At 36.7% G+C, this 65,670-nt stretch overlaps 1 protein-coding gene across 1 annotated transcript; it reads left to right on the plus strand.

Annotated features, from left to right (window-relative positions):
- The first annotated feature begins 30,230 nt into the window (after positions 1-30,230).
- Positions 30,231-52,664, plus strand: LOC149799348 (von Willebrand factor D and EGF domain-containing protein-like). Its single transcript, XM_089958670.1, has 19 exons — positions 30,231-30,400; positions 33,628-33,789; positions 34,657-34,677; positions 35,217-35,385; positions 35,933-36,047; positions 37,469-37,555; positions 37,937-38,329; positions 38,705-38,787; positions 40,819-40,882; positions 41,758-41,937; positions 42,504-42,703; positions 43,715-44,036; positions 44,277-44,432; positions 44,832-45,003; positions 45,386-45,576; positions 46,135-46,395; positions 46,746-46,854; positions 49,109-49,256; positions 49,790-52,664. The coding sequence occupies exons 1-19, from the start codon at positions 30,334-30,336 to the stop codon at positions 50,019-50,021; spliced, it is 3,132 nt and encodes a 1,043-aa protein (XP_089814796.1). The 5' UTR covers positions 30,231-30,333; the 3' UTR covers positions 50,022-52,664.
- The last annotated feature ends 13,006 nt before the right edge of the window (positions 52,665-65,670 follow it).

Genomic DNA, 65,670 nt, shown 5'->3' on the forward strand with positions numbered 1-65,670 from the left:
GCCAAGGCACACGCATGTCCAGGAAAGAAAAAATGTCACATTTGTCACCAAATCGTGGACTTGGAACATCAGTGCTTCATTCAAAAATAACAACCCCAACAAGAGGAAGATGACCACAAGAGAAGAAGAAAGGCAATTTCATCTTTTTCGATTTCGAATGCATGCAAGAGACTGCCATTCGCATTCCTAATTTCTGTGTGGCTTATCGAGCATGTGAAAGTGCATTCAAGAAACTATCTTTAGTCATTGCCCTCACTGCAGTAAGATTCCTGGAGGACGTGAAAAAATCTTTCGAGGACCGAACACGCTGCCGGATTTTGCCCGATGTGTCTTACACCCCATCGTCAAGATGTGGAGCCAAGAGGACATCGAACGTTACTGAGATTGTCATCACCATGCCATGTGATAGCCCACAATTTCTCGGGATACGATGGACTGTTTCTTTTGAGGTACTATACGGAACAAGGCACCGAACGTCCTAAAGTCACTTTGAATGGAGCCAAAATCATTTCCATGCAAGTGGGACAAGTACAGTTTAAAGATTCGATGAGCTACTTGGCTATGCCTTTGAGTCTAATGCCTACAACGTATAGAATGACAGAAATGGCCAAAGGCTACTTTCCACGCTTTGTCAATACCGAAGCCAATCAACACGACGTTCTACTCCATGTGCCTGAGGCTGTCGACTACGACCCCGACAACATGCGTACCGAACAACGAGAAGCTTTCTACGTTTGGTACCAGAGTCACGCCTCGGACCCTTTCGACTTTCAGGAAGAAATGTTAAAGTATTGTCGTTCCGACGTGGACATTTTACGGCGTTGCAGTGGAAAATTTCGAGAACTGTTCATGGAACATGGAGGGGTCGATCCTTTGAAAGAAGCCTGCACCATTGCCAAAGCGTGTTCCTTAGTGTACCGAAAACGATTCATGCCTGAAAACACTCTGGCTGTCATCAGTCCTCAAACGACCAACTTTGTCAAACGTCAATACTCGGTCAAAGCCCTACGCTAGTTACATTACTTGTGCGACAAGGAAGACAAATGGATTCAGCAAGCCCGCAAAGGAGGGGGTGAAAAGACCACTAGAACGTATTCGGTAGATGGCTGGAACTTAGAAAACCCCAAGATCGTGTACGAGTTTAACGGTTGCTTATTTCACGGATGTCCCCTCTGCTACCCTGAACGTGGCACTAAAAATCAGTCTTACAACGAACCATGGAAGACTTGTACCAGACCACTTGTCAGCAGCGTTTGAAGTTAGAACAGCAAGGATACCAAGTCGTGGAAATGTGGGAACACGAGTACGATCACCGTTTGAAAACCGATCCCGAGTTTAAACGCATCGTGGAAAGTTACAAGTTGATGGACTCCCTGAACCCGAGGGACAGTTTGTACGGAAGAAGGACAAATGCCACCTGTTTTGTTGTACCAAGCCGACGAAGAGAAAGGAGAAGAAATCAAATACTTGGACGTGTGCTCACTGTATCCTTACGTGTGCAAATATTCTCGCTTTCCTGCAGGGCATCCGCAATTGCTGACGGAACACATCGACCTGGACCACATTGGACAATTCGAAGGCTTGATCAAGTGCAAAGTTTTGCCTCCCACGGACTTGTATCATCCCGTGTTACCTCACCATTCCCAAGGCAAACTGATGTTTCCTTTGTGCCGTACTTGTGCCGAAACGTGCAACCAAGACCAGCCTTGTCAACAAATCCAGGAAGAACGCGCCTTGACGGGAACGTGGGTTAGCGTGGAATTGTTTAAAACTCTGGACATGGGATACCAACTGTTGGAAGTGTACGAAATTTACCACTTTCCCAAGACACAACAATACCACAAGGGTGACCCCACTCAGAAAGGCAGTTTCGCAGACTACGAGGATGCCTTTTTGAAACTGAAATAAGAAGCCAGTGGCTATACGTCCTGGTGTCACACTCCCGAAGACCAAAAGACATTCAAAGAGAAATACCTGGAACAAGAAGACATCACTTTGGACCACATCGAGAAAAACGAAGGCAGGCGATCGTTTACGAAAGTGATGTTAAATTGCTTGTGCAGCAAAATGGCACAACGTCCGTGTTTACCCAAGACGGAATATTTGACAGAACCTTCCCGCTACTTCCAGATGATTCACGACAAAAACCAAAATCATGAAACACGTGGACGTCGTTCGTGAGGATTTGATCTTAGTCAATTACGAAGAAGATCTGGTCGTTGTACAAGCTGACGAATTTGGAAATGTCATCATTACGGCTTACGTGACAGCCCATGCTCGCTTAAAATTGTTCGAAGCTTTAGAACTGTTAGTGGATCGTGTCCTGTACTTTGACACGGACATCTACATCGATCGCCCAGGTCAACGTCACCCTGACATCGAAGGATACCGTTTAGGAGCCTGGACAGACGATCACCCAGACAACAAGATTCTAAGTTTCGCTAGTTGCGGTCCTAAAAATACCGGGACAAACAAGGAGAAGTGTATACCGAATGTAAAGTGAAAGGACTGACTCAATTATCGCACCAGTCGAGTGGTCAACTTTGGGGTATTGAAAGAAGCCTTGCAATCTGGAGAGGATGAAAACTTTAAAGTGACCACTCACCAACCGAACAAGATTGTACGTTTACCCACTCAACAAATCGTCAGTCGACCCTTGGAAAAAGTCTATCAAATCGTGTACCAGAAGCGAGTGCGGCTTCCATACACTTCACTTTGCCGTACGGTCACGTCGATATTGGTCAGCAGATAAAAAAGGACAACGTTCAAGACCAATAGTGCATTGTGAGTACCAAGGCCAAGCAAACAAGATGAATTCTTTCAGAGAAGGACAAAGAAGTTCAGAGGACTGTCATGGACATTCCTGAAAGACCCTTTCGGGAGGACATTTGTGTGACAAGACCCCATTTAGAACCTGTCAGAACATTACACACTGTATCTAGGACATCTTAGTGACCAAACACATGTTGTACAGAGAATTGTTTCTATTCCACTTTTATCGTTTTCATGTGCATTTTATCGTTGTACATAACTATTTGTCTTTTATGTATTTTAGTCTTTCGTGGTTTATTTGTGAAACATCAATAAACGTGTTCTGAAAAAGTATATAAACTCTTGTCTTGTCTGTCTTCGTATCACAAGTGACATTCCTGACACTATGGCTACCTCTGCTTTCTCTGCTCCCTCTTGCTCCACTTTCAAAGTCATCGACGAACACTTAGATCGTGCCAGTTGGGAGGCTTTGTATCTTCGTCATCCCTTTAACATGTTCATTGCTGGACCAAGCGGTTCAGGCAAAACCGAATTTGTCAAACGTTTGATCGAACATAAACATCATTTGATCGATCGTCCACCTCAACGAATCGTGTGGTGTTACAAAGAGTGGCAATCGGCGTACAGCCACTGACGAGAAAGTCGAGGCGATTCCATCGTGTTTGTGGAAGGCATTCCTAACGAAGACGACGGAATCGTGTCTGACCCCCGTCAAACCCATTTGTTCATTTTCGACGACATGTTAGGAGAAGACGAAGAAAAAATTAAACTGTGGTTTACGCGCAAAGGGCATCATCGTAATGCCAGTGCCATTTACATCACTCAAAATTTGCTTCAACAAAGTAAAACCCATCGTACCATCAGTCTCAATGCTCATTACGTGGTCTTGTTTAAAAGCCCTCGAGATAAATCGCAAGTGCAAGTCTTAGCCAAACAGTTAGGAACTCCTTGGCTAACTCAGGCGTACGACGAAGCCACTCAAACTCCACACGCCTATTTACTCGTCGATTTGAAACCCACTACCATCGATTATTTGCGATTTCGTGCCCCTTTGTTTCACCACTGGTGTCAAGACGGAGGGCCTGTCCTGTACACGTCTCCGTCCTCGACTTGACCCCAAAAAATCTATAAAAACCTCAGACACTTTTCGTCTGGCTCATACAGTGTCAATATAACGTCCCTTCAATCTCATCTTCCCGTCAAATTGATTCGTGCCTTGTATGGCATCAGTCTCGAAAAAATCCACAAATACGTGCTCGTGTCTTAGAAGCCAGTCTCAGAGAAGTCTTACGATGGTTCACGGTGACAGCACGTCAATTACTGCAAGGTATCATTCAGATTCCTCATCAAACCAAACGCTTGTTTGATAGAAACAAAGTAGCCTTGACCCAACTGGCCGATCTCCGCATCGACACTCAAACCAAAAAGCAAATCATTTTGAAACCTGGAGTGAGCAATACTCTAGGAGGTGCCATCATTCATTCGCTCCCTCTTAAGATGGGATCCTAATGCCCCCAAAGTTCTCCCCAAGAGAAAAACCACTCCCAAAAAAGCCAAACGAAGTCCCAAGAAGAAAAAGAACAACGGTGTCAAAACCAGGTTACAACCCCAGAAAAAGAAAACCGCACAGAAAACAGCTTCTACCCGCAAGATAGGCACTTCGGCCAGGATGCAACCTTACATTCGCAAACCACGCGTCTCCGGTAGCATCGGGTTCATCCACTTCTCCGTTGATGACACCATGGAAGCCCGTGTCTCCAAGAACTTAATCTCCAGTGGCGACACCCTCCTCTTTAGTGGCAGTGGCAGCTGCTCACAAAGTGCCTGCTCCCAAAATCAAAGTCCAAGATAAGTCGGGCACGTTACAGAGTTTACTGGATTTGTCCAAGCAAGAACTGACTCGATTTAGTCCGTTGCGAACCCCACCACGACGCGTGATGCCTGTCCTCAAATTGATACGACGTAAAGATAATCATTGCGACACATTCCAGTATAAAAAAGGTCTGAGACAAAGCCTGGGTATTAGTGTTTTTTGAGCTCCTGAAGACTCAAAGATGTCACCCCCCAAAAAACATCCCTCATCTAAACCGAAAGGAAAGAAAAGGAAAGGTCTGCCTCGTTTAGTCAAATATGGGGACATGTTGACTGTCCTGTCGAAAGCTTCTTCACCCAAGCAACAAAAACGCATTCAAACGGCCTCGAATGTTGTTTGAACGTCTTGAAAGGTACGATTCCTTTGTCGAAACACCAGAACCAATGCTTAGGCGAACATCGTCACGTTCTTCGCCAAATGATTCAAAAGAAAAAGATGTTGGTCCTACGTGGAGGAATTTTGCCACTATTGTTAGGACCATTGCTGAAAGGAGTCTTGGGAACCATGCTGAGAGGCCTCGTGGGAGCAAGATAAAAAAGACCTCTGGAGTACCAAGATCTCAGACGTGACCCTTGACATCGAATGGAAGGACGAAAACTAGCTTTAGTGCCTTACAAACGATGGATGGAATACCATCGATGACAAGACCAACGAATCCCGCATTTGCCTCCCAATCCCCATTTGACCGAGATGTCCCAGTTACAACACGAATTGCAATCATTGATGGATCGCCACGATTTGTCCGAGACAGAAAAATCGCAAAAGTACGGTCAACTTTTGCAACGACTGCAACTCTTTCACCAGAAAGCTTTAGACGAAACAGCTCTACCCACTCTGAAAGATTCCAAGACCTTGATCAAAAGTCCATCCCCCACACCACCACCAATACCATCCCCAGTGGTCATGAGAGACTCCACCCCACGAAAGCCTGAGGAAGAAGCGGTACGAGAAGTCTTTCAAACACCGTCAGTAACTCCCATTTCTAGTAAGATTGCAGCGTCCTTGTTGACCCCTTCCCCCACACCCCAAGAAGAAGAAATGAAAGCCTGGGTTAAAAAGATGATGTCCCCTCCTCCTTCGACAGAAGTGAAAAAGAAAGAAGCGAAACCAAAAGTGAAAAAAGAAAAGAAGACCAAAGCTATTCTATTACCACCTTCACCACTAGCTTCGACTTCTACGCCCGTGGCCCATCGGACACGTAAATCCGTTTCTAAGCCACCCTTTCGCCCCGTCCAAAGTAGCATCAGCGAAGAGTGGATGACTTATTAACAAACAAAAAATAATGGAGAAGGTGTTAGCCAGCATTTATACGACCCATCCCGTCCTGCAGGTTACGGAGGAGTTCAAAAATTGTATCGTGCTGCCAAAACTCGACTGAAAAGTCTCCGTTTACCTCAAGTGCAACGATGGTTACAAGAACAAACTACCTACACTTTGTACAAACCCATTCGACGCAATTTTTCCAGAAGTCGCACCCAAGTGGAAGACAGCGATCATCAATGGCAAGCCGATTTAGCCGATGTCTCTCATTTGGCCAGCTACAATCGGGGCTACAAATATTTGTTTTTTGTCATCGACGTCTTTTACAAATTTGCCTTGTGTCGTGCCATTGACTTCCAAATCAAGCAGCGAGTTAGTGCGAGCCCTGCAACGGGTGTTGAAACAAAGTGGTCGTCACCCTCTTCGATGGCAAACGGACAAAGGTACTGAATTTCTGAACCAAGCTTTCCAGAAAGAATTAAAGAAACATGACATTCATTTTTTCACCACCGAGAATCCCGAAACCAAAGCCAGTATCGTGGAACGTTTTCAACGCACTTTGAAAGAACGCATGGGGAAATATTTTACGCATCACCACTACATTGACATCTTACGGTACCTGGTGCAAGCGTACAACCAATCTTACCATCGAAGCATTGGACGTGCCCTGCAAGAGGTGACTCCCGACAACGAAGTGCTGGTTTCTGATCGCCTGTTTGGTACGTCCCCGACGGTGGCTGTCCCCAAGAAAGGTGATATGGTGGCCATGGGAGATTGGGTGCGCATTGGCAAAACTAAACGCACTTTCGACAAAGGTTACTTGCCCAACTGGACCACTGAATTGTTTCGTGTCACTGGACGAGTGCATGGCCGTCATCCTACCGTCTATAAATTGGAAGACATGAACGGAGAAGAGCTAAAAGGAAAGTTTTACTTGCCCGAGTTACAACGTGTCACCAAAAAGAAGACGACGTGTACGACATCGAAAGAATTCTCGAACACAGAATTCGTAAAGTGGGCAAACGTCGTGTTAAATAAGTCAAAGTACGTTGGAAAGGACATCCACCCAGTTTTGATTCTTGGATCGACGCTTCGCAAGTCATCGACTATAAAAAGAAGTGACCATCATGCCCTTTCACACAGCAGACGCAGCTACGTCGACCACTCCTCCTTCACCTAGTTCTTCTGTGTAAGATTTACAAAAACAACCCTTGTGGGTGTGGTGTGGAGAACGTGTGCCTAAAACGCAAATAGTCTTTTTCTGCCAAATCTTTGTGGTGTATTGTGTCATCGGTGCAGCCATTGCCAGTTTGAGTTTGCAACAAGGAGACAAACAATTGTGGACCATTTTATTGAGCTGTTTCATCGGTTACCTGCTTCCCAATCCCTCCCTAAAATTCTCCACGAACGGGAACAACGGGAATCTTGCGTCCAGTGTCAGTCACCACTCCAACAACAATAACAACCCCATTTTGGGCGGAGTCACGCCTATGACTTCCAGTAACCCCTCGGACATCCACAGAACTCTGGAATTATGAACAATAACAACCAATTTTACTTAACCTTACCCAGTGACAAATCCACTGAGGTGTTTCCCCACAACACTTTGTGCTGTTACACGGCCAAATTACCTCAGGCCATCCAATTAGATCACGAAGCCCATTGGGAAGTGGCTTTGGTAGAGATCATTCATCCGACACAAATCAAAAACATCATCGAAAAGCAAAACACTTTCCAGGTGGAAACCCTGAATGCCCAATTGGAAGAAGAAATAAATAAAATCGGGGTTTTAGGGGACACAAGACCAGCCAGCAATCCATCCTTCAGTATCTACACATTGAAAATTCTTTCAGGGTTTTATTTTAGTGGTGAACATTTGGTGGACACTATTGCCGACAGGTTCGACTTAGCCTTTGGCGATGCCCTGAACAGAGCCAAAAGAAGTGTGAAGATTGAGTACCATCGAGTGGCTCATCGCCTCATGACCAAATTTCAGGATACGGACACATTGTCCCTCAGGTTTAATGGTAGTTTGTTTGAAATTTTGAGTGGACATGCACAAATGGTCGCAAACAATTAGAGCCCCAAGATTAACAGTAATATGGATTTTTACAGGGCTTTTGGACACCCGGTAGAATTTTGTGTATTCCGATGTGGTGGAGTACAACGTGGTGGGACACACCTCCGTGCCGTTACTGAGTGTCATTCCTTTCAAAGTGGATAGTACCACGACCAATGACCAGGAAGGTGCAAACACCTATCATGTACACCGCGAATTTGTACATCCTCACTATTTGCCCGTCAGTAAGTCGTATTTTGACACTGTCAACATTACTATAAAAGGAGATCTGGGACAAAATATTCCATTCTCCAAAGGGAAAGTCACGGTGAAACTCCATTTTCGAAAACGGTTCTCTAACGAGTTGTAAGTCATGTATCCAGTGTACCGAGGCGTTGCTCGACAGCGAGGACATGGTTTAGGTGATATGTTTAAATCAGCCTTTCGTTCGGTGGCTCGGTGTTGAAACCGCTGGTGACACGGGAATTGCATGCCTTGAAAGATGCGGCATTGACACACGGTAAAGAATTTCTCCAAAATGTCAACATTGACAAACAAAACCCAAAAGAAGTATTCTTGAGGGCAGGCAAAAATGTATTGCTGCAAACGGGTAAGGACATTTTGGGATTACGAGAAACTCCTACCCTGAGTACTACCGAATCAGACATTCCTGCTGCAAGGACAAGGCAGAAAAAGACGACGAAGAAAACACCCTTTCATCAGACTTCACACTTCTGGAAGAACTGATCGAGACTTAGACGTTTTTGATTATTAAATATTAGAAATAGAAATGATGCACCAAGAGTCTTGCGCCTGTTCCAAGTCGGAACTGGATCTGTTTGCCATGCCACCCACCATGAAGACGATGCAAGAATCCCAATGGGTCGAATTTCATCCCGTTTCCTTTTTGTCTAATTCAGCTCCCATCGAGTTTGAAATCAAAGGACAACCCGAAGATTACATTGATCTGAATAGCAGTTACTTGTAACTGAAAATCAAAGTGATCAAAACGGACGACACTGCTAGAGTAGCTCCCGTCAACAATTTCATGCATTCCTTGTTCAGTGAAGTGGATTTGTATTTGAATAACAAACTGGCCAGCAGTAGCATGGATACGTACCCTTATCGAGCGTACCTTGAAATTCTGTTGACGTACGGAAAAGAGAGCAAGAACACTCATCTGGATGCTTGCGTGGTATGGAAAGGTGACACAGCAGGGAAGAACACGTTTAACGACACAGCCCTGACAGCAGATGACGATCCTCACAATGTAGGTTTTAACGACCCGTAGAAAGAAAATCCTGCAAGGACGAAGTTTAGAACTGACAGATCGTTTGCATTTGGACATGTGGTTGCAAGAGAAGTATTTGCTGAACGGTGTGGATATCCGCCTGAGACTGAATCGTAGCAGTACTGCATTCCATTTGATGGCCCATGCTGCCGAGTACAAAACTATCATTCAAGAAGCCAGGCTCTACGTGCGACGTGTGGAAGTGTTACCTAAAGTGGGAAACGACATCAGTCACACTTTGAGCAGAACGATCGCCAAGTATCCGATACGACGTGTGCAAGTGAAAACTTTCACTATTCCTAGTGTACTCCGATCCAAGATCGAAGATCATCTGTTCCAAGAACAGTTACCCAAACGTTTAATCGTTGGCATCGTGAGCAATACAGCACTCAACGGAGTCCACGATCAAAATCCATTCCAGTTTAAGCACTACAGAGTCTCCAAATTGAAGTCAGTCGCGATGGCAAGGCCTTGTGTACCCGACCTTTCGAGCCTAAGTTTGGTGACAGGAATTACTTGAGATCGTACTTGTCGCTGTAAGAAGCCACCGGACAGTTAGGGACCAACACCAGTCACGGCATTTCGTACGACGATTATGCAGCAGGCTATGCTTTGTGGGCTTTTGATTTCACTCCAGACCAAGGCAGTGACAAGAGGCATTTCCACCCTATAAAATCTGGTCAACTGTGTGTGGAACTTCAGTTTGCAGAACCTCTACCCCAGACGGTGAACATCCTCCTGTATGCTGAATTCGATAAAACCCTAGAAATTAACAGTTTTGCTAGGGGTTTCATAAACCATTTTAGACTATTAGAAGCCATGGAAGACTAGTATCCCTCTTTACATAGGTCATTATGGTTATCTTTTGTCTTTTAGCTAGGAAACGTAGTCTGCATCAATGACTCAATGACTTCCAAGAGTGGAAACCGCAATTTCATTCAAAATGTTGTCAACCTTGTTTAAAATAGATAGTTATTGAAAAAATGTTTGTTAGTTGTTTGAATGGTTAATTTTTAAAAAAAATTTGAATTGTTAGTTATGAGTTATTTGAATAAAAAATGTTGTGTTTTGAAAAAATGCGTTTGTCGTTTGTTTTGCTAGGGGTTTCATAAACCATACTCTTTGACTTCTCTCTATCCCTCACATCGAACTAATTTGAGTGTTCCGACTCGAAACCGTGTAGGGATGTTTTCCTTCGCGTCCGCGCTTTTACCATAAAAGCGGGAAAGTCTCCAGTCTGACCATCCATGGTTGACTCATCCTCCTACGAAGATGTGCTCAAGAATAGCCAAGCTGAACGAAGCCTACGTGAATTTGCATCGTATCAGACAAAGTCTGATACCGAAGTCTGAAGAGACAGAGAATGTCAGAATGTTAAAAGTCACTGAAGACCTGATAGAAGAGCTCTTCAGAGAGGAAATTAACAGGGAGAAAGAAGAATGGCCGGAGAAGTACAGACTTCAGAAACAACACAGAGAGCAGCAACAGCAACAGAAGCAACAGGAACCTAACAGAGGTTTTGTCGACTGCCGTGTGGACACCAAAGAGTTCTCCTTCTCTTTCCGAAGAAGTAGACCTTATCCTGTGAGAAAGTCTCTCACCAGACGAGGCTGCAATCTTAGACCTTAAAAGATTGCCATCACAAAAAAACAGCCCTTTTCAGGGCTACCCCATACTCTAGAAAAGAAGTACTCATTTCATTGCCTATGATACGTTAGTCAGTTAGAAAAAATTAGAAGTGCGTCTATAAGCACATGATTTCTTTATCTTGGTTAAAAAATTTGACTCTAAGTCCTTTGTTTCAGGAGGTTGCCAAATTTTTTTTAAAGTAGTAATTGTCAGTATAAAAAGTGAGTGAGTGTTTCTTTTAGGTCCGCGCGATCTTTGGTGATCATATAGGTAACGTAAGATTTGGATTAGGGTTAGGGTTAGGGTTAAACCCCCCACCCCTATGACACCAAACCCGCAAATAATCACGGGGAAATTGGATCTCAGTGCAAACTCCAAGCACCTTGAACTTTGCGAGAAGAAATTCAACTTCTCGTCCACTCCTGAAAGGAATGATTTAACAATACCGCATCTAACCACACCTGAGAGAAATGAACTAATTCAAATATCAGCAGCCGATTATGTATCAACTCAACTGTAAGTTTCAAAAACTTACTAGATCCATCGGCAAACAATGAACTGGACGATACAATACCTATAGAAACAGCAATATCGCCACTCCAAAAACAAGACCAGCCACCCACCCCCAAATACATGGTCATTGCACAATCCCCGGAAAAAAACCCATATAGCCATGATAATAGGAAACCCACCGAAAATAGGGCCCAACTCATGTAACAAAGGAAAAACTACACCCAAAATGGCGCCCATGGTAACGATAACTCCACCCATTCATATCAGTAACAACAAACCGAAATATCATAACAGTACGACCCCTGGACCATCAAAACCCTTAATTGAAGAACAATTACTCAGCAGCCGAAACAAAACACAAGCTAATCCAACCACTAAATCAAAACCTAACGTGTGGGATGGCAAGGGTAAAGGGAAGGGACCCATGTTTACCAAGAACAAACCTGCCCCCCAAAATAATTCAAACTCACACACCCCCAAGGAACCAAAGAACAGGCCAAATTTTCATAGCACCCCATAGAACACACACTTTATATCAGTAGCAACTCCAATAAACTGATAAATTTAACTGTTAACAGTCTCACACAGGCCCTCTTTAGGGTTCATCAAGGACAATTTAAAATATTTAGGCCAAACACAAGATACATAATAGTACACTGCAGCACTCGCAGTCAAATGGCCAAATTCCTAGAAATTGAAATTATTAACAACATTAGGGTTAACGTCGAAAGACACAAACAAATAGGGACAAAGAACACAATAACCAAAACACATAATAGCAACCAGACCCTCATGGCAATAAACAATAACACACGAACAAATGACTTAGCCACACACTCTCGCACGAACAACCCCACATTTAAAGCAGTTCTAAAACTCACAGGACAAAATAAAGGGATAAACAATGAAACCCTCACTGACAAACTCAAAGACAGTGGTACCCCCATAAATAGGGCGTATAAACTCAAAAATCATTTAGGACAGGAAACCAATACAGCGATACTAGAATCAAATTCTCCACTCTCAACCATGATAAGACTAGATCACTCTGGGGCACGCCACCGCCTTGAGACCTACATAAACAAACCCAGGTTCTGCAGCAACTGCCAACACTGGGGACATTTCTCTAACAGATGTAGATATACCCAGCTATGCTACAAATGCGGGGGAAACCACAAAGGTGTATGTCGTAGAACCACACCCAAATGTATCAACTGCAGAGACCCCCACCTACCTAAATCCCACGAATGCCCCAACACTATCAAGGAATAATAAACCATAGATATCATGAACAACAAGCAAATCCCGTATCATGCGGCGAAAAAACTAACCCCCAGTAATAAAAATCACCACATCATGAACCCAAACAAACCAGCAACTGAAGCAACCACAGCCCAAACACTCAACCAACCAAGGTCAAACAAGGTCAAACAAGATCAAACAAGATTAAATAAACAAGATACATTCTTAATCAAATCCCACAAAGACTCACAACTCCACCACGAAGAATCAGAAAACACTAACACCAAAAACAAATCACTGTCAAACCCGACAATAGAAAAGTTACTCATAGAGATCAAAGCCGAACTTATCAACAACCACCACTCCATCGTGGATAAAATAACACAGATAATAAGCGTAATAAGCAAAATCTAATCAAATTTGAAGTTAACATCATAACCCTCAACACAAAACAATCAATAAATGACCACCCCAATAATGGATTATACAACAAACTGGAACATTATAATATGGCAATGGAATGCTAGAGGATTAATAAGTAATATCAGTGAACTCAAAGCCAAATTACAAGGCTTAGAACACAAACCAGATATTATATGCATTCAAGAACAAAATTAACAACTAGAACCAAACAAATACCCAAACTCCCAGGATACGCCCCAGGTCACTTCAAAAATCGAACCACAGGACAAGGAGGTGGGGGGTTAGCCATCTATATAGCAGATAACATCCCGAATGTAACAACAATAACCATAACACCAACCCCAGGTAGCAACGGAGCATTCGAAATTCAGTCCCTCATAATTCATACAGGCAAGGGTCAAATACAAATATTCAATATTTATGACCCAGGGGGAACATCAGGCACAGCTAACTTAATTACTTACAAACAAATAAATGATCACAAACGAGTAAATCAGATCGTCATCTGTGGAGATTTCAATGCCCATAACGATCTATGGGGGGGGGGGGGGCGGTGTGACGGACAAAAGAGGCACATTGATTGAAGAATGGACCGCAGAATCTAACTTAGCCATTTTAAATGACGGTACAAAAACACGCCTTAACCCAGAAAACGGTCTCATGTCCGCCATCGACCTCACCATTTGCTCGCCATCAGTAACCCAGGTGGCGGACTGGAGAGTGGATCAAACTGACCCCTTGGACAGTGACCACTTTCCAGTAATAGTCACCCTGCAGATGACGGTCCAATACAACTCGCTAAAAAGAACCCCTAGATGGATATATTCAAAAGCAGATTGGATCACATTTAATGAAACACTAAGCAAAATAGACACCAAAAACCTAGAAAATGATAATATTAATAAATATTACGAAGATCTGATTGATACCATACTAAAGGCAGCCACCACTAACTTACCCAAAACTAGTGGTAACCCAAATAAAGAAGCAGTCCCATGGTGGAATGATGAAAGCAAACAAGCCATCACTGATAAGAAAAAAGCCCTCAATAAATTCAAACGCACTAAAAGCTCTATTGATTTCACTATATATAAACAAAAGGAGAAAAACCTTAAAAACATAATTAAACAGGCAAAGGAATCAACTTGGCATAATTACTGCACGAATATCAATATCACAACTAGTACCAAACAAGTCTGGGATAAGATTAGATCAATTAGAAGAAAGACAACTAACATCACCCCGAAAATAGCTGGAGCCATTACTAATAAAGAAAAAGCTGACCGACTAGCTCAGCATTTCTCAGATATGAGTAGCGACACCAACCACACCCCAGCATTTCAATTACATAGGGACAAAGTAGAAAGAACCCATAGTAATCTCTTTAAAGACCTCGGTCCCAAAGTCTCGAACCTAAATAAAGACATTACAACTTACGAATGGGACCTAGCATTGAAAACCAAAAACGAAACTAGTCCAGGGGAAGATCAAGTCGGATACACAATATACAAAAATATCCCAAATAATATTAAACAAACAATTATTAAATTACTAAACCAAATATGAACCTCTGGCAAACTACCCGATAAATGGAAACACGCAATAGTAATTCCAATACCCAATCAAGGAAAAGACCCTAACGATATTAGCTCCTACAGACCCATTTCCCTAACAAACAACATTTGTAAGATCATGGAAACCATAGTCACCAACCGACTCAAACACCACCTAGAGAGCAATAATTTAATCTCCGATAATCAATGCGGATTTAGAAACAAATGATCCACCACGGATCAACTAATACGATTGGAAACTGCAATCAAATTAGCGTTCAACTCCAAACGCAAAGCTGATGGGAATTTAATTGCAGTATTTATTGACCTCGAAAAGGCATTCGACCTTGTATGGACCAAAGACTTATTAGTCAAACTCAACCACTACGCCATCACAGGTCGAATGTTTAAATTCATTGAAAACTTCCTCGCTGACCGTAAAATATCAACCAGAGTCGGCGACACATACTCTGAACCACACACACTTGAAAACGGTACACCACAAGGGAGCGTACTCAGCCCAACCCTTTTCATCATGATTAATGACTTGGACACCAACTTAACATCAAAACTAATTGAACTCTCACAATTTGCTGATGATAGTGGATTATGGAGAGCAGGAAACTCCTCCAACCACAAAGTAATCAGCGATATTCAAACAAGTTTAAACAAAATAGGGAAATGGGCTGATAAATGGGGTTTCAAATTATCCCATGAAAAAACCATAGCATTATTATTCACCACCAAACGTAAATTACAACATCAGTTTCCCAAACTCACCATCCAAAATCAAGAAATTAAATTTGTAAAAGTAGCACGATTTTTAGGAATGCATTATGACTCCAAGCTAAACTGGGGACACCACATAAACGAACTAGTCAAAAGGTGCAATAAAGACCTTAACCTCCTTACAACCCTTAAAGGAACCACCTGGGGATCCAATCAAGAAACCTTACTAGCATTATATAAATCGTTAATTAGATCTAAACTAGATTACGGATGCCAAATTTACAACTCGGCACCCCAAAATTACCTCAAGAAACTAGATAGCATACAAAGAAAGGCCCTAGTTATTTGCACTGGAGCACTACCATCCACATCACTAGTGGAACTTCAAATCTTAACTGGAGAACTGCCGCTCCACCTTAGAAGACAAGAACTCACCCTCAGATATGCAGCCAGGCTAAAACCACACCCCGACACACACCCCACCCGGCTAGCTATAAATAAATGCAACCTACCTTTTAGAACTAAATTATCACAAAACATACCAACAGGGAAATTAGTCCATCAATTTGTTGAACAACATCCTATAGACAACCTTCAAGCAGAAATTGCAAATCACTATGACAAAGAACCATGGATAAATATCAACCCCTCAGTTAACACCCTCATTACGAAATATGGCAATAAAAACGAACAGGAACTCAAACTAAACACAATCTGTACAGAAGAAATCAACTCAAAATATTGCAACTACATTAAGATTTACACTGATGGATCCAAAATTACGTCCGTGCTTCAAGTATTTATGAGACACTCGTCAGTCTGGCTACCCATTGTCGACGAGACATCAGTGAAGAACGAATAGCAGAATAAGCAAACTGTTGAAACTCCAGATGCACCTGGAATACGCCAGGCGCCTTCTGAACGAGCTGGCAGCGGAGGCCTTTGTAGAAGAAGGAAGAATGAAAGAGGAGGAGGAGAGAAGACAGAAAGAAGAGGAGGAAAAGAAGATTGGGGTGCTGAGGCTAACCATCAAGCCTCTGTACTCCCAACCACAAGAGTGAACTGGGAGAATGACTGGAGTAGATGTTGTGTAAGTGGTGCCAGACCCGGAAGGTGCCGTCATTAACCAGGTGTCTCTGAAGTTCCAAAAATCAGCCCTTTTCAGGGCTAACCAAAACTCTAGAAAAGAAATACTATTCAATTTGCCAATTGTATAAGTGTAGAGTAGTGTGATTATAAGCACTCACTCCTTTTCCTGGTGTGATTGTGTGTGTGTTTGTGTGTGTGTGTGTGTGTGTGTGTGTGTGTGTGTGTGTGTGTGTATGTATTTGTAAGCGCTCACGTACGTTTGTGTGGATGATAGATTATTGGGGTTTGAAATCTATCACGTACATATGTGCGAATAGTAGAGTGTGGTTATTAAACATTCCCTTCTGTGTGAAAGCTATGTTTGGGTTTTGTTTTTTGCTGCTTCGCGTGTGTGGATATTAGATTATGGTTAATGTTTCTGCTGCTTCGCGTGTGTGGATAGTAGATTGTGGTTATGTTTTTGCTGCTTCCCGTGTGTGGATAGTATATTATGGTTTTGTTTTTTGCTTCTACGCGTGTGTGGATGGTAGATTTTGGGTTTGATTTGGCATCTCCGCGTGTGTGGATAGTAGATTATGGTTATGTTTTTGCTTCTCAGCGTGTGTGGATAGTAAATTTTGAGTTTGATTTAGCTTCTTCTCGTGTGTAAATAGTAAATTTTGGGTTTGATTTGGCTTCTTCGCGTGTGTGGATAGTAGATTGTGATTATGTGTTTGCTGCTTCCCGTGTGTGGATAGTAGATTATGGTTATGTTTTAGCTTCTCCCGTGTGTGGATGGTAGATTTGGGGTTTGATTTGGCATCTCCGCGTGTGTGAATAGTAGATTGTGGTTATGTTTTTAGCTTCTCCCGTGTGTGGTTGGTAGATTTTTGGGGTTTGATTTGGTTTCTTCTCATGTGTGGATAATAGATTGTGGTTATGTTTTTAGCTTCTCCCGTGTGTGGATAGTAAATTAGGGGCATGATTTGGCATCTCCGCGTGTGTGGATAGTAAATGATGGGTTTCTTTCTGATTCTTCGCGTATGTGGATAGTATATAATGGGATTTGTGGATACTAAAGTAAGAGTTTGTTTTGCTTCTTCGCGTGTGTGAGGATAGTAGAATTTGGGTTTGATTTTTGGCTTCTTCCCCGTGTGTGGATAGTATATTTTGGTTAGTTATTTGTCTCCTCACCTCTGTGTGGATAGTAGATAATATGAGAAGAGAAAAATAGGGGATGTTTTCCTTCATGTCCGTGCTTTAGATATAAAAACTCAAGCGTCCGTCGTTCGCGCCATTCTACGGAATAAAGAAAACGAAGATGGTGGCCGTGACAGAGTTATTCAATAATTTGATAAATATCTATTATTGGATATTGGATGCTAGCTATGTAATGGAAAGGATAAAGAAAGAATGGAAGCTACAAGAGTGTCTGGACTATGCTAATAGTCTAAAAGAAGCCAAAGAGATGGTAGAAGGGATGATAGAAGAGGAGGAAAAGAGGTTGGGAGGCTTAATTAATCCGCCCTATGTCAGAGTGGGAAGCTTAAAGCAAGCACTTGACAATGTGAGCCAAGTCAGGTGCTTTATGAAATATATGTTGTATGCGACAGAGTTGTTTTATGTGAAGATGTGTCCGGACAGGCTGAAGAAAGGAAAAGAAATAATGGGACAAGTGATGGAGTTAGAGATGAAGAAGTTTAAGGAAAAATGGTCAAAAGAAAGAAAGGAACAAGACAATATAAAGAAGAAATTGGACTTTGACCAAAGAAATAAGAACTGGATCAAGACAGAAGATAAGTTTAGAGTGATGGGCCACCCTGACTGGATGCCAGAGTCTGAAAGGAAGAAGAAGACAGGAATAGTGGGAAAGGTTGGGAGATAGATGAAGAAGTGGAGAAAATAGAAGAAGAGGCCAAAGGCCTATTTCAGGGACCCTCGTTGGTCTCGAAAAGACATGACTTTCTTGTCTCAAAATTTGTTTTAAAAATGTGGTATCAGTGTTTGTGTCTTGTCTGTGTTATCTCCACGATATATTCCCATGTTCAATTCCCATTGTCCCTAGACAGTCCCATCCATGTTTAATTCCCCTTGAGGCTAGACAGTCCCACCCATGTTCAATTCCCCTTGAGGCTAGACAGTCCCATCCATGTTCAGTTCCCCTTGACGCTCTACAGTCCCATCCATGTTAAAATTTCCCATGTTAAATTCCCCTTGACGCCAGAGTGGATGGACCGTTTTTGCATGGTAAGTCCCCTTACCGCTAGGGTGTCCCACTACACTACTATATTGTTTGAAGGAAACAAATTATCATAAGATAAAATAAAACAAAATCTCAGCTGAAAAGGTAATTTTGCCCCTCTCTCAGCTGAAAAATAAATGTTCAATATCTTATTGTATATAAATTTACTAGAATGATGATAATTGTTTGATAAGTTCTTACCTAAAAACTGTAACTAAAGTGAGATGATTAAGTTTTAACTATCGCTGACACTCTGTGAAAACTACTGAGCTGGACCCAAGCTGACACTTTACTAGCTATCATACAAATATAATAGGCAAGGAAACTTTGAGTATGATGTCAACCCCCTGGCAACATATTTAAAAAGTGGTCCAACATACATAAAACATATTGACTCACGAAATTAAAATATTTAATTTACTTGAGACATTACGTAACATCAAAACAAAACACAACTGCTCTCCTAAAAATATTAAAATGTTTTCCAATTTTACAAAACGATTTCATGTTTATAAGATATTAATATACCCTAGAAAATAATTACAAATGACATTTTTTTTTATTTTTAGTCCGAAATCTTTCCAACAATTTGGATTTGAGTCAAAAATCTTTTACGAGATCCCATTTAGAATTTGGAAACCACGTTTGCCTACGCCGAGTCAAATATGTGATCATGCATGTAATTATATTTGTAGTATTGAAAATTAATTTGTGGTACTTACATTTGTTTTGTGAAAGACAATTAGTAATTATTGAATTTCTTTGTCATCTAAAGCGAAATTATGCTGCGAATACCAATACATTCGTAGCGAGATTACTGGGGAATTTCTGTACATTCCTTACGGACAGAAACTAAAGAAATACAGGTACTGTAAATACGTGCCGTGGAATGTTTCACCGTAAAACAATACCACGGTAAAACGATATGCCGGTAATATCTCGCATATCTAGCTGCAATTGTTATTTTTTCTAATATTTGCTTTATCTTCTCATTATTATATTCTCATTATTATATATAGAAACATTGATTACGACTGAAGTTCTTTTGAAATGAAAAGCTTATTTTACATGCTCACTGCAATATTTTGTTTTCCGCACAGGATTAGTTCAACGGCAGAAAAAATATATGTCTATATTATCAGGAAATAAGCAAATGTAATTTCCAGTTTTGCGTTGCTACTGTGTCATTTACACTTTATAATACAATATGTTTTATAACTACCGTAGCAATGACTGTAAGTAATATTCATATAAGGTAATTCTAACATACATTTGTGAATAAATACTTGCTTCAGTACTATGACATGTTCCTTCGTTCTGATATCTTATATTATCATTATTTGCTTAGTGTTTCCTTTTGTAATTAGACGTAATGTGAACTCTGCTTGAAACAGGGAAAGCCATATCTCATGCCTACCTGAAGTGAATGCTGTTGTTGAAATGAAAAATCTGGGAACATTTTTAAACATGTAATCTCCTCTCATGTTCGGATTAAGCACACATTGCAGAAATATTAAAGATTGTGTTCGCTACAGTGCTTAGCTCTATTAAATATAATAATCAACATTTAGAGATGATATTTTTAGTCCACCGAGTTGAACAAAACATGCTCTTGTTCTCAACGCGCTGTTTATGACTTATTTATATGTGAAGGTCATAACTACACAGCTTAAAGATATTACGCATAAATCATCAATGTTATTCATATAAATTATATTTTCTGTTTTACATATATGATAAATTTTGAATCAGTGTTCTGACACAAATCTCAACTTTAAGCAAGAGTCTTTTTATATAAAATCATGAAAGGCCAAGGTTCAAGGCCGGCCGGCTGCCGGTAAATGATCAGTAGTATATTTTACCGGTATATTAGGATTGTCCTCGTCTGTTTAACGTGGTTATATAACTGTAGCAAAAAATGTGTTATACGCAAACAGTGTGATACAACCGTCTTAGTCAATCACTGAGTTGGAGGCTCCTTATCCTCATTCTTTCCATTCCAATTAACATTGCCAGGTGCTCCATTGGGTGTTAAGCTTCACCTGTTCAGTAATGTACTCGGTAGATTCCAATGCCTACCATTAAATCATATCACGAAAAGATTAATTTGTCTCCACGATCCAGGGTCACAAGTAGAGGTAACTAGATCCCATTTTATGAAGGGGCTTTGTCCTTTCCGCCCTTAAATATGCATGTCGGATCCTGAAGTATAGATATTACTTTGAATATGTCATAGGCCTTTATGTTCAATTTTGATTTTATCTCATTGTTATTCAAATAATGTGCATGTCTGTTCTATTAGGTTTGCGACTTAATTTTAAGTCGTTGTGTTGTGACAATTTACTTAATAAATAGTTAAATATTTATATTATTTTTTATCTTGTTTATTCATTATGTTTTGTTGATTTTTTATTGTTTCATGATCGTCCAACCGTCTCTAATGTATAACGTATTTATTTGTCAGGACATATTGTGCTAATTCTTACATTTAAATATGTATTATAAATTACAGAATTATTACAGATGTTTGTGTGTTGTGTCTTAATAATGTATAGTTGTGTTTGTTATCTTTTTTACTTTTCTTGGCTTTCATTGCAATAAAATCACGCTTAAATAATGTAAAGCGGAAAGTCATGAGATTGAAGAAATATAACAAGCATATATATATATATATGTATATATATATATATATATATATATATATATATATATATATATATATATATATATATATATATATATATATATATATATATATATATATATATTCTGTTTCGGCTTATCATGTCTATTCCACCTCTTATATCTGCATTATCAAAAGGAGCATGATCCAACGACCTGCGAGATACGCGTTTGAATCCTATACAAACTAACCCCGATTAGGCGTCCTATAGTACCCCCGTGTTAGTCTATATAAGCCAGAAACAAATGCGTCAGTGTACTATATCAGTTTGTATATTGTTGGCTACCACAACTGTACTTTTGACGAGAGTAGTTGTGTGTGTGTGTGTGTATCTTTGTGTGTGTGTGTGTGTGAGAGAGAGAGAGAGAGAGAGAGAGATCATCTGATTATTAAGTGGACAATTACCCTTGGCGTATGTACTACCTCTGTCCAACCCTCAAGCGGTCCTAAATATAATCTTGGGTGCTAGTTCCATAGTTTCTTTTGAAGTTAAGACAATATCACACCGAATTATTTGTTTTAAATTTCCTGTTTGTGTAATGCAGATCTGAAATGGAGCGATGGGGTCTTAATAGAGTCCGGTACTGGGAGCACGCCTCGTATTTAGAAAGAAGCACTTAATAAACGACTTGACACAAACCTCAAAATACCTTCGACAAATCTGTGACAATAATCAGATTAAAATATCCTTTATTTATTTGCCCGCTCACTGTTATGTACTATTATTTTAACATTAAACAGTATCTATGAGTGTATGCTGCCTACCACAATGTAAATGACATTTATTGTAATCCTACGATGAATTCAGAATCTGAAATGTTTTTATATGTTTCAAGTTTACAAGGTTCAACAACTTGTACAAATGATTAGTACTCATAACATCGCCAAGTTCGTCGTAAGCTGTCAAAGAAAGTGTAATTATAGACATGGTAACAACGATACCAAGAAATAAAGAAACACGGGTATTGAAACCAAAAGTCGAATAATTGGTACAAACATGCATACATAATATCGCTTTACATCAGAATCTTTTATAAATTCACGCAAAAATGGTTCTCCACAGTGTTTATCGAACACAGATTAATCAATGTTATTTTCAACATATTTTACATTCTAAAATGCATGTGGCCTTAACCGTCACTCTCTAATGTCCATGGTAATGTCCATTTATAAATACTGATTTCAATATTTCAAAAGATCTATATTTTCACTTGAGAGCAAAGTCATCATTTGTTCAGGACGCTTTCGTAATCCATGGTTTAAAAGCCATTGACCACCTCTCTCGCTCTTAACATAATCCAACACACCTTGCTTGTACTACTGGTGTAACTACTTATGTGACCAGAACATTTTCATCGATCAACTCAGGTCTAATTATATTCTTCAATTTATTCTACTTCTAAAACTACTACTACTGCTACTACTATTACTACTACTACTACTACTACTAATAATAATAATTGTATTCATTTTATTCTTGTTCAGCTATTTCTCATGTACGTTTTCTTCAGATGTTCTCTTCTTCCTCTTCTCTGCTAGGGAACCGTAGTGGCTCTGTTGGTAAAGCGTTTGGCTTGGAACCCAACTGTCTCGGGTTTGATGCCCGCCCAGACCATTCAGGTTGTCTGGATCTGTCATTGGAGAAGGTGCTGAAAGTTGGTTAAAAATAAGAAGAATAAAAAACAAGATATCATTTTCTTCAATCTTTTCTTCGTTCATACTAAATGACTGCAATGCAATCGCATAAGTGGCTGTCATCACAGAAGCAATTGAAGAAACGTTAAAGTTGTTTATGTAACATTAGCTGTAGCATGAATTATATTAGCATTATCGAAGGTCTAAAATGCTTGCTTTTTCACATCTCTAGCATCTCACATCTGTTCGCACTGGTTCTAGTCTTGGATCGGCTGAGGTGGATAAGTACGATAGCATGCCAGTAGCTTCCCGTGGATGGGGGATTTTACACCGGGGCCCTCAAATATACTAGCAATATATCATGTACAGATAAATGGATTTAAACTCATTAAATCAAACCAACTAAACCTAGTGAATCAACAATAGGCAGTTCTTCCTAAGTATATTTTCACTGTAGCATGTGCATTTATGTTCCAAGTTTAAGACTTGGAACGCCCATCTTTCTACTGTGTTAAAAATTATTTTCGCTCCGGTTAGTCATTTCCTTACATTCGCAAATTTTATAATCGCGTAGTTCTCACAAGTCATCTCGGAACATATTGGGAATAGATATTAAATGGAGTAGCAGGGAGGGTGGCCAAAAACCTTTCTACCCTGTCGGCACTGTTTGCAATTACGCGTTGTTATGTCGCAGGCGTGCCTGATAAACTCGCCTGTAGGCACTTCAGTGGTTACAAACAGCTGTTTGCAGGAACATTTACCTGCGCAAGTGGCCATTTCTGGCTGAAAATAAAACCACCGTGCTGCAACCCCTTTCCAAAATATATCCCCAGAACAATAATGGGGGTCGGGTGCCCTCCAACCCCACAAGGTAGGGGTTGCAGCCGAGAGTGTTTGTTTGTAGTCGGTGGCGTAGCCGTCTAGCGAGTTGGAAACACGCGTGTGTGGGCACATTTACCCGTTTCTAACTGAAATTATAGGAACAATTACACGGGTAAGCCGAGTGAATTCTGACAACCAAAATATCGTGACCCTTGTGTGAGCTGGGGGTAGGCCGATAAATCAGCCCTTCACCCATGTTGATATTGATTTTCGGGTGAGGGGGTGATATAACCTATTCATTAAAAGCTGTGGTTATTTGCATCCAAATTTTGCTGCAAACATCGGAGTACATGTTATACACTTACCGGTATGTCTCGTGGCTGTCCAGCTACCGTCGGCTGAAGGGTCCTTTGGTAACATGTAAATTATATGTCCTGAGCCAGTCATATGTTTAGTGACTTGAAAATCTACCTGGATTAGTACAACCATCTGTTATGTGGCCATTTTGAATTTCGCGCTTGATATGGCTGTTACCAATTCCCGGTATGTGTCTAAAGTGTACGTGGGTTTGTTCCGGAATTATATGCATATAGCAAAATTGCACATTTTAATGAACAGGTGACGTCACACCCACAACATCGTACATCAGTATCAACACAGATTTGTGGGTTTGATTTATCGGACTAAGCTGGGGGTACCCTTCTTTATGCATTTTGGTAAAAGTGTTTAAACAAACTTTGGACAAAACATAACAATTAGATTAACTGATATCACAAAAATATAAATGCTGAACGTGGAATAATTTAAGAGAAAATATGGAAACGAAAAATCAAACAGCTCATTATCGTGATAAAGGAAATAATCTATGGTGAGTTATAAAATAATAAACAAAATTGACCTAAACGATCGTTATCAAGAATATTTTGGTGAACTTTACCGTGCACAATGGAACTCCTTATACGTCGGAGAGTTTGAAACGAGCTGTTCAGGATGGAGGCGATAAAAAAGATTTTTCATGTATACCAAATGTTTCAAAGTGTTCGGTATATTGTGTGGGTTATATTTCAAATTCTTGCATCGATAATTTCAAAATTGATTTCCTATGCTTTCTTAATGATATACAAATAGGTAAGAAAAATTAACTTTTCTTCGAAATCTCAATTTCATTATTGTATCTATTTTATTAAAATTGATTTGAAATTTTCGATTTACCGACCATTATGGTGTTCAGTCCAATAGGAAAATTACGATTAAGTGCAGCAATAAATATTCTGAAGTTTACTTTCCAAGTCAAATTTTAGAAATAATGTGGAAGAAGTTATAAAGACCTTTACAATAGTTAGTAGTTTTCTTGAAAGTTTGAAACAAGGTCGTCATGACATATAATATTCACTCATGTATGACCCTGTAATTTTCCTCATTAACGTATACTCATTTTGAACTGATAACTGTACACGTAAGACATACCTCATTACTCTTAACTGTATCAATGGCATAAAACTGTAAAAATATTTTCATATCAATTAGAAGTCTATTAAAGTTTTCTTATGGTCATTGAAATGCATGAGAGGCATGTATGTATGTATGTATGTATGTATGTATTTATGTTTGTATGGATGGATGGATGAATGGATGAATGGATGTACGTACGTACGTACGTACGTACGCATGTATGTATGTATGTACATACTCGTCTTGAATTCATTATTAGTGTTATGTTGGACACAGAATACTGAAATCTGATTCCACTAGCTCACTAGTTGTCTCAGTTATTATATCTCATACCCTCTCTCTCTCTCCGTTGTCATTACAAGTACGTGTGATACATATTATTTATTACATGCAAATAACTTGTTTTTGGCTCGATTCATAATGTGTACATTTTTACAAGTGTATCAGGATGCCAAGGTTAAGGCTCAAGTAGCCCTGGCCTATTTTTTTCTTCTTCTGTTTCTTTATAACACATAAATACATTACTTTGTACTTTGTTATACATTCAAATACTAGAAGTCAGACAGTGCCCCGAAATACCCAGTAAAGTATATTAAAGTGATATTAAGGTGCCGAAGATTATGGTGCTTTATGGACTAAAAGTTGAAATGTCATCAGAAAAAATAGCATGGCCGTCGATTTCATAGAATTGAATTTTTTATATTATGCTAAATGCAATTAAACATGTTTGCTACACAGAACATAATGTCCGTTGCATGGTGTATCTTTCAGCAGAGTCAGAAGAGTTTTAATGGACGGATAACGCGTCCTTATTTATCTGATTTTACTTTACAAATGTTATCCTCACATTAGTAGTATTATTCATCTACGTTGCATGAACTCCAGTCCATAAATGAAAACGGGCTGATCTGGACTTATTTACAGTAAATTTCAGAAACATTGTCTATTTACTACTATTCCAAGCGCGAATAAACAAGTACACTAGACATCTCTCTCTCTCTCTCTCTCTCTCTGATAAATAAATAAAATAAAATAAATTTGCTCACACATTGTTTGCAAGGTGTATGTACAGCAGTAATAACGATAGATCCCTTAGTAGCTTTCAATGCAAATATTGATTACGGCATCCATACAAATTTGTATCAACACGTTTTCATGGATTTCCAAGAAGGCTAATTTTAGAACACAATTAAGGTATTCAAAAGACATTTGCAGCTCAGAATAAAGACATATATACTAAGAATTCATTTAATATTAACATGGGGAATTTTTTGTCAAAATCCCATTTTTAAAATCCAGGAATATTTCTAAACTTTGTCATCGATGGTATAAAGGCCACCTCGTTATTCATTCACTCCAAAAACGCTCACAGACGTTACTTGTGCGTCAGGACGAATTAATAGGATAAAAAGACCATTTCAAAGGAATATATGAGGTCAGATTACACTCTTTAATGAATGAATGAATGAATAAATGGACGAATGAATGAATGAAAGAACGAACGAACGAATGAATGAATTACATCAATCATAATTAGAATAATAATGTATTTATTAAGTTCATTGCAATTTTTCATAATCAAATGTTCCTCGGGTTAAAATTCCTAATTTTTTCTTTCTTTCTTTCTTTCTTTCTTTCTTTCTTTCTTTCTTTCTTTCTTTCTTCTTCTTCTTCTTCTTCTTCTTCTTTTCTTCGTTTTGGAAGCCCGACGTCCTCTTTGTTGGTATAGAGACAAACTCATAACATAAGTGTCTCGGGTTCAATACCAGCCCCGGATAACCAGAATTGGGTTCTTCGATGTGCTGTTGCGCCTTTGGGTCTGATATTCACTAATGTGTTGAAAGTGGTATTAGAACCAACGAAAGCAAACAATAACCATTACTAGCCTTCAATATTGTCTTCGTTCATCCTTACCAATTTACCAAACCAACCGCATCATTAACTGACATTTTAGTAAGTATAGAATAAATAAACATACGCATAGTTGTAGCATACACTTATTACTAGTTAGAAGTGATAATATTTGGAGAAAAAGTTAATATTGTTTTAGTGACAGTAGTTGTAGGTTGCATGATGTTGTGTTGGCCTTGTTGAATTAAAAATATGCCAATCGTGTCTAAATATATTATAATTTTAGCATGTTCATTTTATGACATGCACATGTTGCTTATGATAAGGATACCATCATTTTATATTCACAAAAAACTTGAAATATAATTTCATGTAAAAATTACGATAAGTTTTTTACACGATTGAAAGAAAAAGAGATGCAAAAGTTATTAATCTAAAATGGTTTCGTCTTTCCTATTTCATAGTTAGATTCGAAAGAGCATGCCTTAGGGTGATTTTTTTCTCACCAACAACGAAGCGTATTTATAAAGCCAAATCTATAAGTGATATAATTAATTTTGTACCTGTTCTTCATCCTGGATATAAGCAAGTATTATTAAATATTTTCGGAAGCAGACTCCAAATTAAGCTATTTTGAAAGATGCCTACAGTGTGGTAGTTTATATTGATGTCTAGCACTGGGGCATCGTGCTGCATACATGTAGCATCATGTCCCACAAAGTCATATAATCTTGACACCAGGCCAACCAGTCAAAACACTAACCTCTTATTTCTGAGTGCCAAGCGAGGCAGCTGTTAGAATTATTTTAATAAGAATTTGATATGACTCGGCCGAGGATCGAACCCACGACTTCCCGCATCAAATCACTTAGGCCACCGGAGCAGTCTATGCAATATTAATGTCAGTGATTATTGTAGTGTTTAATATAACATGCTTTATGCAATACAAATATCATACGATCACTCTAAATGTAAAGATACACCACGAGGTTTACTGTCATTGTCTGTTTATTGGGGTTCATTTTTATTGATAATATAATATTTGACTTTGCGAAATTACTTCCTCTTTTTTTGCAGTTGACAGAAAGATGAAGATCATTCTGATGTTTTGTTTGCTTAAGGCTGACTTGTTGGCCAGTGGTATGTACTTGTTCAGAGAGAGGGGTGATCTGTATAATGCTTTAGAAATCGCAGAAAGGTTTATATTTGTATTGGGAAAAGAAATTTCGAAACCAGATCATACAAAATTGGACTTGGGTTTATTCTTCAAATAGCTGTCTTCTGGAAACAAATTTAACAGACATCTTTATCGGGTGTATACAAAATAGGTGAATAACAAGTTTGCAATTGTAATTTTCGTATTAACACAAGAGAATATTCCTGGATCACGCATACTGGTGTTAGTACACCTGATCCATGTGACGTATTATATACTGTGTCATTCACATTGATATTCAGAAGCAGTTAGATTAACCTGACTATTAGTTTTACAGTGTTTACCGAATAACGGCACAAGACTGCAATGTTCTCGGTCGCAAGATCTTTATACAATGAAAAATAAAATGGCAAATGTTAGTGATCACGGCTCCTCCTATTTCATTGCCACGCTGCATTATGAAGCATGAGCATATTATCAAATAAAGTAAGGAGGTTTTCTAATGAAGCAGAATTTGAACCAAAATAAACCAATTGTATAACATGTATAGACTGAACAACTAAATTAGAGGTTTGTGGTGATAGTAAATAATTTTAATTACTAGTAGTAATCCGATTCGTCGGGAAAAATAGCAAGAAATATTTAATAAATTCAATAACCAGTAAAATAAGAATAGGAAAACTTATTCATAGCTTGGCGCAAATTGATTCTATTGGAGGAAGCTCGAAATATTATTTTAGATGTGTGCATCCTTTTAGCACGAAAAGAAGTTAACCTCACTAAGCTGCATTGATGCGAATATTTCGTTACATCTAACATTTTCCTGGTGTTGAAAAAACATAATGTCTCAATTCCATTTGCCTGTAACAGTCAAGACGGATGACACTAGTGTCAATGTTCTGGACGCGCACTTGAAAACTAATTACAAGCTAACTAATATCTATCTATCTATACATCTCTCTCTCTCTCTCTCTCTCTCTCTCTCTCTCTCTCTATATATATATATATATATATATATATATATATATATATATATATATATATATATATATATGGAGAGAGACAGAGATAGATAGATAGATGGAACAATACGTTTAAGATGTTATAAGCATTTTACCTACACAGGATCATATTTATTGGATAAATTAAGTAACCTTAAGCCAGACCCATTTTGTTAACATTTATAGCAATACAATATTTTCAAGCCAATATTCACAGTAACATGAACAGTATATAATGGAACAAATTGCATCTTTAATACTTTAGCATATATGCTATCTTAAGTCTACTCTGGCATTAAAGGCTGAAAGTGAATAGGGAGCGAGTCCATGTAGCATTTAAAATTAAAGTGAAATGAAGACAAATGAGCAATTTTGAATTGATTACAAATTTAAAGAAACGTTACGAATACGAATTACATACTTCGCACATAACATGGTAATCTGCTTTGCCATTTGTACAAACGTAAGGACACAACTAAATTTATGTCGTTTCTAAATCACAAACTGCCAGATGTATAGTTTCATTTTTTGAATGGAGCGACTGTGTTAGACTTAAGACTAAATTCAATTACATGTCAAGACCCATATGGTTTGTGATTTATATAAATATTTGTCGAGGGTGTAGGTGGGGTTATGGCCACTTTAATGTTTTACCTACGTAGCCCTCAATTCAATTTCGACTTGGGTAAGGGGTGGACCATTCAATGTCTACTCACTCCTTCTGCTTAAATAGTACGTCAGACAGAAATCTTAATCAAAAGCACATAGGAAAATATAGCTAGAACTAGATGTGCAATGCGTGAGAAGAATGACAATAAAGTAACCTATTATTCTTTGCTGATCTCGATGCTGTGAGTTGACATGATATAGTTCTTGGTGATCATGACCGGCATCATACTTAGTATTCGTTAAATATCCTCTTTTTTATGTTTCCGTTTACAGGACAAGACTGTACCGGAACGTATGGTACACTTCCGGATTTAGAGCGTCGCGCTAGAAATTACGTCCTAGCGGATAATTAAGGTTATGTGTCTGATGCCCTCCTGGAATCTAAATGGTATAAAGTCAACCAGTACAACATGCCAACTAATTACTCAAACTTAGATGTCGGTATGTGTGGGACCTACTTCCCAATATGGATGAATGGTACGTTTAATTATGATTATAAATGAAACTTATATAAAGCAGTTATTGTTTATTTTATATGATTTATATGCGTATCATCAGTAAATAAAATCTGGTGAAACTTTCGTTTTTGCTTTAAATTTTTCCTAGAATTATATTAATACCAACTCCGAGTTAGGTTGGTTGATAAGTTCTGTACTGCTCATCGGCGTATTGCGTTACACCGGCAATACGATTACTCCATGTGTGAGATTTATTTCTGACCTATACGAACCGACACATTATTCGTTGTAAAGGCTTGTCCACGCTGCGTCATATTATTTCAATATATATTATCAAATCCGTAAATCGCAAATTAAATTGTTATCAATAAGGTTGTAACGCAGTATAAATAGGGCGTTAGTCCTTATATCAGGCATTGGCCTGCTTGTAGCTGCATTTAATACAATAATTTACATACTTTTGAAGTATCTGATTTATGTATTAACATGTATTAACAGTTATGAAACTTCCAACAATCTTTTTCGGCGTGTTAATCAACTATTGTGTCAGTTCATCAAACCCAAACTGGTTCATGTATTGTATCGCTAACCCCTTTGACATTCTTAATAAAGGAAGAGGTACTACGTATACTTTATCCAATCAAGAATGAAGTTTGAACATTTTCTCCTCCAACACTGCTAAAGAAAATCCTAAATAAAAAACGTGTATTAATCATGTTTAGGATAAACATGCATATCTTTCTCTTGATAAAGATCTAAACTACAACAACGTCTTAGCCGTGATTAAAATTTCGTTGACCTTGGTGGGAATTTGGTGAGGTGCCTCTTTGTTGTTTGTTTGCGACTTTGTAACATAATATTTACAAAATAGTTTTAGTCTGTAGTTTCATATCCCATAACACTCCTATACAAGAATAGACAATAACGCCATCAGTTTTCTTTAAGTAAAGTGGTATTATCATATACCTAACAATTTTCTACCCGCATAAAGAACCAGAATTTTACTATCATTTCCTTCAAGTAGGAAATTGATATCATCGTTTTCTGATTTAGTATTATCATGCTCTTATACAAGGCTGCAGCTACTTGATCCTTGAATGGAATGCCAACAAGAGCCGCAAATAAATTATATGAAAGGTTGCAACAATGGTTTTTTTAATGCAACAGTGAAAAACAGCCATTCATTTTTTAACATTCATATTGTTAGTTGTTGGGGAGTTACCCCCACCTGTTCTAGTGCTAGTGTTATCGTCATGCAAGAGATGATCGAAATTTTACAGAAAAGGATCACTTCAATTAAATAATTTGAATACATTAAATTTCATCGCAAATGAATTTCTGGACACAAGAATAATGCAAATGATTCTGACAATATCTCAAAGCACGAACAATTAATTTTGTTCAGCGTGTCTACTACAAAAACGAAATCAATAATTTAGGTTAGGTAGAATATGAAACTGATGTTGGACAAGGTCAAGTCCAACATACAATGTCACATTATCAAAACCGTGTAGTGCAAAATAAAATAAAAGCAATGCAAATTAAATATATATAACGGGTGCAATTATAAACCAATCACGCCCCAAACAGATCATACCCTATCCTTCCGAGGCAGAAATTTACAACAAGCCTAGCTCATACGCCAATCATAATGGTTACGTGTCACGCTGACTACGACAACATTTGACATCGTTGGATGTTTAATAGTTGAAAGGTTCGCGTTCCAACACATTACCGTACAGTAAAACCCACTTACGGATGTTCAGTATTAGTATTGTTCATGAGGTTCCCGCATAATGAGTTTGAAACTGTAAATATTATGATGATCTCAAAGTTGATAGGTGTATAGCAGGAATATAATTATCCAGTAATAAAGTTTAGTTTTTCAGATCATGGCCCGATAATTCGCATCTCGTGTAGATACCGATTTTCTGATGCTGACAAATAGGCGTGATCTTGCAATCAATATCGCAATACATTAATAATAATATTTCTCAAACATGCGGAGGAGAATACTAGCTGTTTCGCAAACCTTGCTTTTGTTATCTTAATCTGGTTGTTTCAGACAGGTCGTCTCAGTTATGGAGTCCACGCGCTAGAAACTACTTTTAAGCAGAAACAAACCTATTATCTTCTGCTGTGCCTGCCGGAGTTGTAATAAAATCAAACAACAACAACAAAAGATATACAATAAAGAGACCTTTGCTCATAAAGCAACTTAAGGTCTCTCCAACTTTGATAACACACCATACTAAACATTTTAAGAGAGACATACACCCATATGCACACGCAGTTGAGATAATAGGTATTTTGCTAGAAACTATACATAACATGGCAAATTTTATTTTATCTGTAACTTAGTAAACTTTCAAGTCATTAAATGTAACTGAAAGTATCTAAGTCTTCAAACTTTATCGAACACTTCCAACCTGCCCCAGTTAAATCAAACATTGTAAGCAAACAAAAATTCTTGCACTTATCAATCAGAATGGTTTTGTCATTAGTCCAATCTCTATTCCAAAAGATGTACGAGTGATAGCATCACTTGTCATATTTTCAAGACAGAAAATGTCCAAGAATATCACATTTTAAATCTCCTCACGGTCATTTCACATTTTGTTAGACTGAGTCGTGTACTTTTCCGTACTGTTGCCTGTCATAGAAATTTTTCCAAATTTGAATTGATGAAAGTTGAAAGCTATAATTATAACAAATATTAATTGTTCATGTTAGATTCAAATGATATCAATCAATTAAATGTGATAATACACTAATAATATCAAATGATTTTATGTTTCTATTTTCCCCTGCGTACAAATTAATGCGCTTTTAAATAACGATTATAAATTGTTGTTTTTTCTTCTTAATTATTTGTTTCTTTTCTAAGATCAGTCTATATAGTTAAATTCTACTTAGATAATTATTCGGATGTTCATTAAATAGTGAAAAACCTGATGACCGTTGTAAAGAGTGAGAGGCAATAATAGTACTGATGAATACTGCGTTTTGAATCTGCTAACTATATTGCAAAAGTGCAGGGTTGTATTAATTTAAATGGAAACATTGGATGAGAAAAATATATATGTCGGTATTTGTAACGAGTCAAGTAAATCCCATTCATGGGGTTACATTTTATTGTCTCACCACTTGACTAGGATTTCCTCATCTCGGCCCAAACCCCAACATAGATTATATTACTTGTCTTTGGGGCATTTATGTTGGGTTATCACTTTCTTATATTGCAAGGTTCAATACCAAGCTCAAGTGATGGAAGAGTTACTCGCAATGCCTGCACAATTTCATTTTTCGATGTGTGTAACCCCGTAAAAACCATAGAAGTTGTAAATTGCAGCACGTTTATGATGTACAAGCTTGGACCAACGGTTCAATCAAGCGGATACTGCTTTGGTAAGGGATTTGTCGTAGTACTCTTTGTGCAATCACTAGCTTTATTCATTTCAATTGTCATACATTTGCCTCGTCATTAATTTTGAATTGCTCATATAATTAATATTATAGTTTGCAATACACAACATTCACGATAATGCACAAAATATTTTTAATAGTCTATTCAAAAAATTGCCTTATTTCGTAAGCAGTATTTCATCAATTGTTCTACATACAGATGGTTGTTGGTGCAATTGCAATTTTTATTGCATATTTATTCGATCCTGAAGTTTTGGCTTTTATGATATTGATTGATATCATACGATATTTAATTTTGTAATTCAGTTGTTGTGTTTTTTTTTGTTGCGTTTAACACCATCTTCAACACACAACCAGTTATACATGGTGGCCAGTATAATTGGAGAAGAAGAAAAACCTGGAGAAAACCTCTATACTAACTAACCCATCAATCTTCATCCGTTGAGTAAGGATCACTGACATTTGTACGCATATGTTATTTTTTTTCTCACAAGTATCTTTTAACATTTCTTCAAAACAATGACAAACAGCATGTGCAAATAATTGCACTTGTGAAAATGAAAACGCGTTTACACTGTACGAAATGATACATATATAATCTATTCAAGGTTACGTACTTATTTCAATTTTGTGTGGATTCCTTAATGATCATGGTGTAACCATTATAAGCTGTCCTTTACCATGCCATTTACTTACTGAAAGGTCTTGAGCAGAATATGCCTAAAGTAATGTCCGAATACCTGTTATAAAAAATACTTTATATTCATACCTTTTACGGTAATGGATACAAGAAAACAACTAGAACCCTTTCTCTGCCGAATATAAAAAATATTTTCATTTATGTTCCAGATTCACTCGTGACAGATGCTGGTGAGTTATTTCTTATAGCTTGTAATGCCAACTAAGTAAAATGTGTATAACAAATCGGAAATCTGTTTAAAACAGCTCTAAAAGTCTATAGAGTTTTCTGCGAGAGAATAAATTCATGTGTTAGAAGGAAATCGTTGCCTGATATAAGTCCTCTCATAAATAATTAAATAAACATATAAATAAATAAAAAGATACGCCAAACAGGACGGAAAGTGACTTCAATAAACTCTTCAAAAGAACGCTTGATAATATTAAAAGAATATGATAATTCCAAATAACATTGTCAATCAGGTTCGTGCGTACAGGCAAGGAGATATGGTCATATTGATCTGTGTTCAAGTGTGCGTAGAGTACAAATTTAAAATTCTCTAACATGTAAGATTATATATATATATATATATATATATATATATATATATATATATATATATATATATATATATATATATATATATATATATATATATATATATATATATATATATATATATGTGTGTGTGTGTGTGTGTGTGTGTGTGTGTGTGTGTGTGGTTTTTCAGCACCTGGAAAAGCCCCACTTTACAAGCCTGACTCTGCAACCGTTCGGACAGAACTCTACTTTACTACTGAAACAGGCCAAAATGGGAAGCAAATTCGGAAACCTCGCTTACGGTTCTGGTGTGATTTTCAAGAAAGTCAAAAGGATAAACTCTTCTATTCGATATCCTGGTAATTATTGGTGAACTTAATTACAATACAAATTTGCAAACAATGCTATACATGACAACGTTTGGATCTATAGCAGTGATTCCACTCTCATACACTTGTTTTGTACCGAATAGATATAGTGCAAAAGAACATATTAAACATACAGCGTGTAATGTGAATGTGTGGACAGTACAAATGAAAAATTGTGACTTTAAGACTTTTACGACTTTAGTCCCATAAACAAAAAACAACGAAATTGAGAGATTATAATAATAATAATTATATTAATAGTAATAAAGTAGTTTCCTATTTTGAGAATTATGCGTACATAATGAGGTATGCATGAAAAGATGGATTCAGAGACGAAAGCATGAGTACAATTTGACTGAATTTTCTATCTTTCGGTGAAATGAATAAATCAACACCTTTATGGAAGATAGTTTGTTTTACCTCTATGTATTCGTCTTTTACCAAGATCTATAAATACCATAGAGAAAACCTAGGAATTGTTGATAATTATATAACATCTTTTTATCATTGACAATCTAGTTTAACTGGAATTTAATAGGTACGTCAACGACGTTTTCTTGAAACAAGAAGAGCCAGAACTTTATACCTCAAGAGATAAAACAAATTTGCGCGAAGACGAATTAATTGCACATAATTACAAACTGGACATAACAGTAAGTAACACACACACACATGCGCACACACGTATACACACACACACACACACACACACAAACACACAAACACAAACACACACAGGTTTATATATATATATATATATATATATATATATATATATATATATATATATATATATATATATATATATTGGCGACGACCTTTCAACGTGTATTTTACTTATTTGCCGTTAATTCAAGATTAGAATAGGTTTTGTAATGTGTAGCTTTATTTCTTTTCCTTATTATAAAAATGCTAACATTTGTTGTTATGCACAGCTTTGCTCGCTGGCAGGCGCCAATGTTTGGAAAATTTATAACACGTTTGATAGTATTCTTTCAACAAATATATACATTGAATTCACAAGCTCTACTACACTATAAACAGCTCAAGATTGGCTTCTTTGCATCAAAGTATGACATCGTGCTTCTTAACCATTCTATCTTATGTTTTGATACACAAGTATGTGCCCATGTAGAAATGACGTTTATGAATTACTGCGCCTCATATTAACCAGCACTAAGGGGAGGTCATTGTGATTGGTTACATTATTGTTAAAATGCCATGTTCACAAGTGAATGACGAACAACAGGAAAAATGAACAACACCAATAAACTTGTACATTTTTATCAAACTATAAGACGGCATGCAGGGCGAAAAATCAACTGATGTCCGATTAGTGGCAGGTTTATGAGAAAGTATGGTTTTTTATACAGATGAAATGATGAAATATGAGACTTTAGTTTAACCCCAGTACAGATGGTGCCAAAGATAGATGACTAGGAGAGATATATCAAGTATTATGGTGTTAGCGTGACCTTGTTCTAAGCATGCCTAAAGATGCTTTAACGATATTTGAACAATATTGGAACGAAATGACAACCGGCATTGTATATTCACATTCTTAAATCAGTACTGTACAGTCTTTGATAGGAAAAAAGTGCAATGAAATTTCGACACTATCAAATTATTGGCCATCAGTTTTAAAATAAACGTTTCTTTTAAGGATAATGTAAATCAAAATTAAAATACTGAACGCTTAATGCCGTTTATTCAGTATAATTTTGATTTAAGGTCTGAGTATCTTTCGGACTGTAAGCAAATCTTGCTCTGTATTCCTCTGGCTTATCATTGCCGTTGGTTTTACGATTTGTTTCCATAGACCAAGTCAAAATTGAAAATTAGTTTAAGACCATGAATTAGGTTGTTTTAAACTTTGTGTTTAAGTTCAAGTCAAATTTGTTGCACCTTGTATAAATAGGAATTGGACTGCACATAGTTTTGATGCAGTAATATATAGGTTCATATTTAAAATTATTACAATTTGCAGATGTGACTTTATTGCTGTTGAATATTTTTCACGTCAAATGATGTAAGGAAATATGTTGCTTGTATGTTACATTTGTTTTATTTCTAGATCAAATGTATTGTGCGCGCAAGTACAAGTGTGACTGGTCTTCTAGGAAATCGCACAGCCAGTCCAGGATACCGGATGAGCGTACAGGTAAAATTGCATTCTCTAGTTCTAAAGCGGTGATAGTGCCGAGTTGATAAAAATACAACAGTAAAACTAATATAGCACTATATGAAGGCAAAAGCAAACATCAAACAGCAAGAGATCCCCTTTTGCCACCTTTTGCATATTTTTTAAAAAAGAAATTTGCTTATTCTGTCTGTAATGTCCAACTTTAATTGTGCAGATTCCATGGTAAATAAAAAATGCACTGCTATTCTAGTTTATACATTTTCAATAAAGTTACATTTATGAATATCTGACATATGTATAACATCGTATTTTTTAACAGTGTACATTGTGGATGGGAGACTGTATACCAGAATGATCAGTTATACACATTAAGCCCAATATCATGGATTGTATTTATAGGTTATCAATCCTAACGTGAACGTGCAGCAAGGAAAAACAGCAACTGTGCAGCTTCGAGCTACATTTCCTTTCGGATGCTACACGGCTGTCGGACCCAAAGATCCTTCTTGCTTTATGTCCGTCCAAATGTATGACCCATATGATACATACGACTGTACAAGCAGTAGCATATCAGTGAAAGACAGCAGTCTTTGTGGAGTGCTACTTCCAGGACTCACTTTTACCGATCTATCAGATGGAAAAAATTACACGAACGTTATAACAAACCTGACCATCACTACCAAAGATGCCAATGATTACAATCCAAGACGAAACAGATTTGTACTAAAACTTCGTACAGAAGGCACTTTGGTAAACGATATAATTGGAGGAAACTACTTAACCGATGTTAATGTAAGTATTTGACTATACTGCTTTGATCTGGCAAAGTACAATGCATTTAAAAACTGGACTGAAGTACTGGTAAATACACCAATACCAGGATACTTTTAGCATGAGTCAATCGTAATACGCTCACACGTAGCTGAAATGCCAATATTGCTTAGCACAAATAAGCTTAGTCTTTGAATGAATTCATCTTATTTGTATCACCTACATTGTTTGGTATTATAGATATTGTATAAAATATGTTTGTTTATATTTCTTTTAACAAAATTCATTTTATTAAATATCTTCCCTTTCATTTGTCTTCTGCAATTTTCATATGCGCATACCTTTAAGACTCTCATATTATAATGGCTTAAGGCATAATAAATTATATTATTTCAGGTGGTGGTTCAAGAAACACCGTCCTGGCAAGGAAAAGTATGTCAATCCCACATAGATCCCCACATGCGGACATTTGATGGAATGTAAGTGCAATAAGGCATAGTAAGTTTATTTGCCTTTTTAAATATATTTTGTTTTTAAAAATTGCTGATCAAGTGTTCATATGAAGCAATTGTTTATACCAATACTGTTGAGCATATCAAACTAGATGACACACCGAGTACTGAATTAGAGAGTTCACTCGCTCTTTCAATATGTTGTTGCCTGTAGTCAATATTACTCCGTTGGAAATACAAGTATGTGTATTGGCATGTGATATATATAAACATATGTATAACTGCATAGATTTCTCATTAAAAGGAAATTCGGCAATCCACGCTTCCTTTTAATAAAACTTTTGCGCATGTGGTACATTAGTGATACAGCAACATAATATAAAACTTCTTAAAGTTTCCATTTTAAAGCATAAATGCTGCAGTTTCTCATAAATTTCGCTTTTCCTCCAGTGGAACTAAAATTTGGAACGATTCGTGGAAAGCTATCTGAGATAAACTGTTCTTTGAAATAATCAAGATCTTAAGTTTAAGCACGTTCAAATAGTCAATTTAGAATTAAGAGATGCCACCGTTTAATTCAGTCACCGATGTCGCTTGTAATTCCGTTATTTTTCGCAAGTGCTCCAAAAGTAGTAACGTGATACATTCAACACATTCCGTCACTGACTTATTTAATAATAAAAGCATTCACACATTCGAGAGGGAATGAAGAGAGGTAGGACCGCTTTTTTAGGCGGATCTGAGGCAAAAAAGCACGCATTACGCAAACTGAAGACTGGGACGAATAGTAAAACGTTAGACATTTACATCAAAAATGAATTATCAAATTAGTACATACTCGATCAACTGAGGCGCTGAAATACTTTGAAGGGCGAACTTGGGTTGAAGGCATCTCGAGCTCTTTCGGAATTTCATATTGATAGGCAAGCATACGAATTAATGTACGTGAATAACGCCTTTAAAGAAAAAAAAATTAATTTAAGTGCGAGGCCAAATGCTACATCATATCAAACGCAAAATGGGAGCAACGTATCACATAAGGATCCCCCACCCTCTCCGACAATGCATGGTGTTGGCTTCTTGTATTTAAAATGATTACGTTATCAAATCTTGTGTTCCAGCCTTCGACTAATTCGGATGAAATCACGGATGTCTGAGACAATCATCGGATTATTTCGGAATCATGTGCAAATTAGCAGGATCTCTCAGTTCGTATGAGAAGATAAATGGCTCATAACCTGATAAAACGTCGATTTTATGTAGTTGTAATGGCATCTAACGATGTTTAGGCAAAATATCGTCTTAGATGCAGTATTATTCAGATGATTTGACATATGTAACTTTTTGTACGTAACGACAACAGTGGGACTTTAATATATAACATGGTATACAACTTTGACTATCTCGAACATCAGTAGTATGTGTCTAAAATAAAGATGCACATAAACAGTGTAAGCTATGCATACACTGATTTATAAATGTATCATTAATTTCATATATATATATATATATATATATATATATATATATATATATATATATATATATATATATATATATATATATATATATAACTAGAACATGACAAGCTATAACCCTATCCCACCTTTTGCATAATGTAACACGAAGGTACATTAGCTTTATTGTAGTGCTAAAGTTAATTCAGTAAATAAATATCCTTTTTTTATAGAGTATGTACTAATTTGACAATTCATTTTTAATGTAAATGTCTTACGTTTTGCCATCTTTTACGTTTGGCTGTGAGAACAAACATTGTTTACAACAATATCGTGTACAATTAACAAAAAGAAGAAAATAATAGAATATATTTTTATTCAGTTTGCTATCTGAAAGTTTTAAGATGATGATATTTGAAATCAACTAATGCACTATAATTGACATCAATTACTGTTATGAAATGTATATACGTGAATTCTAAGATGGTCCCATAAGATTATTTATATAAATTGGTAGATAATTATGAAATTTTAACATTTAGGTCATGAAATACAATATGCGGATACTTGCTATAGAGCGCTTCGTTTTCTTAATTCTCAGGTATTACGAAAATCAGAACGATGGGGATTTTGTCATGTATCGCCATCGGTCTAGCAAGCAAGAGGTGAGCATTTATCTTTTTATGTCATCATATATTCTGCCACGTGCAATAAGTCCAACGAATTCAGGTTCATAGTCAACCCTGATAGCGAGAATCAATAATACAGTAGCGTTGTTTACCTTTCGGAAATGAAATGCTTTTTCATTTTCGGCGACATCCCTCTGAACTGTTAATTCAACTTTGAAACATTCTTTTACTTCGTTCATCAGTATATTCAGAATATTGGAAACTTCTTTTAAACAAATAAACTCTGGTTAAATTTCTAGATAATATTGTCACCCCTGGAATCATATTTATTTGTGAAATATGCCGATGCCTTCATTACGAACTATGAGCAGTTCAAGTGCTTGTTTTGTACTAAGAGGGACTGCACAAGCAAAATTAGAGCTGCCCTTCCAATTCAAAACGAAACAAACCAAAATTTCATTGCTTGGTTGCCTAAAGAACTGTACGAAAAAGGGTGAATAGATTCACCTAAGTGTGACAGACGTACTACTTTCTTTTGCATATTAAAATTGTTTACATTGAATACGTTAATTTTCCAACTGAACTAATTTGAGTTTAATAATACAACGATGGAAACAACTCGACAATAGTATAATTAATAAGATATCTAAAAGTTCAGAATTCATTGCAAAAACTTAATGTAGTTTTTGATGCGTAGATATTTATTGAACATGATAATCGCTTATAATATCCCACTAAAAGGAATCACTGAATATGGTTCGAGAAACGTCGCATAAATAATAATTTATTACTTTCAAGAAAATACAAAACATCTGGAAATTTAATTGTGGCTTTGTAGTGAAGAGATTTACGCAGATACGAGGGCGCAAACACACACACAGATATATATATATATATATATATATATATAGGTTCAGATGAGGACAACAAGGTGCTGGGGCGGACGCGCAACATGTGCTTGTGCTGTGGCTGCTCGAGCTGGGGGTGACTTGTTCATGATTAATATATGCAGCACACCCAGACTAATCAGTTTTGTTTCCTGCGCCGAATCAATCCTCCAAGTGACTCGGATGAATCCTAATCGTTACAAGGTACATGGATAAGTTCTAATTATGCATTCAACGTTTATAGTCTTTTATGGATTATATTCAGAAGACATTATCCATATATCCACGTTGACCAAGATGAGATCGAACTAACGTGGACGAATGTGTATGCACTAAAAGCTGATTTGTCGGCTCTCCAGACCATATATTATAATAATTGGATAATGGTACGATGTTATGGTCATTTGCTTGCATTCAAACTCAATTTCTCCGCATTGCTGGGTGCTTCCACTTATTGGTCAGTTGAATTCGATTCTGATCTGGCAATGACAGCGAATTTACAGCAACACCCAGCTTGACTATTTCATGTTCATAGGAATGTAGTAACATTTCAACACAGCGCCTGCCGTTATGTGCAGTTGATTATGTAGAATTTGGCCGTCATTTTCCCGGCATCATGTCTTGAAAGCTATATTTTTAGCATTATTTTCGGTTCGCAGTAAAAATGTTTGAATTGATGTGAATAATAGCTGAATACAAAGGTGTGAACAAGATCGCATCAATGCAGTGCCTAAATATCGCAAGAAAAAGGTATTTTTTCTTCCCAATAGGTTTTCATGCCGCTTGGAACTATTGTGGATATCACTATTTGGTCTGATGTATACCTAAATATAGACATTTACCCGTCAGTAAAAGACGCCGATGAAACACTTGGTCTATGTGGTGTACTAAACAACAACACAGGAGACGACTTTATATTGCCATCGGGACTTCCAGAATCCAATAATAATGTATTCTCAACGTCTTGGAGGTATGTTATTTAAGCAAACATCATCTTAGTTTTTTCTTCTTATTTTAATAAAGGATATACTATTATGGAAACCGGATAAATCGCAAAGTCGAAATGTATGTACTTTCCTTTTAGATTTCTGAATATATTGGAGGAAAATAAAATACTGACTTATCGATTTAATGTCCACATCCACACCAAATTAAGTCCACAGAGGAGATCAAAGGAACATTTTGTTTCCCCTATATTACGTCGTCGGTCTTCTTTTATGTCATGCAAAAAAATGATAAATGACAACAAGCGTGATATATGAATATAAGACGTTACCGTGTAATCTACGATAGTGTTATTCAAGAATTTCGTCACTGTGCAGTAACTTGCTCGTAAAATACAAATCCCAATAGACAATATAATGCAATCTGAAATCATATCAACTGCATTCAATCCAGGATATTTGGAATCAGTTTATTTATTTTCTTGATTTAGTAGCATAAGTTATTTCAAATATTACCAGTACTTATGTAGCAATAAAAGATTTTTCACTAATAAGGCACTGGCGGATGAAATGTTAAAATATACACTACTATTTTAATAAATGCCAAATTTAAATATCTGTAATTAAGCATTAATTTCTTTCACTGGTTTTGATTCAAAATTTGTATTTATTTTCTGTTCAAGCATGTACAACTTAGTTCGATTATTTATCAATGATAGAGTGTACGGACATCAGAATTAAAATTGTTATTTTGTTATGCATATTGCACACACGTTTGTTCTTCAATACATAAAAACACAAGAAAGTGTGGAATTTATTGGAGTAGTATAGTTGTGCGATTTTGGGAATAGTCCACCTATTCATTTTGAATATTCTCCTTATATCTGAAAATGAAAGTAACACAAATGGTTTCCACTCTATACGTTTCGTCTTCTTCATCGCCATCGTTATAATTTTCTACAATTCCTAAATTTAGTAATAGTAGTAGTAGTAATAGTAGTACTAATATTAGTTTAGTGTTGTTTCTGTTGTTCTAGAATCAGCTCCGCAAACTCATTCTTCAGCCCAATGAACTTCAAGCCTACATTATGGGATGAATGGTCAAACCTCTGTGTATGCCCGGCTGCTTTGAACACAACAATACCTCCTACCACTGCCTCTGGAGACAGGTCAACTCCACTCTGTTCCGCTAGTTTATATTTGTCGTGCACAAAGAAAGTCATTAATCAGGGCAAGCCTTATTCCTGTGAGGTGAGAACGAAAAGATCAGAAACCTCGAGAACTAAAGAGCTGGAACGGATATCCTTCAAACAGAGCACGGATGCTGGTCCAATTTTCGATATTCATAGATTACAAAAGGTGATATTATATTCCACAATGACTTTATTGTAGGCTTTAAAGCGATTAATATCGTAATGAAAAGTTTGGACTTCATACATAGTGTAAATATTTGACAAATATGAAAATTAAACAAAAATTTGAGAAAAAATACAAGATAACAATTAACATGAATAATTAATATGTCTTCACTCAGCGTTAGAGACAGCTTGTTGTTGAATTAAAACCATATTGACATTGCTTTTAATATTTCTTTAACAGAGACAAACAAGGAATTATACCTTTGAAGAAGCATTCACCTTATGCACAAGTATATTTGATGCAAATTGCACGACAACTGCCTTTGAAGGAAGTCTTCCAGAAAATAGTAAAACGTTCAAAAATGGCTCGCTTTCAAACTGTGCCCTGGATATTATGGTGAGTAAATATGTACGATATGCAAAGATTCTAATTTTAAAAAATTTAGATTACGCTCATATATGTGTGTGTATGATTTGTATTAGATCAAATGCCAAATGACAGATATACAAATGGATGTATAGATGGAGCAGCCTTGTATAAATTACCGAACAAAAAAATCAAAACTTTCACTATATGTCATTTCTCCTTTAGATAGTATGCTCCAGGAGGCAGACAGTGACGCTACATTTAACATTTAAATTCAAAATGATTAATAACATAACATGTTTTGCCGCTTGAGAAGGTGAATTGATACACTGGCTGATATACGTGACCTTGTAAAATAATGTTGAATCCTTCATTGCAAATATGTTTCGCTGTTCCTCATGTTATTGTTTCCAACATCGAATAATCCAGTACATTGGAGATTCTTCGCTTGCAAATGTCCACTGTGAATCATACCGATCAGTTGTCGATGAAGAAATAAGCAGAAACAGTACATACAGAGAGGCTAACCCTGATGTAGTGAACTCATTTCGATCTATGGCATGCATTAGTAATTGCAACTTTCACGGCGATTGCGTCAACGGTAAGAACGTTTAACAATCCATTATTATTTGTAACCTTACCTATATATTTTTTATACCGTGGTTCAATTTATTTTCTGTAAGAACTATTTTATCTTTAATGCAGTAACAACACTTTTATGAGTGACTTCTAAACTTACAAAAGTTGTGTTTGTCGATTTGTATGGATATACTGCATGGCTACATGGATTTAATACCGGTTTGTTTTGTATTTTTGTTTATAAATCCTTACCTTCTTATAATTTCAACCCTAAGTTTATAAATTATGCATGCATTTATTAGTTCGCAAATGTGCTATATAAGTCGGTAACATTGTGATTTATTTTATAGAGACATTATTTCTAATCCAAATAAAAAATTGCCGATGTATATTGCAACATTCAGGAACGTGCTTTTGTCACGAGTCCTACATTGAAGAGGATTGCTCTGTGTCTCTGAATGTCTACCCAGACGTAGATGACACTTTCAATGGGGGATTATGCAAGAGAGACGATGAGGACTGCTGCGGCGACAAACCAATATACGGAATACATTTTGTGGAAGGAATAACCAAGCAAAAATCGGAACGCTTCCAGGTAAACGTTGCACTGACAAAAGCCTTATAGTTTTAAAATTACTAGACAAATGTGCATGCCGAAAATGGCTAAAATTATTTGATGACAGCGATGAAAATGTTCGAAACTTCGCATTTCAGGCTTATAAATGTCTTAATGCGCACATAAAGGGAAATTTTATGTACGTTAATTGCATTGATAAACGTACAAAAGCTATTTTTATATCAGTCAGTACAGAGTACATATTTCTTTTACATTAGCTCTATGACTCATACGAATTTCATTACACATCTAGGACATAGATTTTCTTCCCAGTAGGTATCCATTTTGCTCTTTATGTAAGGTTTTGGTTCTGCCTTATTTTATTGCCTATTTTAAAACTGCAAACAATGAAGTAAGCTTTTATTAAAGGTATTTCTGCTGCATATTCATGCATTCTGTATTTTTGTACATTTGAATATATAGATGAGAATTCGACAATTGCATCGCATAGTCGTGTTTCTAAGAGTGATATCTACAATCTAGTTAGAATAATCCTTCGCAAAAGAGTCAATGTGTATCTAATATTTTATTTTGCAGAGGTATGCTGATGGGACAGAGACAGTCATAGAAACGATCAGCAGTAACATTCCCGTTAAGAACAAATACGAGGGTACAATGAACGTACCATGTTATTCAAGAACCGATTCTAGAAATATTATCCAAACATTCGTCTCAGGAGTTCGAGTATACTTGACGAATGATGGAAGGAACTATGGTTCCCCTCAGACCTACTTTATATATGATTCCAGATGTCAGGGTGTTGCCAGTGCAACAAATGGATACACGTTCTATCTTATGGTAAGTATGTTTCATGGATAAGTCGTACCTGAGTATATCAGGCGCCAGCATGCAAGATGGTACGTACAATAATTATAAATATCTCAACGTTTCAAACGCATGAATTTTAAGACTGGTGTGGTAATGACTATTATTTATGATTATGTTACCTTAAGGTTACAAAAACATTAATATATAACATTCGGCACTATTAGATTGCTTTAATTTTCAATACATTCTAAGAATGATACGAATACGTCCTGAAGTATAACATGTACAGTGTAATCCATTACCACCTGAGAGCCAGTTGACGCCTATAAACATTTTCCTTAAGGATTTAAAGATTATTTTGCTTTTGCGTTTGTTTTCAGAATGGAAGCTGCTTTATTGATGATGTGTGCTATAATGATGGCAACCAAGATCCATCAGACAGCTGTAAAACATGCCAGAGTTCTGTTGATCCCTACTCATGGACGGACGGTAAATTAAACCTCTTTTAGTGTTTCAAAACGTAGTTCTTCGGATAATTGCTGGCAGGTCATTCACGCAGTTTATGACCTTACGTGTTAGAGAGCTATAGTAAATGGTGTCACCCTAACTGAAGGAACTGAGCAAAAGAAGCATGTTTAGTAACGCATGTCTCAACGAGACCGATCTTTTGTGACTTAACCCTTGGATATCCTAGTTGGTTTTGCATATATCTTTATTTTATGGCCGGTAAAACTGAGAGCTGACTTTGCACTTTAAGGAAAGCATAGATTTACAAGTGTGATGAGATGTGATGTGATTTTTTATTTTTAACGTAGCTTTAAAAAAATTTCAGTCCTATCGCTACGATGTCTGCAGTGTGGCAGTTTATAGTGATGTCTAGCACTGGGGCATCATGCCGCAGACATGTAGCATGATGTCCCACCCAGTCACATTATCCTGACACCAGGCCGACCAGTCCTAACACTAACCTCTTAATGCTGAACGCCAAGCGAGGCAGCTGTTAGGACCATTATTTAAGTCTCTGGTATGGATCGAACCAACGACCTCCCGCATCCGAGGTGGACGCTCTAACCACTTGGCCACCGGAGCGGTGATTTACAAGTGTAAAAACACAATTGATACACAGTCTATAAATCGTTTATACTTTTATTTGCGCTGAATTTAATGTGGATAGTTATACGCCATTAAGGTGAGTAATTTTGTGATACAAAACACTAATATATATAACATTTAATACTATTTTTTAATGATGAAGACACAAACAATTCCTATCCGCTATCCGGCCTATATATATATATATATATATATATATATATATATATATATATATATATATATATATATATATATATATATATATATATATATATATATATATATATATATATATATATATATATATAAGATACCCTTTAAATGTTTGGACATTGGAACTCTAATAGAATCAGTCAATATCAGTGATTAAGAGGTATTCAGTATTCGATTGTTTTTTTCTTCTTCGGTTTTCTTCGACGGACAAAAATGTGTACGATTTCCACCGTTATGGTTGCCCCAACTGCACATGATGTTGATAATAGATTAGATAGCAGAGAACCATGGAAAGAGAAAAGTCTTAATTATAGAGGTTGCCACTTTGAATATACACAATCTGAAGTTCTTGTAAAATTATATGCAAGCAACAAGCTGTCGATATAACGATTGGCTGTCTATCGTTTCTATTTATATAACGATTGGCTGCATATCGTTTCTATTTATATAACGATTGGCTGTCGATCGTTTCTATTTATATAACGATTGGCTGTCTATCGTTTCAATTTAAACGATGAACTATCGACATAACTTGTGGCTCTACATATTTCTATGCAAGCGATGAACTATTGGCTCAACTTGTAACTATCTATAATTTTGTTTGTAAACGAAGAAGTGTCGGCAGAACCTTTGGCTGTCTATATTTTCTATTCAAACGATAAACTAATGGCAGTGTTTTGGACTGTTTATATTTTCTTGCATTTGTACTTGCTTTGTGTTCATATTTCTTTGAAGTGTTTAGAGTGTACCAAAATTACACAGAGTAACTTGATATTCCGAAATGTCATTGTAGTCTCATCCATTGAAGCATGATGCCTGCTCTTCTATATATCTTAAATTCGCGCATCGTTGCAGAGGGTTTAGTTTACGCTTTAGGATGAGAGTCGTACAGTTAGGGTTCAGTTGCAACTCCCACTTCGAAATTAAATAGAACCCCAAGGAACCAAACAATAGCGAATGATATGTTATTTAAGTTTTCATTGATCATCATTAGAACCCAGTCACGCTACATTAGAAGCAGATAAAGAAGTGCTTCAATTTACATTTCCTTTGAACTTATTTTCACGACATTTTACGCGAAAAAGCCATTTTTATCTTCATTAGAATCGTGCAAAGAGGTTAATATTTCGGCCCAGGCATTCTAATGATATATCATTACACGATGACGTGCGTCCCGTTTTAGAACATTGTCAGTGTAGTCAGTCTTAGCAATCTTGACTTCTGACCGGTGTCGTGATATGGTCTGCAAGGTGAAACGAGTCAGAGACCTCAGAAAGAATCGCCAACTGCTGCTAATGTAATTTTTTTGGAGGGAGGCTTTTTCAAGGTTAATTTAAATTAATCGTTCATGTATTATCATATAAAAGTATTCATGCTTGAGCGAGGTTACGGTGATATATATGTCCTAGTTATAAACATTTGATTTTCTTTGCAGGATGTACCAGTAACAAAAAGAAACCGCCATCTTCACCTGACAACCTTATTCTAACTGTAGCATCCGTTGTCTCGGCGGTATTAGGCGTTGCGATCTTGGTCGTTATTACAATCGTAATCATCAAATGCTGCTTTAAGAAGGAAAATAGGTGAGTGGGGACATGAAAAGAAAAACAAATGCATTCATGTAGTTAAATTTCGCGACTGATAGCGGTCTAAATAGACATAAAACATACACTGAGAAACGATTGCACTTGAAACCAATACACAATTTGAGTATATGTCAATATTATACCTACATCGTCTTCCACCAACCGCACCCCTTAAAGAATCAACAAACTATTGTGCAATGTAAATCTAAAGATAAACATACGATGTATTTACTTCACTAGTAGTTCACATTTGGCACAAATTACATGACATTTAATTATATTTAGGAAAGTGTTGAATTGTTCCCAAACACGTGTATATACTAGTCCATGCCTATTGAAAAATATATGCAAACGCTTTCAGTGCATAATTCATCTTTTCTATCGTATTTATGACAATATGCTCCGTATTGTATCTTCTGTTTATATATTAAACATTTTTTTATTGTGCAATATATATATATATATATATATATATATATATATATATATATATATATATATATATATATATATAGTTTTATAATTTTTAGGGTTACCGGAAACTTTCAAAGCAACATAATAACAACGTCTCCTGGCAATGCTAAATTTCAAGAGAATGAACAAAACTCTGGTCAGAAAAATGTACCAGGCAGTGAGCCAAAGGTTGAAAGAGAGCTCAGTTTCCTCAAGAATCAACCGTGGGGAAATAGACCAGGAACTGCTAAAGACATTTCCTTCGATTTTTCCTCGACACCACTTCCATACTCGACACTCCTTGAATGATCATTGGCATGTTGTGACATCACATGCCCTTCACCGTGATTAGAGAGCACACAAGGTGACCAATGAGTTCGCTTTGTAATGATAAGTCTAACTTCAGGTACAGATAAAATGTAGTCTGCACTTGATATTTTAGAACTAAAGCTGTGGTTGCACTTGGAGCTGGGTAATACGTAAATTTAATACTGGGATACACTGCGGTATTTCTGAAGATACAGCGATAAGTTCTACAGCAATTATATTAGGGATCAACAATTTATTGGTCTAGGTCAGGAGCATGACACTATTTTCGAGACGCATTCCTTCACACATCAATTGTAATAATAACTTGCTCTGATTTATAGCAAACTAACATCATGTAATATCCAGTATAACACCAGATAAAACCCATTATAGCATGAGGTAAAATGCATTTTAACACCAGGTAATATCCATTTTATCATTTGAAGAAAACAAAACTATCTTGAGACAAATTAAAATGGAATATCTCATCTCAAAAGAAAATGTTGCCCTCCCTCAACCAAAGGTTAAATGGCTCGTATCTGATTATAAATAAATTTACTAGGTTAATGATAATTGTTTTATAGGTTGTAATCTAACAACTTTAACCGAAGTGAGATGATTAAGTTTACATTATAGGTGGCAGATACATTTAATAGGTTTATGATAACTGTGTTAAAGGTTGTAATCTGACAACTTTAACTTACATTATAGCTGACACCCTGTGAAAGATATCAGGTTAACATTAGAGAGGTTGCTGATAAAAATAAGGATCTGTTCGACCGAAGCGTACACTTTACTTGCTATCCTACTATTATAATAGGCAGGGAAACTTTGTCTGGTGTCAAGCCCCTGGCACGATATTTATCAGAGTGGTGCAGCACACATAAAACACATTGACTTGCTAAATGAGAAAATATTTGATGGACTGAAATATTAACTAATATTAAAACAAAACACAACTGCTCTCCTAAACATTTTAAAATGTTTTCCAATTTTACAAAACGAATTCATTTTTATGACATATTAACATAATCAAGAAAATAATTAAAGATGTCATTTATATGTGCTCTTAAGTCCGAAATCTTTCCACCACTTTGGATTTGAATCTAAGATCTTTCACGACATTCAATTTGAATGTGGAAACCACGTCTGCCTACTCCAAGTCAAATATGTGATTAAATAATCATGCATGTTATTATATTTGTAATATTGAAAATTGATTTGTGATAATTACATCTGTTTTGCTAAAGCAAAATAGTAATTATTGAATTATTTTGTCATCTAAAGCCTAATTATACTGCGAATATCAATAAATTCGTCGCGAGATTATTCGGGAATTCCTGTACATTCCTTACTCACGGAAACTACCGAAGTATCTGCACTGTAAATAAGTACCGTGGAACTTTTCATCATAAAACAATACCGCGGTAAAACGAAATACCGGTAATACCTCGCACATCTAGCTTTAATCGTTTTTTTCTTTTTCTTCTAATATTCTCTTTATCTTCTCATTATTATATATAGAAACATTGATTCCACTGAAGGTCTTTTGAAATGAATTGCACATTTTGTATGCTCACTGCAACATTTTTTCCACCCAGTATGTAGTTCAAAGGAGGAACAATGCATGTCTATATTATAAGGAAATCCACAGATTGCATAAATAAGCAAATGTCATTTCTAGCTTTCACTTGTTCTACCAAAACTACAATTTATACGCTGCTGCATTCAACGATATATGTCTTATGACTGCTGTAGCAATGTTGGTCAGTACATATTTGTATAACTTAATTGGAACATACATTTGTGAATAAATACTTGCGTCATTACAATGACATATTCCTTCGTTCTGATATCTTATATTATCATTATTTGCTTAGTGTTTCTTTTTGTAATTAGACGTAATGTGAACTCTGCTTGAAGGATGGAAGGCACTCGACAATCTGTGAAATCTAGTGGTCCTGTCATATATCATGCCTATCTGAAGTGAATGCTGTTGGTGAAATGGAAAATCTTGGAACATTTTTAAACATGTAATCTCCTCTCATGTTCGGATTAAGCACACATTATTAAAGATAGTGTTCGCTACAGTGATTAGCTCTATTAAATATAGTCATCATCATTTATAGAAGATATAACTAGTCCACCGAGTTGAACAAAACATGCTATTGTTATCAATGCGCTGTTTATGACTTATTTATTTGCTACGGACATAATTACGCAGCCTAAAGATATTACACATACATCATATTTTGTATGATTGCATCATCAATGTTATTCATATAAATTATATTTTCTGTTTTGCATATGTGATTAATTTTGACAGTGTTCCGGCACAAATCTCAACTTTAATCAAGAGTCTTTACATATGAAATTGTTAAAGACCGAGGTACAAGGCCGGACGGTTGTTGGTAAATGATGAAAAGTATATTGTACTGGTATATTAGGATTGTTCTAGTCGGTTGAACGTATCCTGACGTATCGATCTTAGTTTAAATGTATCAGAGGCTTTTATTCTCAATCTGTTTTTTACTTTGTGTCTCTTGTTATTCAAATAATGTGTTTGTCTGTTCTTTTCTGTATACGCTTTAATTTTGAGTCGTTGTGTTGTGGCCATTAATTTAATAAATATTTAAATATTTATATTAATTTTTATCTTGTTTATTCATTATGTTTTATATTTGTATTGTTTCAAGATCATACAACCGTCTCTAATTTATAATGTATTTATTTATCAGGACATGTTGTGATAATTATTTCATTTAAATATATTTAATAAGTTACTGAATTATTACAGATGCACGTGCGTTTGTGTCTTCATAATAATGTTGGGGTTTTGTTAGATTTCTTTTATTGCCTTTCAGTGCAATAAAATCAAGCTTAAGTAATGTAAAGCTGGGAGTCATGAGACCTAAGAAATATCATATTTATACATATTTTAAAAATGTAGTTTTCTCTCGTTTAATCTTTATTCTCAATTAGCAAACTCTTCATTCTGCTTCGTCGTATCAAGCCTCATCCAGCTCCATATCTGCCTATCTCAAAAGGAACATGAGCCAAATACCTGAGAGATAAGCGTTTGAATTATATACAACCTAACCCCCCGATCAGGCATCCTGTAGTACCTTTGTGTTAGTCAATATTAGCCAGCAAAAAATACGTCACTTTACCATACCAGTCTGTAAATTGTCGGTTACCACAAATGTACATTGGATGAGGGTAGGTGTGTGTGTGTGTGTGTGTGTGAGTATGTGTGTGTGTGTGAGAGAGAGAGAGAGAGAGAGAGAGTTCATCTGATTATTACGTGGATAATGACCTTTGGCATATGTACCTCTATTCAACCCTGAAGTGGTCCAAAATATAAACTTGGGTACTTGTTTCATCCTTTCTTTTGCAGCTAAGAAATTATCACACCGAAGTTTTTTGTTTTTTTTTTGTTTTTTTTTTTTTTTAAATGTCCATCTTGTGTAATGCAGCACTGAAATGGAGTGAGTGGGGATTAATAGAGTACAATACTGGGAGCACGATTCGTATACAGAAAGAAGCAGTAAATAAACAAACTTGACACAAACCTCAAAATACCTTCGACAAATCTCTAACAATAATCGGATTAAAACATCCTTAATATCTTGGCGCGCTCCTGTTATTTACTATTATTTTAACATTACACGTGATCTATGAGTGTATGCTGCCTAACACAGTGTAAATGACATTTATTGTAATCCTACGATGAAATATGAAATCTGAAATGTTTTTATATATTTCATGTTAATAAGTTCCAACAACTTATACAAATGATTAGTACTCATAAAATCGCCAGGTCCGTCGTAAGCTGTCAAAGGAACTAAAGATATATAATTAGTAAAAGGGACGACGTACAGATTGAGATAAAAAAAGGCACGTACTAACATTCAACGTCTTTCTCTCTCAACAAATATTCAATCGAATTTGTACGAGTTGTAGGCAATAGTTGTCTATAATAATCGATAATGATCCATAAAGGTAAATTGGTAATTAGTGTCTTGCGTAGTATGTAGGGTACCGAGATCTCGTCGCGTTTTGAGATATGTGCACAATTCCTTCCTCCGTGATTGGATCCCCACCCCCGTGGTTAATTTAGTTGTCACTGATTAGATCAATATTTCGTTACGTGTTATATGCAGGAGCTCCGATATTTGACTAAGACTACACTATTCAAAGAAAGGCGTAAAAGGCAACACCGCTATAAACTAACTGTACACGTATCGGGTGTACGAACCGTGTGTAGTAGAGTTAAGATAGGTTACTAATTATATCTTCCTCGTCATTCTGGATAAGGCTAAAAGGTTACTAATTATATCTTCCTCGTCATTCTGGATAAGGCTAAATACACGACCTCTTTAATTCTAACGTATAATAAAGCTACCTGCGGAAAAATAATATTATTGATTACACACTAGGATACCTCAATAAGTACGTTGATTACAAAAGAGAGTTAAGCATACTATTCTAAGAATACCCGACAGCTATATATTTAGCTCTTCCCCTTCGGGAATTGAATGCCTCTTTTTGCCGAGGGTTAGTTGATCCACTGGTGGACGTCAATAATGTGTACCTGAAATGGGGAACGTAAATGTGATTAGAATTAACAATACTCCGTTCATTGTAATAAACAATGAAGTATACCATGGTAGATTTCCTATAATGCAACACCACTGTCAGAGTGTATCATTTGGAATGATATTAGGCTCCCGTATCTTTTGAGTCATATATCCATTGATGTGTTGAATGTATCTTTTAAATTAAAAAAAAAAGAAAACAACCAAACACAATAACACAAATAATTCATGCAGCAGAAGTTATCTTTCTGTCTCAGAGCCGTTGTAACCCCGTGGTTAATGGGTAAGGAATTGTACTCGTGACCGCAATGTTCCGGGTTGGATTCCCATTTGCAATGTACCCTTTGGCAAGGTAATTAACTCTGCTTGCCTTGGAACGTCCTAAACTTCAATGTGTTGCTGTGCAGTATCACTCACAAAGAAACCACACACACACACACACACACACACACACACGCACCACTCTTTCTGGTCATAAATAAGTATGCATATTTTTGGCTGCACTTAGAAGCAGTCGAAATGTGCTTCAAATTCGATACTATTTCAAAATTGAGAATTATATAATACATAAAATAGAATATTATATTGTGGTCAAGTGTATATGGTACCGAGATCTTTTCGTTGTTAAAATATGTGTGCACACTCCTTCCTCCAGATTTGACCCATTAATCGTCTCCACTTTTGCAAAACTTTACATATGCTTGAGTAGACCGATATTTCTGTCGGTATTATTTCAGTCAAATTAGGTATTTAACTAATGACAAAGACATAATATTGGCTAAAATATTCAAAGAATTGGGGAAACGATAACACTGATATAAGCGCAAATGTTTCGGGTATATGGGCAATTAGACGTTGGGTAAATATGGTTCTTTATATCTGCACTTCTTTGCACCAATGTAGAATAATAGTGCTTCATACAATACATTATTGTTTACACACTAGAACAGATGAAAGACCGTTCTTCCAAGAAAGATGAGAAACCAACAGCTCTATTTTTATATTTCCATATCTGGAAGTTAACGCCGGCCTATGGCAAGGTGCCAAGAAACAGAGTTAGTGAAAACAATGGTGGTCCTTTGGATAATATTTTTTTGTATCACAAACATATTCAAAACGTGATCAGATTTCAAATATCTTGCACATGGTTATCAAATAATCAAGTCTGCTATGGTGGCTCTGTGTGATATTTGTAGGCATTAATTTAAAGCAATTATGGACTAAAGGATACAAACTATTACTGTTAGACCAAATAACGACTTTGATGGAAAAAGCTTACACAGTTACAGCCAGTTTTAACCAATCCAAAATCTGTCATCAATGCAGTTTAAAAGTCCTACAAAGATACATGTGCTATATATAGAATGTAGCTAACGCATCTCTCTCTCTCTCTCTCTCTCTCTCTCACACACACACACACACACACACACACACAGACACACACACACGCACTCACGGGCACGCCTCCCTCTGGTCATATATAAGTATGCATTGTACTTGGAAGCAGTTATAAGCAGGCAAAACATACTTGACTATGGTACTATATCATAATATTGGCTAACATATTCAAAGAACTGCGAAAAAGATGACACTGCAAAAATTTCCAGTGTATCGGCAGTAATATGCAGGGTAAATATATTTGTTTACACATTCCTGTCTTCATCCTAACACAGACTAATGATACTTTGGACAAACATAGTATTGTTCACATATTGGAACAGATACAAACCTCTTCTTCCAAGAAAGATGGGAGACCAAACAGCTCTCTATTCATACTTAAATATCTGGAGGTTAACTCTTGCCCTTGATAATGTCCCAGGAAACAGTTACTGAAAATAATGGTGGTCATATAGAAAATATTGTATGTATCACAAATAGAAAGTGCAGTTTGATCAGAATTAAAATATTTCGCACATGGTTGAAATATGATATGGTTCAACTATTAAAATGTTTTATTTGTTCTAATTAATTTAAAACAATTACGGTTGGAAGGATACAAAATATTGTTGTTGGAACAAAATAAAGACTTGATTGAAAATGCTTATCCACACCTATGAAGGTGCAGGCTATATGAACGAAGTTTTAAACAATCTAGCATTTGGCATCGGTGCACTTTAAAAGTGTTAAAGAACATAGCAGTGTCACAGAGATCATGTGCCTAACTGCTCTCTCTCTCTCTCTGTCTGTCTGTCTGTCTGTCTCTCGTATACAATTGGGGACTCCAAATCGCCGAGTAGTCACAACCATTCACTGTTCCAGATCACCGCCATCTCAACCCTGTCTGTGTTGGTTCGATCTTCGAGCACGGATAATGTGGGTACGTGCGAAAGCTTTTCGGGTTGGTCGATGGTTCCTACCGGGATTTCATTGGTTCTTTCTCCACCAATTATACTGGCCGCCATGCATATTGTATATTGTGCTGATAAAAGACATGAAACACAACAAAGAACAATAACATTTACTCTTGAATGTCCCAAAGATTCACAGCGCAGAACGGGCGAATCGCATGCCCTATGCGCAACGACCTAATTAAGAGTTGGGCGCAAAAGGGAATATAAAAAAATATACAAAAGAATACAAACAATGTCGCTGCCGTGATTCGAAACTGGTTAGCAGCCTGCGAGACAAGCCAACATTCAGCGTACCAAACCCACCTTAACGCACCCCCCCAAAAAAAAACCACTTGACCAAATATAGTAGATTTCTCAGCCACACTTTGTTTAGCTTTATATTTATTGTTATTTATTAAATAGGATATGCATTAGCAAGCTATACACTGTCCTGTATACGAAAATATTCTGTCTTATGAGTATTTTAAACATTATCTTTATTTCTATTGTAAATTGTATCGACCCGTCCTTCATACTCTAATCCGATTAACTTCTCCAGAGCCATTTGAGATATACTTAAGAAACATAATAAGCATTTGCATTATGACAAGGTTTTTGGTCTATCTACAAAACAGTTTTGTCAGATTAGTACTTTAGAGTTATCTCCCCTGTTTGATGTGAAGCCTGTATTTGAACCAGTGGTTACTACATGGGCGAGCGTATTGAATATACTGAAAGATCTTGCAACGAAAGGCAAACATAATAATTTAAAAGTCTGTTGATTCCACTATGTACCTACTAAAGAGGCTATATAAAACAATATTAGACTGCATTCACATGCATGCGGAATTTTAATGTACATAATTGAATATGCGTTAGGTACGAACATGCATATTATATAATTAGCTTTCCTACACATAATACTTATATATTATCATTGGTTTTCTTATTATTATCATTTTTGTCCTTGTGCTTATGGTACATTTTCATCATCATCAACATATATTATCTTCAAAAGTCACCAATAGTATAGTGGGGGACATAAGCGGAAAACCCACTGTAAAATCATGTTGCAATGTTGTGGGTTTATAACGTCACAATGACAAATGGTATGTTAAGTATATGTGTATGTTTGAGGGCAAATATAACAATGTAACATTATGGCCCTCTCTGGCCTCCTGTGGCAAATGTAATGTTAAAAATGTTCATAGGGTAACATTGTGGTCTTGTCTGCGGTCTAACGGAATCATGTTATAGTAGTGCCTGACTAAGGTCTTGTTGTTGCTGTTGTTGTAGCGTATAATGCCATTTTTCAGCGACCGATAGGCTATACATGGCGGCCAGTATTAATGGTGGAGGAAGAAGCCGGCAAAACCCTGGAAAGAACCACCGACCCACGAGAAGCTACAGGCAAGCTTTCTCACATACCCACATCGGCCGAATCCGAGACTCGAACCATGGCAGACAGAGGTGAGATGGCAGTGATCCTTAACGGAGAGCGCTTTAGACCGCTCGGCCACTCGGGGTCCCGACTAAGGTCTAACTGGATTGTAAAAGTGTTAGGACAAAATGGGAAAGCATATGCATACAAATGTCAACAGGGTTAACATTATGAGACTGTCTATAGTCAGACGGGAATTTGACCAGGAAATGGCTGCTCGGTGTCTAACTAGAAATGGAATGTAAAAACTACATCTACCATTAATAGTTAGTGATATTTTAATGCTGAACACTTCACTATCATCACAGCCGTTGAAGTAACCAAGTCCTACTATACTAAAGACCACACATAAAGGGGTATAAAATAAATTTAAAATCCCTTATTAAAGGGATTGTTCCTGTTCACTGATAATGCCTATAGTGTTATCCATTTATGAACACATTAAGGCGCTTCTTCGGACAATACGTTTTCATCCATACCTTTTCTTAACAACACAGCGATTACCTTATTCATAATCCCGACAATTGTAGTAATATCAGCACTGGGAGTTTGGAAAAAAGAGAACAAGTAGCTGTCCATAAAACTTGAATAGAATGGAGACAGTAAAAACACATATGCACTGAAGGAAACGGAACAATTTTACCTTTTACAATACCAAACACAAATAGGTAACCTATATAGACAGTAATAATGTATGAAACCAAAGCAGTGATTACACATTTTTAATGTCAAAATTTAGGTCTTACAAGAATTTCTGTGACGTTGAATAGGGTTGATGGTTTGTTAACCACATGATTGAAATTGTTACCACAGGATAAACCGTTTCCTACTACGACTTGTCAAGTTTCCCCTTACCGCCGGTTCATAGAACTCCTGGGAGAAACCAGAAACAAACTGACCATGACCTTGCAAAACCACCACATAGTACACTTTTCTACTTGTTCACTTTCTTTCTCTTCTGAGTGTCTTTACCAGAAATTATTCTTGTGATGTTTCCTGCGCTTGTCTTGCTATGAATTACTTTGATGAAATCGATTGTTTTTCTGTTACTGATACTGCTTCCAAAATGTCCTTCTTTATCTATTGTTGTAACTTTCTTGAGACCCTTTCATTTTTCTTGAATATCATAGCAGATACATTTAAGTTTGTCTCACTTTTCTCCTTTCATGGAAGTTTCTGTTCTTTGACGCCGTAACCATTAGTGAGCCCAGTGTCCAATCTCGATAGAAAAGGTCATTCTGCAAGTATTCTTTCGGACGACTTTCTGGAAATCTCTTAGGAGACGTGTAACGTGCTGTGGCAAATCCATCTTCGTAGATTCAACGTTCCTGAGTGCATTATGTTCCTTATACACTAACAAAAACGAGGGAGTAGTGCATACACGCATATACAAGCAGAGTCATCAATGATCTTTAAAAGGGATGGTGAAAAGAACAAAATCACGCTTAATAAAAGGAATTGACTTAGCTTTGCAAGCCATGTGTGTTACAGGAAGAGTAAAAGTCAGTTTCTCCCCTAAATGTATCCATCTGGAACCGTAAAAAGCCAGTTTCTTATCTAACGCGTGTACAACAGTAAAGGTCAGTTGTTTACAGACTTGTATTCAGCCGCAACATGAAGTTTAGTTTCGTCTTTAGAGTATACGCTAATGCATCAGCAAAAGTCTTCGCTAAAATTTATAATCTTGGATTCAAGACATAGCGACAGGACGTGACTCATGATGTGAAGGACGTGTATTTGTATGCGCGTTAGTGATGAAAGAAACATGACCTTTGTGATATGGAATGCCAATTTGTTACATCATGAAAAGAGAATCATAAACAATGTCATTTGAATTTTTAGTTTAATGCACCATGAAGAAAATATAAACCTTATTGAGTTAACATAACTTTTGTGGCATCATGAAATGAAAGATATGCACTTTATTGGGGGTAGGGTGGATTGTTACAACATGAAGTAGACATGCACTGAATTGTAAAGTTTTCATCACTAGGAAAGACAGAGCATTTATCTTTAGAATGTAATTATGCTATAAAATGAAATGCAAGCCATTCATTATCGTTTTACAAATGTAATTTTATTATGCGATAAAAAGTAAAACATACTAACTTTGGTTTTGTAAATGTGATTCTTTTACACCATGAAAGACAAATCATGAACTTTCATTACGTAAATGTAAATTTGTTGAACTATGAAAGATAAGCATGAACTGTATGAATTTGAATTTGAATTTGATTAACCATCACTAAAATAAGAACTGTTAATTTTGAAATGTGAATTTGTTGCATCAACACGAACAGATAAACTTGGATTTTTAAAAATATAAATATGCTATTTGATTCACCATGTAAGAAAAGCTATGAAATTTGCTTTTTGAAATGTGGATATATTGTATTATGAACTTTGCTTTAGTCATAGTTTGTGTTCCACGAAAGAAAAATATAAACCTTGATTTATTTTAAATGTGATTTAGATGATCATCAAAGAAAACATGTTTTTTATTTCTTCATGCAAATATTTCTTCCACATGTACAAAACACATGACCTATGTTTTTGATATTTGTAAATGTACATTATGTGTAGCACAATAAATGAAAATAAGATAATTTTTCTTTCATGGTGCAACAAAGCATTTATATTTCAGAAAACAACTTTCATTTATTATTTATTTCATTGTGACAAAAATGTATTTTTATTAAACATACAACATTCCTGTTATCTAAATGTTAAAGCGATTTCTAATTTAAACAAGTCATCACATTTACGCTTTTCTTTTATTGTGCAGCAAATTTTGTTTCAATTTCATTGCGAACAACATTCACAGTTCACCGAAACATTCAGAATAGCAATTTCTTTTCTAGCACATCATGTTTACGTTCAAAATAAATCAATTTCATATTTTGTCTTTCATGACGAAAGAAAAACGTTTGCATCTGGGAAAGAGAAGTTTTTAATTTTCTCATCGTGTAACAGCTTTACGTTTCTAACAATACTATGTGTTTATTTCATCGTGCTGCAAATGCATACCTCAAAAGCAAGTTTTATTTGTCTTTAATGGTGGAAACAATTTACTAGTCAAAAATCAATGTTCGTGCTTTCATATTATGGAAACACCTATTTAAGTTTCAAGACAAAATCTATTCATGATTTTAAAGTTTTTCATTTCTATCATGCCACAATATATTTACATTTAACAAATAAAAAATAGCAAAGTTTATTTTGTTTCTTTCATATTGCAACGATAACTTCACTATAAAAAGCAGAACAACAAAGTCACATTTAGAAAGTAACGGTTGATATTTATTTTTCATGACATGCGAATTTACGTTTCCATGTTATCTTTCTTTCATTCGTCACAGAAGTAAAATATTTGGCTAAATCAATTACCTCTTGCAGGCAAACGTCCAATCAACAAACTGTACTCTGCAGTAGAATACATTTCAGTAGAAGACTGATTTTTACTGTTAGAGTAGCATATGCTTTATCAACAAAACTGATTTTCAGTGTTACGGTAACAAACAAGAAACAGACTGATTTCAACTGTTGCAGTAGCTAACCAAATCGGAGACATCAGAAGGAATCGCTGACTGTTACTAATTTAATTTTTAGGGGGTGGGTGTTTTTATCAAGGTTAATTTCAATTAATCTCTGATGTTCTTTCATACAAAAGTGTTCATGCTTGAGCGAGGCAAGGTGATATATCTGTCCTAGTTATAAACGTTTCATATTCTTTGCAGCATGTATCAGCAGAAAAAAGAATCCACCATGTTCACCTGACAACTGGATTCTAATCGTAGCATCTCTTGTTTCGGCGGTATTAGGCTTAACCATGTTGGTGGCTATTACAATCGTGATTCTCAAATGCTGCTTCAAATACGAAACAAAGTGAGTAGTAATATGAAAAGAAAACAAAATCATTAATGTATTTAAATTTCTGAATCGCCAACGGTCTAAATAGACTTAAAACGCATAGATATATAAATGATTACTCTCGAAACCAATATACAATTTCAATATATGTCAATATGATACCCACTCCGTCCACTCCCTCCTTCTCTACCCCCAAAACAATCAGCAAACTATTGTACAATGTAAAGTTAAAGATAACACACGATGGTTTTAATTGACTAGTAGTTCACACCTGGCAAAAGCTACATGATAGTTAATCATATTTGGGAAATTGTCCCCGAGCAAAGTATATACTAGCCCATGCCTGATAAAAAATATATGCAAAAGCGTTCTGTACATAATTCATCTTTGTTATGGTATTTCTGACAATTGGCTCGATGTTCTCTCTTATTTGTCTATATTGAACACGTTTGTATCGTGAAATATAAATACATACATATAGTTTTATAATTTTCAGCGTTCACGGAAACATTGAGAGCAACAGAATGCCAACGTTTCCTGGCGATATTAAATTCCACGAGAGTGCACTCAACAGTGGTCAGACAAATATACCAGACAATGAGCCAAAGATGAAACGTAAGCACAGTTACCACAACAGTCAATTGTAGGGAGACAGACCAGGAACTACTATGGATATTTCCTTCGACGTTTCCTAGACACAACTTCCGTATTAGACACTCTTCGAATTATCACTGACATATTTTAATATCACACGCCCATTACCGTGATCATAGAGCACACAAACTTGCTAAACGTTTCTAATTATGTCATCACTTGAGAAAGTTTTCTTATAACTAAGATGGACATTGCTTGCGACACATATACATCCAATAACATAGAGCGATTCAAGTTAGTTTCACCACCAACAAACATACCATGAATTTTTGGACAAGGTACGCAACAAAAACATGGATTCCACATACATGAACATAATAAGATACCTCACACAAATTAACAAACACGGTAACATATAAATAGAACCACAAGTAATTATAATAACAATTAATAGAAGGGCTAAAGCAGTAAGGTAAGACTGCTAGCTGAAGCGCACGCCCATGGTTGTTGTTGTTGTGTGTGATTTTGTTTTTCTTTCCCGCATGTAGGCATGCAGCTAACACAATACTAATCATAATGGTCTGAGAAAAACAACACATATATTCTCATAACTATGTATACATATTATTAATGTGGCAAACCCCGCCATCAGGCCCAGATACGCACGACAACAAGAGTGGTATGATATAAATAAACACACAAAATTCTTAGGTCTCAATCATCTTAAAACTATAAGGTGACCTGAGCCCAGTCATCAGGCCCCCCACACAAGGCGAACTAAATAAACAACAACAACACATTCCCCAATTATTAACGCGACATGTAAATCCAACACTGATACTCAGACCAAACATACTAATTTATACAACAAAATAGTGCACAATATACCTTCCAAATTCAATATAGCTATTAAACAAATAATCGTGGCGATAAAACGCCAGTTGCAAACATCATGATCTAAGGCAATGGAAGTCGAGTCGAAGCAGAACAGCAAACTCTAGCAAAGCAGCAAAACACTACAACAGCACGAAGAAAGAAAGAGGGTATCACAGAATGAAGAAGGAGTAAAGAAGAAAGCGGACATCGACTTTCAAATTGCCAATTTATATGAGGTTCTTCCTTCGACTATTGAAGACCTCTTTCGATAAAAGCTCTATCCCCACAACCCTAACTCGATCCTTTGTATACCACCATCAAAAGTGAAAACCGAAAATAAACACAGCGTGACCCAAACGTGTAAAGGGTGCCTGACACCCAGCTGATTGACAACATTTCGGAAAATCAAAAGTACACCATGTACACCAAATTCCAGCTTTAATTAAAAATAGTAATGAAATTACACAGCTCAAAGGATTAGGAAAATTACACGAGTGACTTACACACCATTGGAATAGATTTCTGTCCACTAGTACAACTGGACTTGATTTGGTCTTACGCGCTTTGTCGTTTCTGGGCGTACAGCTTTCCTGTGGCGTTTCGCGTCCCGCGGACCCCTTGCTTCCTTTCCTCGGCCGGACATGTTCACGAATTAAAAAGTGCGACATTCCCACATAAAAGCGGGACTGTAGTGGCTCCATTCATACAGTCCCGATCAATTAAAAATCTCGACCTTTGAGACAACCGGTCGCGAAAGCACTAGTTACGTAGGCGACTTAAATCCATTAATTGATTGGTTGATTGACCAAAGAGTGCGCTTTGCAATGATTAGCCTAGCTTCACGTACAGATAGTGTAGTCTTTTTCGATTTTAAGAATCTGTGGTTGCAATTGGAGCTGGGTAATACGAGCAATTTTGTACCGGGATATACCTCGGTATTCTGAATATGCCGCTTATGTTCTACTGTATACCAGAATCGTATTAGAGGCCAACGATGTATTGTTTCAGGAGATGTGTCTGACACTATTTAAAAGCCAGATTTCTTCCTTCCTTCCTAAGTTGGAAAAATAGCTTTTGTCTGATTAATAGCAAACTAACGCTATTAATATCCATAGTAGTGTACTGGGACACCCTAGCGTCGAGGGACTTACCATGCAAAAACGGTCTATCCACTCTGGCGTCAAGGTATATTTAACATGGGAATTTTAACATGGATGGGACTATCTAGCCTCAAGGGGAATTGAACATGGATGGGACTGTCTAGCCTCAAGGGGAACTGAACATGGATGGAACTGTCTAGGGACAATGGGAATTGAACATGGGAAGATATCGTGGGCCTGTATAGCGTCAAGGGAAATTGAACATGGAAGATGAATATAACACAGACAAGACACAAACACTGATAACACATTTTTTTAAAAAATGAGGCAAGAAAGTCATGTCTTTTCGAGACCAATGAGGGGCCCTGAAAAGGGCCTTTGGGTTTATGTTAACATCCTTTCGTTAACAAAGAGTGCATGGCATTGGTCTTCTTCTCTTCCTTAAACTTTGTCTGACTTCTGGTCCAATGATCATAACACTCTTTAAACAATCTTGTCTCTCCACATAAATTCTTCTTTTCCAAACGCTTGTTTCCGTCCTCCTGACAATGACCCACGATGATCTGACATACATATACATGGGTAAGTCCGTACGGAACAGCATTGACGATACGAGAATAGAGGATTCTACGTCGGTCCACATGTTGGTGACGAGAACAGGTGAAGGAATGCAGCGAACTGCGGTTATTTATAGGGGAAGGGAGGATCGAAACGGATTCAGTTGGTTGTCCAATCCAAACACGCGTTACAAAATTCAGTCACCCCACGTCCAATCCGAAGAGAGCAGTCTGTAACGTCACATTCCCTATATAGACTCTCTAGCGTTTGTTTGAAGTCTGT

This window comes from Sinohyriopsis cumingii, chromosome 5 (assembly GCF_028554795.1).
Source record: "Sinohyriopsis cumingii isolate HCF-2022 chromosome 5, ASM2855479v2, whole genome shotgun sequence".
Taxonomy (NCBI): domain Eukaryota; kingdom Metazoa; phylum Mollusca; class Bivalvia; order Unionida; family Unionidae; genus Sinohyriopsis; species Sinohyriopsis cumingii.

Excerpts from the sequence above, each read along its gene's own strand:
- LOC149799348 (XM_089958670.1), top strand. The coding sequence starts at position 30,334 with ATGCCAACTAATTACTCAAACTTAGATGTCGGTATGTGTGGGACCTAC. Across the intron at positions 33,790-34,656 it reads ATCAAGCGGATACTGCTTTG|ATTCACTCGTGACAGATGCT; the intron begins GTAAGGGATTTG and ends TTTATGTTCCAG. Across the intron at positions 46,855-49,108 it reads TCCCTACTCATGGACGGACG|GATGTACCAGTAACAAAAAG; the intron begins GTAAATTAAACC and ends TTTTCTTTGCAG.